General features: G+C 37.3%; 6 protein-coding genes and 1 pseudogene across 6 annotated transcripts; 5 read left to right on the top strand and 2 right to left on the bottom strand.

Moving 5' to 3' along the window:
• Window positions 1-190: 190 nt before the first annotated feature.
• LOC101085493 (olfactory receptor 52M1-like) lies at window positions 191-3,210 on the top strand. The gene has a single exon (XM_045038822.1). It carries the CDS (start codon window positions 788-790, stop codon window positions 1,730-1,732), a length of 945 nt encoding a protein of 314 aa, XP_044894757.1. The 5' UTR covers window positions 191-787; the 3' UTR covers window positions 1,733-3,210.
• Window positions 3,211-14,761: 11,551 nt separating this feature from the next.
• Window positions 14,762-19,372, top strand: LOC101085238 (olfactory receptor 52D1-like). Its single transcript, XM_003992844.4, has one exon. The coding sequence runs from the start codon at window positions 15,971-15,973 to the stop codon at window positions 16,913-16,915; it is 945 nt and encodes a 314-aa protein (XP_003992893.2). The 5' UTR covers window positions 14,762-15,970; the 3' UTR covers window positions 16,916-19,372.
• Window positions 19,373-22,178: 2,806 nt separating this feature from the next.
• LOC101084988 (olfactory receptor 52D1-like) lies at window positions 22,179-25,760 on the top strand. Its single transcript, XM_045038820.1, has one exon. It carries the CDS (start codon window positions 24,184-24,186, stop codon window positions 25,126-25,128), a length of 945 nt encoding a protein of 314 aa, XP_044894755.1. The 5' UTR covers window positions 22,179-24,183; the 3' UTR covers window positions 25,129-25,760.
• Window positions 25,761-35,674: 9,914 nt separating this feature from the next.
• On the bottom strand, window positions 35,675-36,977 carry LOC101084734 (olfactory receptor 52A1-like). The gene has a single exon (XM_023239709.2). It carries the CDS (start codon window positions 36,867-36,869, stop codon window positions 35,919-35,921), a length of 951 nt encoding a protein of 316 aa, XP_023095477.2. The 5' UTR covers window positions 36,870-36,977; the 3' UTR covers window positions 35,675-35,918.
• An 11,155-nt stretch (window positions 36,978-48,132) lies between these two features.
• On the bottom strand, window positions 48,133-49,297 carry LOC101084476 (annotated as a pseudogene).
• Window positions 49,298-54,112: 4,815 nt separating this feature from the next.
• LOC101084222 (olfactory receptor 52D1-like) lies at window positions 54,113-57,559 on the top strand. The gene has a single exon (XM_045038823.1). It carries the CDS (start codon window positions 55,288-55,290, stop codon window positions 56,230-56,232), a length of 945 nt encoding a protein of 314 aa, XP_044894758.1. The 5' UTR covers window positions 54,113-55,287; the 3' UTR covers window positions 56,233-57,559.
• Window positions 57,560-59,604: 2,045 nt separating this feature from the next.
• LOC101083961 (olfactory receptor 52K2-like) lies at window positions 59,605-63,659 on the top strand. Its single transcript, XM_045038821.1, has one exon. It carries the CDS (start codon window positions 62,674-62,676, stop codon window positions 63,616-63,618), a length of 945 nt encoding a protein of 314 aa, XP_044894756.1. The 5' UTR covers window positions 59,605-62,673; the 3' UTR covers window positions 63,619-63,659.
• The last annotated feature ends 8,430 nt before the right edge of the window (window positions 63,660-72,089 follow it).

Here is a 72,089-nt window from a genome sequence, read left to right as displayed (position 1 = left end):
TTTGTTCCTGTTTTTCGTGCTTTAATATCTCAGGCTCTGAAGGCTTGAGCTCTGTCATTCAGACGATCAACTTATATATGGCATTCCTTTTTTATTTTTTTTAAACATTTTTTATTTATGTTTGAGAGGCAGAGAGAGAGAGGATGGGTGGGGGAAGGACAGAGAGAGAGGGAGACTCAGAATCTGAAGCAGGCTCCAGGCTCTCAGCTGTCAACGCAGAGCCCAACACAGGGCTCAAACCCATGAACCGTGAGATCATGACCTGAGCTAAAGTTAGATGTGTAACCAACTGAACCACCCAGGTGCCCCTATATATGGCATTCTTGTCACCCACACATGCTAGTCATTGTTTATCATATTATGATGTTTTCCTTGTAGAGTGTAACCTCCATGAGAATAAATCTGATCTGTGAATTACTTTATTCCCAGTGCCTGGAACATGGTTTGTCACACAGTCACTGCTTACTGAACAGTTGTTGAATTAAGTACAATTGAATAGACAGGGAATGTTTTTACGGAGTTAAGGTGATTTATTTGCCCTTGTGATAATATGAAATGATACATGAATTATCTTTCTGTATTTTCAAACACAGTATTTTATGTGATGTTGCAAATATGGTTACTTTGGTCCTAGTGAATTGAAATACACCTGGTTATGAATTTGAACTGTTTTTAACATAAGGGTCTTCTTGAACTGAATCTTCATGTTTTCAGCATCTGGTAATGATCATCTATCATAGCAGCTTCATCTTCAGAAGTAGTGACAGAAAGCAAAGGGAAAAGCGTCATGCCTCCTCTCAACACCTCTCGTCCCTCTCCTATCACCTTCTTGCTGATGGGCATCCCAGGACTAGAGCACCTGCATGTCTGGATTGGGATTCCCTTCTGCTCCATGTATGTGGTGGCTGTGGTGGGGAATGTGACCATCCTGGCCGTGGTGAAGGCAGAGCGGAGTCTCCATGAGCCTATGTTCTTCTTTTTGTGCATGCTCTCCGTCACTGACCTGGTCCTCTCCACATCTACACTGCCCCGCATGCTTTGTCTTTTCTGGCTTGGAGCCCATGACATTACATTTGATGCTTGCCTGACCCAAATGTTCTTCATCCATAGCTTTACCACCATGGAATCGGGTTTTTTCCTGGCCATGGCCATTGACCGTTACGTGGCCATTTGTCATCCACTGCACCACACTACCATTCTCACCCATGCGCGCATCACCATGATGGGTATTATTGTGGTGATTCGGGGCGTAGCCTTCTTTTCTCCACATCCCATCCTGCTCAGGCAGCTGCCCTACTGCAGAACACGAACCATTGCCCACACCTACTGTGAGTTCATGGCTGTGGTGAAGCTGGCATGTGTGGACACAGGAGCCACCACACGTTATAGCCTCAGTGTGGCTTCTATCATTGGCTCATGTGATGCCATTCTCACTGCTGTATCCTATGCCTTCATCCTGCGCTCTGTATTCCGCCTGCCATCCCGAGAAGCTAGCTTTAAGGCTCTGGGCACATGTGGATCACATGTCTGTGTTATTCTTGTCTTCTATTCCACAGCTGGTTTTTCCATTTTCACTCACCGTTTTGGGAAAAATGTGCCTGCACATGTCCATATATTTATTGCAAATATGTACCTTTTGGTGCCCCCTTTTCTCAACCCCATTGTGTATGGAGTAAGGACTAAGAAAATACAGGAGCATGTTCTTAGAGCACTAAAGGTCAAAGTTGTCTGATTTTAGCTTGATCAATAGAAGAGATGGCTCAAGATATATAGAAATACCTAGAAATCATCTATATATAGAAATATATAGAGATGATGTAGGGAAAATAATTAACTGTTCTTATTCCCACAGGCTGAATTGCATTTACCACCTGAAAGTTGTTATTTATCATATGTCTAGAATTTCTAAGAATATTAACTCAGCAAATTATTTTACCTTTTTTATTTAATAAATATTGGTGATGAATTTGTTCATCTCATTCTGAATATGTACTTTTCAGAGGGAGTTATAATACAGAATGAACAGTAGGTACAAGGAGAAACAAACCTATGAAGATACTTAGGAAAAAAAAAAGGAAGAGGTCTCTGAGATCTATATGCTGAATTTTATAGAGTAGTAAGCAAAATAATATTGAGGCATATATATAGCTGTGATTTTTAAAAACAGGTAATAAATGTTGTACCTCTAGTCAAATTATATCAAATTAATGTCTCAAGGTACATGAATAGACTAATAATGCACAAAGACTTAAAAATGTAAGTAAGAAGAAATGATCACCCAGTCAAGGAAAACAAAAATATAAAAATAAAAATTAAATTCAGAAACGTGTTTGTGTGAAAATACCAACATTGGTATTAGGGCTTCTATGGTTTCTAGAGCAATTTTGATAGAGGCACGGGGTACTTCATATGCTGGATTCTACTGACTGCTAAAGTATAGTTCCATATATTTTAAATTTGATTGGTAGTAGTTATAATAAACCACCAGGCTACCATGTATATTCAGTTTTCCCTATTGATTAGTTGACTTTGAACTTAATATCAAGACCCAGAATGTGAAATCTGTTATTAACAAATTTAAATATTTCCCCCTTTTATTACCCCAATATCTAAGACTATCTTCTTTTCTTGTTCATTTTCCTCAGCTTTCACTATATGTTTCTCATCTTTTAAAAATATTATTTAAAAACTAGCAGCCGTCTGAAAAGGGGAGTGATATTTGTGCTGTGAAACTTTTTCTCACTCCTTATGTCTTTATCCTACGAACTTAACATCCATAGCTAGGCACAAAGACTAACATCTCTGCATTCACTAACACTCCATATGTAATTTAACTATAAGTAGAGTGTACATTTTTCTGTTTTGGAAAACTGCATACATTTGGCATTATTCCTTTGACATCATGGATGCAGGACTAGAAGTTTGAGGGCTAGTGTAATACATTTAATTTGGACATGGCAGGTTTGAGATTCACGTGGAATATTGAATTGTATATGTCCTAAGGGAGAAGGTCTTAGTTAAGGTAAATATTCACATGTTTTGAACATATAAGTGTGGTGGTCTGGCCAATTACGAGTAAATTCACTCAAGCAGCAGTTGCAGGATGAAGAAAACAGACAATCTGAAAACATGCTGAAATTTTCGCTTCCATGCCCATTCACCTACATTTGCCTAAGACATTCTTTTATTTATTTATTTATTTATTTATTTATTTATTTATGGGACAGAGAGAGACAGAGCATGAACGGGGGAGGGGCAGAGAGAGAGGGAGACACAGAATCGGAAACAGGCTCCAGGCTCCGAGCCATCAGCCCAGAGCCTGACGCGGGGCTGGAACTCACGGACCGCGAGATCGTGACCTGGCTGAAGTCGGACGCTTAACCGACTGCGCCACCCAGGCGCCCCGTAAGACATTCTTAATTTACAGCTGTTGTTCCAGGTTAATTATCAAGGGTGCCCTTTTCCAGTCTTTTCTCTTTCTTCTCAGATAATGTGTGTTCACTCTGTCATTAAGACACCAATGACTTGTTACATTTTTAACAAATTTTAGACTGTTGCATTTGTAATGTATGAATTCATTTTTTGAGTGTAAAAATACAGTGAAATTGGCCGATCTTAAGTGGACAGTTAGATAAGTTTTAACAAATGTACGGCCTGTGTAACCCACCCCACAATCATAGTAGAAGACATTTTCATCACCCCCCAAAAGTGCCCCTTCTCTTCTATCTTGAAAGTGTACTGTTGGGAAAATGTATTGTTTATATAATAGAAGTACTTGTCCTACCTCTGTCGGTAGGAAATCAATGACTCAAGTTACAATTTTAAAGTTTTAGACTATTGCATTTAGTATGTTTATAGGCTGGAAAATCTGGTAGTGGGGGTTCTGAATATACTTTTTCCAATGATATTGTCCATGTCCATAATTTCTGTATGTGCTTGTTATACATGTGGATGAAACTATTATTTTCATGAATCTGATGCTGAGAGATTCTCCCCATGTGATTCTCAAGCCCAAATCTTGGTTGTATCAGGTATTTTCCATGGCGAGGACACTAGACTAAGAGGATCAGAGGTCCCTGGAAGGGACCTGTCGTTAGAAGTCATGTGCCGGTTGCCATGTATTCCATGAGATATTATCTATTCTACTGCCATCCTGTATCCCTTCCCCCCACAGGATAACAGGTGGGCAGGCAGCTGGCTATTCTTTCAGCTCTCTGACACCTGAGTGTACTCCAGGAAGAAGACACAACCAGGTGCATGGACAGGAGCACAAGTTCCTGGCACTGTTATTTTATTTGTGTGTAGTAGTCACTCAGTGCTTCCAATAGAAAGGCAGGGAAGATGATTTTTGTAGATGAGAGATTCTGTAAGGATGGTAGTCTCAGGAACTGCCCTGGAGGTTGGCCTAAGATATATATCAGCAGTGTACCTTACAGGAGAGCTGTTGTGATCCTTGGCGTGGGCTGCTGCTGCTGCCTTTTTTTTTTTTTAAATATTTATTTTTGAGAAAGATAGAAACAGAGTGTGAGCAGGGGAGGGGTGGAGAGAGTGGAGACACAGAATGTGAAGCAGCTGGAGGCTCCCAGCTGTCAGCTATCAGCTCAGAGCCGTACATGGGGCTCGAACTCACGAACTGTGAGATCGTCGCCTGAGCCAAAGTCAGACACTTAACTGACTGAACTACCCAGACGCCCCTGGCCTGGACTTCTTAAGATGGCAGCAAACTGATTGAGCCTGTTATACCAGAAGTTCTGCTTCCACTTCCCTTAAAGTTGATCATAATTTCACAGAATTTTTAAAAATGTTTATTAATTTATTTTGAGAGAGAGAGAGAGAGAGAGCATGAACAAGCAGGGGAGAGGGGCAGAGGGAGAGTGAGAGAGAGGGAGAGAGATTGAGATCCCTAAGCAGGCTTCCCGCTCAGCACAAAGACTGACATGGGGCTCGATCTCACAAACTGTGAAATCACGACCTGAGCCGAAATCAAGAGTCCCAGGCTTAACTGACTGAACCACCCAGATACCCTCAATTTCACAGGATTGATTTGACCCATTATACCAAAAGTCCTATATATCTACTTCCCTTAAAGTTGATCATAATTTCACAGATCACATTCCAAGTAAATTTAGGAGATATTTTTAATCTTAGATTCGTAAGTTTTACATTTATAATATATGTGTCAACCAATTGCTTTCCAGATAACACAGTGGTTAAGTTTCCTACTCAGGAAACATTTCTAATAATTAATGTGTTTTTGAATCAAAATTTGCCACTATGGGTATGAGATTTCACCATATCTGATTTCATCATGGAATCAACAGGAGAAAAGGATAACAGAAAAAGAGGCATTTGTGAACATCATGCGGTGAATTCAGAGAAGGGAGGAGAAAGAAATTCCGTGGTGACTTTCCATTATAAAGAAACTGGGGACATGTTTGAGGCTTTACTAATTGCACAGTCTTTGGCGTTAATTTTTAAGAGAACTGATTTGTATAATTCATGTACAGGTTTTTTATGTCAGTTTGTGCCACAGAACTTAAGAAATGTTTTGCCTCCAGAATAGGGTATCCTTTGGATATTCTTAGTTTGGAGACAAATTATAAAATGAAAGAAAAAAAAGAGAAAGAAAATTATGGTGATGAACTAAAAATCTACAAACAGATTTTCCTTTCAGTTAGAATAGTCTTTTCAAAGTAACTAACAGTAGGGTCTTAATATTAAAGGAAGATGTTGCATGTGGCATTATATTGACCTTATATGATATAGATTATTTTAATATTTTCACAATGACAATGACTATATTTTTGTGATTATATAATTGAAATATTTTTATATTAAAAAATTAAACAACAGAGGTGCCTGGGTGGCTCAGTAAGTTAAGCATCTGACTCTTGACTTCGGTTCAGGTCGTGATCTCATGGTTCTTGAGATTGAGCCCTGTGTTGGGCTCTGCGCTGATAGTGCGGAGCCTGCTTAAGATTCTCTCTCTCCCTCTCTCTCTGCCTCTCTCATTCTCAAATTTAAAAACAAATTTAAAAAAAAAGCAACCAAAGGAAAAAGGAAGAAAATAAAAATACTGTTCTCTCTCTCTCTCTCTCACACACACACACACACACAAAACCCCCCAAAACCCAAAAAACAACTCACGATGGGTATTTTGTGAGTCTTTATTTAAAGACTTTAAAGATGTTTCTCTATATTGTAGTGTCATCCTAACCTCTGAGAAAAGACTCTAAATTATCCTTGTCTTATTTGAAGAATCTTTGTCTCCGCTATAGTATGTAAACTAGTCTGAAGCCTTTCCTCTGGAAAATGATTTAATGTGCTCATCAAACAAAATCAAGGAAATTCCAACTTTAGTAATACAAAAACCTAGGAGAAATTATTTTTTTGTGTGTGAATTACTTCTGAAGTCTGCAAATTCAAAATTGGCCATCAGTATGTTTTAGTTTCCATGGAGACTAGTAACAAATATTAGAAAACATAATTACTAAATTAATAGAGGATAACCAGGATGACAAAAATAATAAATCTAGAAAATGCAAAAAGGAGCAGAAAATTTACCTGACAACTTAAAATACAAAAAAAAAAAAATAGCAAAGCAAAACCAATTATCTAAACAATTAATGTCAATGCAAAAGACTATAGTTAAAAATCAGTTTAAAAATAATCATCTACTGTATAAAAGTAGTACAAAGAGCATACAGAGATGTTGAAGTAAAAGAATGGGGGAACCTAATACCATACAGATTTTTTTAAAGAAAGGAAAATATTTTTTTTCAGATCATAATTAACATTTAACTCAGTACAGATCTTCATTGATATTTGCTCAAATTTATTCAAAACAATTTTGGAAGCGTAAGTTCCAAAATGTTTCATTGGTCACAAATCTCAAATAGGCCCCATACATGAAACCTGCCATTTAAAAAATTTCACTTTTAATGTTTAACAATGTATATTTATTACTTAGACCATGTTTTAAATAATGTACCCTTTTTTGTTTTATATACTTAAAATGCACAACTTGGTTATTTTGTGTATGTGTATATTTTGTGAAGTAATTGCTACAAACTTATTAACATATCCATCACTTCACATAGTTTCCTCTCTTTTGTATGTGGTGAGAATACTTGGGATCTATCCTTTTAGCACATTTCAAGTTTACAGTACAGCTATCCATAGTCCTTACACTATACATTAGACTCAGAATGTATCTACTTTCCATAACTGAAATTTTGTACCCCTTGGCTGACATCTCTCCATTTTCCTTTCCCCTCAGCCCCTAGTAACCGCTGTTCTCTGCTTCCATTTTATTTTTTTAACTTTATTGAGGAATTATTGACAAATATAGTTGTATATATTTAAAAGTGTGTAACATGGTGATTTGGTATACACACATCCAACACATCACATAACTAATGTGTGTGTGTGTGTGTGTGTGTGTGTGTGTGTGTCTGTGGTCATCCTGAGTGGGTCTTAATATCTACTCTAAATAATTTTCAAGTCTACAATACCATGGTATTAGCTACAGTCACCTGCAGTACATCAGATCCTCCGAACTTATTTTTCTTAGCTGAAAATTTGTACCCTTTGACCTACAGCGCCCCATCCCCCCACTCTACTTCTGGAAGTCACCATCCTGTTCTCTGTTTCTATGAAGTCAGCTTTTTCTTTACTTAGATTCCACTTGTAAGTGAGATCATACAGTATTTGTCTTTCTGAAACCTTCCCTTTTGTTCTCATGAAAAGCATCCTGATACTATAAATGGATTTCCTTATTTTCAGTGCAAATAAGTAAAAATGTTAATGTTGTAACATTCCTGTTCTAAACAGGAACTTACAATTCTTATTTGCATCAATCATTCAGAAGAGAGATGTGGCAACCTTTTTAGATTGCAATCAAATTTCTGAGAGAAGCATTGTTTTTCTAACAGATGACATTCTCATTACTATTTGATATATCAGCTGATATCAGTCAACATGGCTCACCAATAAGCTGATGAGTACATTTCACAGTTATTCCAGAATCGTACAATAAAGTATTTCACAGTATTTAACACATGAAATTGCTGTCTGAATCTCTGAAGACTTTTGTACAAAAAACAATTGCTTGTAAAAATGTCATTAGTAACAGAATTAGTATTTGGGTTGATCACATTACTAGATATGACAGTGGCTGTTTGATAATGAAAGAAATTCAAGTAACCAAAATTCAGGAAATTTTAAAACCTATATGCAACTAATAATTACTACAAAACATTAAAACATTCAAAAAAACATTAAAACATTAATACAGTTGTGGAAATAAACAAATGAGAACAAGCAGATACTGTTTTTTGAGTTTGCTGTAGCAATAGTACTGGTCATCACTCTTTGCCTTTTGCAGAGATTCAAAGACTGTCAGAAGAGTGGGAAGTTTGAAGGTAATAACATGCAAGGCCTGAGGTATGTTCTGAGTGATGGTTGTCAATATGTGGAAATTGGTAGTGGGCTCACTAAAGGTGAGCTTCTTGATTGATTTAGTTAACACATTTGTAGTGGGTCCTGTGTTGGAAGTGGAGACAAAAAAAATAAGCAGTTGGCAGTTGTTGACCAAGTCCTGACCATTTTGGATTAATTGCTGTAGAGGTTGTGGATGAGCTTTCTGGACTTCCCACATGGGTCAGAGTTCATTGTCACAGAAGTCCTAGCCAATTTCCAGTTGTTCACTCTCATAGGGGAAGAATTATAAGAAGATATAAGCAAATTTAATCATAATTTTGAGATTTTTAAATGATCTCTTTCATTAAATTATGAAACAATAAGAAAGATACAGATAAAGATTTAAACAACATGATTAACAACTAGACTTAATGGATATATAGATCATTATAAATTTTTTTTTTCAATGTTTATTTATTTTTGGGACAGAGAGAGACAGAGCATGAACGGGGGAGGGGCAGAGAGAGAGGGAGACACAGAATCGGAAACAGGCTCCAGGCTCTGAGCCCTCAGCCCAGAGCCCGACGCGGGGCTCGAACTCACGGACCGCGAGATCGTGACCTGGCTGAAGTCGGACGCTTAACCGACTGCGCCACCCAGGCGCCCCTATAGATCATTATATATCATAACAAAGACTATATATATTATCTTTCCAAGCGCACAAGATATTTACAGAAATTAACTATATACTGTGTCATGCATTCAACAAATGTCAACCAATTGAAATCCTGCATGTATGCATGTATGCATGTATGTATGTATATATTGGTGGGAGAGGGAGGAGTATGTGTGACTGCCTTTTTCCCCTTTGTAAACAGAGACAAGTTTTTCCCACATCCCTTGATCCCTTGCCTATGGGCTGTCCAGTAGTTTTTGTAGGACAATTGACCTGAATCTTACCACATCTTTCTAGATTAAATACTAAACAGAGGACAGAAGGTTGTTGCACTTATTATTTACTATGAGGTTATATGATAAGAAATTTATCTTGTTTAGGTCTCTGCTACAGAACACCCTGTATGTATATTCAGGGTAAAATTGATGAAGGTGATCATATTCACCAGGATAAGATCACAAGAAAGGAAAGGGAGTTTAGACCCCATGTAAGAGTCCGATCCTGGATTTTACACTGGGTAAATCAGAAAGTGATGGTTTGAAGAAGATGAATATTATCAATGGGTTGTTGAACATACAGTACTGGAGGGAACAAGCTGGGAAGTTATAAGGTTACAAGTGATGAACGGATGACTTGAGTTTGAGATTATTAATATGAGATTATGAAAGATTCAGGTTTATTGGTAATAAAACCTAGACTATGGAATGTGGGGTACTATGTGCAACAGGATAGAGAATAAGACCTTTAGAGGAGAAGAGATCAAGAAATTGAAAAACCAGGTTATTAGCAACTACAATCTCCAAGGAAGATGCGAAGTTCAATAATTCAGATATGGGGCACACATTATCAGGCAGAAAATGCTGAAAATAATGGCACCTTCTTTATAAGGTTGTGACTGTGTTTGTGTGAGTGAGTGTGTACGTGCCTATAAAGAGAGATTATCACACTTATGAAGAATTTAGCAAAATTCCTGGTATATCATAAGCACTTGATGAATGTTTTAATTGTGATGATTACAATCACAATGATGATGTTGTAATTGTTTTCCGGAAAGGGTGTTAACCTAGAATTTTCCTAAGGCATTTTAAATTATTCATTTTCTCCTTTCATTCATTCATTCATTCATTCATGGATTGACTCACTCATTCAACAACATTTTAATATATCAATGGCACACAACAAGACATAATTTCCTTTCCCTAAGTCCAGAGGCATCACTGTATGAGGTCAGTGTCCCCAGGGTTATATGACTGGCATCACTGCCTACTAAACCCCTAGACTGTCATAATATTGGTTTAATAAATATTTACTAATGTGATAAATGAGAGAGTAGAAGAATACAGGTGGAATAGAAATGTAACAAACATAACTTGATTTAAAAAAAAGTCCAATGTTACTCTATCTGTAACCTTAAAATTAGCAGGAAATGAGAAGACATGATGTGAGAAATGGAGAGAATGTTAGAGGCAGAAGCAAAAACATGAAACAGAATCTTAAAGTAGACATTTTAAAAATGTCTAGGTTGGCTGAGACGTAAGAAAACTCAAAGATGAGCCCTTTAGCAGAAGGTAATGCCAAAGGGCTAGTAGGGACCAGATTATAAAGGCATTTGCTAGTTCTATTGGATGTTATCAGTTGTAATCTAGGCCCCTTACTGCTTTGCATAGGAAAGAATATAAACCTTAATTCAAGCATACTTCATTTTCAAACCTTAGTGATAGAGTAGTTAAGTAAATGAAACGTGGAGCCAGAGATATCTGGATTCAGATCCTGATATTACTCCTTATTAGCTATAAATTTTTACAGAAAATATTTAATCTGTCAGTCTCTCTGTTTCCTCATATAGTTAGTGATCATATTCTATTTCCAGAAGTTTTGGAAGTTCAGTGGGAGAAGGGATTTTAAGCACTAAGCCTAGGGTCTAGAAAATGATGATCTCTCAGTGCATAAACATAATCCTTTCCCTTGATTCTATGGTTTTATAATATTTTTTCCTGATAAATTCTGCAAATATATTCCATGTCAAAGCACTCAGCAGACCTTTGGGAAATAATGATGTTTCTATTTCTTATCTTAAGGGATAGTAAATAATGGTTGTTATACCTATAAGGAATTTAGTTCTTGTAGTTGGGGAAAAGGCCCTGTGTCCCAGAGGACCACTGATTTCCCTGCCATCTACACTCTTTAATCCAGTGGAATTTAGACGTGGATGTAATGATAGCTCATGTTCACTGAGCACACTTCTTAGCATGTACTCCCTGTAGAAACTGACTCTCTGGATGACTCCCAGCTTTTGATTTGGGTGAGTTAAGATAGAGATACAAGACAGAGAAGGAGAGGAGAGGGCTACATTCAAACATCTGCATTTATAGAATTATGAGATCGTCAAAAAGGTAATTTATTCATCTCTTCAAATACACTTAGTAAAGCTCAGAATAAAGATCATAGACATGTAATATACTTAGAAGGTAGAATGGACCTTTTTTCTCCATAACTGATAAAAATATAGGTTAATTAGCTCTGAAGTATAGAGAGCACAAGGTCATATATACCCCAAATTAGAATTAATATAGCAATAAAGCTGCTTGACCAGATAGGCTTTGAGGTCTGAGACAGCTGTGAGCAAAGAACAGTTTCTTTCCGCTCAACATTAGATGTGATGAGTCATTGCAAATCTTATGGGAGGAAAAATATTTGGAATAAGGTGAAAAAACTGTGTCTGTTTATTGAGGTGATCAATTGGTCAAGATCAAGCCATAGCCAACCTTTTCTCCCTATAGCCTTTATTTTCAAAACACTCCAGACTCCTACATTCTCTTAGTCACATTAACTATCATAATATTTGATGTAGTTCATCTTCAAACTAGTTAATCTACACAGATAAGAGACAGTACAAAGTATAGAAATACTTCATTGTAAACCTTTGTGGGACATAAACATTTCACCTAAATGGATTTTCTAAAAGAAGGTAGTTGATATTTCTGTGTGCCGCCTCCACACCCACATGTTGATTTCCAGGCTGAAGTGTAGGAAGACTAATAGTTCTAAGAAAAAATGCAGGGTATGTTTTAGTAGGTATAACAAAGTGCTTTGCTTGTGCTTTACAATATAAGATTATTAATATATCCATGCATATTTGAATGCACTTTTGAGCATTAAAGTGGTGTGCTTTTGAAGGAGGCTTTATGTTGTATTCAAAAAGTTGAAGAGTCTTTGTGTGCTTGGATCTCTGGATGTAGTGTAACATAATTTATGACAATACAAAAGAAAACTTCAGATGTACAAAAAATCTGCTTGTTTGGGTCTCTAGGCATATGTGAGTACAGGTATCTCGATCTTCTCTGAATGAATTTATTAATTAAAAAATTATTTTAATGTTTATTTTTTGAGAGAGGGAGATTGAGAGCATGAGCAGGGAGTGGTAGAGAGAGAGAGAGAGACAGAGGATCTGAAGCAGGCCCAGTGCTGACGCAGAGAGCCCAGTGTGGGGCTCAAACTCATGAACCATGAGACCACAACCTGAGCTGAAGTTGGACGCTCAACCGACTGAGCCACCCAGGTACTCCTCATTTTGTTAATTAAAACGTGTTGGGAGCCAACAGAGAAATGTGAATAGCTTTGTGTTTCTCTGAAAGTGGAGATGTGAGTAATCAGGATCTTGAAGCCCTCAGATAAAGCAGTAATTATATTGAAATCCTCTTTCAATTAGTTGCTTTATCTCTCTGTCCCTGGAGTCCTGTCTCAGAATCATGGAAGAGCAAAGCAGTAATAAAGATCAAAGGCAGAAACTCTTTTATTTCACTATGGGCAGAGGTGGCAGGGATAGTTCTCTTATCTTACCTCTGATATCTAGGTATCTTGTGGAAATCTTGATAAATATCAGACATGGCATTGCATTTGTGAAAGTGTTGGGGAACACGATAGATTTGTCAGTGAGAATAAGGATGTGGAGTTACACAGGCTGTGCAGCTACTTGTGTTACTGTGTTAATAGGCATCATCCAATGCCAGTCTCAGGGCTGGGTCATGGTAATATCTAGCTATGCTATCATTTCTATACTGAGGAGAATTTAATCCTATGAAAGTGATAATAATAATATATTTATGAATCTAATATTCCACAACTTGATAAGATCTGTCGAAAAGAAGTGTAAAAGACTTGTAAAGATGCAATAAGAGCAAAGAAAAATAATCTGCCAATTTCTGTCCGAGGTAACTCAGCAAAAAGTCAGAGAGGAGATTACTTTTGAGCTAGACACTGTAAGAAGAGCAGTATTTGCAAAGGGAAATGAATAAAAGGGAGGGGGAGGAAAGTTGCAATTAGAAAAGTATGTGAACAAAAGCACAATTTTACAAAGAAGCATGACATACTGGGGGATACTTAGAAGGTTGGTGTTACCCCATGGAGGGTATAGAAAGAGTACCTGGTGAAAAGGCTGGAAAGAATGGTTTATTTTGTTATCTAAAATGCAGATCTTATCATGGATACTTAGAAACTTTACTGGAGCTCATTACCTATAGAATGATTACCAAATTCCATTAGAATCATTAGTTTCTTAAATTCTTGCTCTTTGTAAGATAGTGTTCTAATTTGTTAGTGTATTAATTAACTTAATCCTCCCAGCAAGTTTTTGTTTCACCCACTTTCCAGAAGATAATACTGGGGAAAAAGATATAGTCAGTATGTATAAGACAACCTAAATCTTATTATGGAGATAAATGCATTTAATAAAAAGACATAAGAAGAGTCTATGATGAGAATGAAAATAATCAGATGGAAGGGAAAAAATGATAACATCACTAGTGATACTTGACCAATTTCAATGTTTATTGAACTTTATTTCTTCTGAGCCAAATATTGTAATAATTGAAAGTATTATATAAATGATCATTTTATAAGGCCCAGGCCAAACTGAGAAAAATTCCCAATAACACTGAGAATATTTCTAATCAAATATATAATCAGTCTGATGTGTTCTACATTCTTCCCCAAATACTGGGTAATGTAAGTCGTATCCCAGTTTAATAAGGCATTTGACCAGTGTTTATGAGTTATAATGTAGGGGTGCCAGGGTGGTTTAGTCAGAGCTCATGAGTTTGGAGCCTGTTTCGGATTCTGTGTCTCCCTCTCTCTTGGCCCCTCCCCTGCTTGCACTCTGTCTCTTTCTCTCAAAAATAAACAGTAAAAAATTAAAAAAAAATTTTTAATTATAATGTAGTAAACAGGATTCAGTGTTTGTAATCTCATTATTATTATATTTAATAGGTCTCTTTCTAACTAATAAACAGTATACACACCATGTTAGAGGGATCAATACAATATTCCAGGATCATAAAAAGAATCCTGTTATTGGAATCTACTTACATCAAAATTATATTTCACTTGTTTTTATGTAGATGTATGTATGTGGATAAATGCTTAATAATAACAAAAGAAACACATGATAATGATTATTTTAAAAAGTTACAGATTATAAAGTTTAAATGAAAGGGCTAATTTTTTAATCATTTGTTTAAAATCTCTTTGAGAGTCTTCCTTGGGGCACCTGGGTGGCTCAGTTGATTAAGTGACTGACTTGATTTTGGCTCAGGTCATGATCTCACAGTTTGTGAATTCAAGCCCTGCATCAGGCTGTGCACTAACAACACGGAACCTGCTTGTGATTCTCTCTCTCCCTCTCTCTCTGCCCCTCCCCTGCTCGCTCTTTCTCTCTCACACTAAATAACCTTTAAAAAAAATTAAATGAAATCATCTTGAGAAATCTGACTTGAAGATTGTGAAAAATATTAATAGGTTATAGTTGACTAAGACTGACAACTGTGCCACGAAATATTGAGTATACATAATGAAAATATCATGAATTTGGCAGTCATGCAGAGTTTTGTGTTAAGAGTTCTGGTCTCTCGCCTGACTTTCTGTGCTGCCATTGCATTATCTGTAGCACTCTGGGCTTCTGTTTCCTAACTGGTAAAATTGGCAGAAAAATATTTGGTTTGCATTGGTTTTCTAGCTAAAATGAACAAATAGAAGGATTCCAGGACAATGTCTTTTTTCATGTTAGGATCAACTAAGTATTACTTTTCTTCCTTACTTCGTATAAGAAATAATTTGAACTGAAATCACACTAATAGTGTAGAAATCAAAAGAGATAACAAGTGCATGTATCTCTGTAGTGACTAGTATATTCAAATACAAGTAATAAAAGTTCAGAACTGGACACAGAATGTACAGAACAGAAGAGAACTTAGTGGAAGCATGAGTATTAAATGACTTTGTGAAGACTATGCAGAAGACAGGTGAGTCTGTAGTGCTCCATCAGAAAGGCCAGTAATGCCTTGCAGCTCCCGGGGCTTGGTTCTGTGACAGCACTAGAAAAAACAGGACTGTCTGAGAAATGAGTAACTATACTTGAGAAAGTGAGACATCGGCTAGAAAATTACATTTCAGGATGACATTGAGAAGGCTGCTGGACTAGATAAATTCTAAGATCCATTTTGCCTATAACACCAGATATTTTAGCAAAAGCTTACCTGGCCTTATGACTGAATCGAATTGTGAATTCAAGGAGTGGCAACGAGTTTTATTGTACATGGATGTTACAAAGTTGGGTTTTTCTGCTTTGTTTTGAACAAATTTGTGAAATTCATGACTTGATTGAGAATAAGGGCTTTGTGTTGGGTTGCATAGTTTTGCCTAGTGTTACTAAGTTTTTTTCACTCTAAATTATAACCTGAATGTTTTCTAATGTGATATTTTGGGGTCTTCCAGTTTTGTTTTCCATTTGTTGCCAGATTTGATTGTGATGATCTTGCCAGAAAACTTTTGCCCTAAAAAGGAGGATTGCTTCCACAAAAGACAGAGAGCAGCAGTACTATGGGACCAGCCAATAAATCTCAAACATCTCCAGACACCTTCTTGCTGATGGGCATCCCAGGACTAGAGCACCTGCATATCTGGATTGGGATTCCCTTCTGCTCCATGTACATGGTGGCTGTGGTGGGGAATGTGACCATCCTGGCCGTGGTGAGGGCAGAGCGGAGTCTCCATGAGCCTATGTTCCTCTTTCTGTGCATGCTGTCCGTCACTGACCTGGTCCTCTCCACATCTACACTGCCTCGCATGCTCTGTCTCTTCTGGCTTGGAGCGCGTGACATTGCCTTTGATGCTTGCCTGGCTCAAATGTTCTTCATCCATAGCTTTACTGCTATGGAATCGGGTTTTTTCCTGGCCATGGCCTTTGACCGTTACGTGGCCATTTGTCATCCGCTGCACCATACCACGATTCTCACCCATGCTCGCATTGCCAAAATGGGAGCTTCTGTGGTACTCCGGGGAGTGGCCTTCTTTTCCCCACATCCTATCCTGCTCAGGCAGCTGCCCTACTGCAGAACACGAGTCATTACCCACACCTACTGTGAGTTCATGGCCGTGGTGAAGCTGGCATGTGTGGACACAGGAGCTACCAAACGTTACAGCCTCAGTGTAGCCTCTGTCATTGGTTCCTGCGATGGCTTTTTCATTGCTGTCTCTTATGCCCTAATCCTCCGTGCAGTCTTTCGCCTTCCATCACAGGAAGCAAGTTTTAAAGCTCTAGGAACCTGTGGCTCTCATGTCTGTGTCATCCTTGTTTTCTACTCCACAGCTGTCTTTACCTTCCTCACTCACCGCTTTGGCCACAATGTGGCCCCCCAAATTCATATCTTTATTGCCAATATGTACCTTCTGGTACCACCTTTCCTTAACCCCATTGTTTATGGTATTAGAACCAAAAAAATTCGAGACCATGTCCTTAGTTCTCTAAAGGTAAAAGTCACTTGATTATCCTGGAATTGTTTGCAGAGATGGTATCATAATCAGAAGGGAAGTAGGGAAATAATTGATCCCATTTTTATAAATGACATGGAATTTTCTCCCACTGAAATCAGACATTTTCACAGAGAAGAGTGACCACACCTAATAGAAATTCCACAATTGTAGTGAAACTAGAGGGCGTGAGACATTTTGTGCACACATGGATTTTAAGGAGCTTCCTTAAAGCTTTTTTAATTGGAAAGCAGTCCCTTTCTGCTCCTTGCTGCTACTGATCTGTGTTGTAACTGGGGGTGGTAGTTTATTTTCAAGTAGGCGTGATTTAAAAAAAAAGTGAAAAAGCCCATGAGAACTTCAAAAATTCCATGTAAAGTATTTGCAATTGAAAATTTAATGATCACTATCAATATTCTACAGAAGAGGCAATATAATAGGATTGATGTCTTTTTAATACAGGACATAGTAATTGTGTATTTTAGTCACAAGAATGGACACACACAAGACAAGTTGCCAAGCAGACATGTGGAAATGTTCAATAGTGCAGTAATCAAGCCCACAGAATTTTTAAACATATTGCTCATAGAATATTCTGTCTCCACAAAGCATAACTTGTGCCTCTTATTGTTTTGTTATCTAAACTAAGACTGGGTCTCTTAAAGATATTCTCTTTACCGTCATCACAAATTATCCTGAAACCAGAAACAACTTTATGCTTGATGGTATGTATCTACTTGGGAATTTGCCCAGAGCTTAGGCCCAAGCCCACTGAACTAGATACAGATATTACATGTGCTTGCTAAAGGAGGTATCTATTATTATAAATAACTCAATTAATACATTTTTAGTGATTATGCTCCTGGTGATAATTAAAAATAAAATTATTAAAAAAGATATAAGTATTTTACTGGTAAAAGTCTGAATATTTTCTCCTTAAAAAATATGATTCCTTCACTTCTTGGCTTGTACAAAATGGAAATTACTCCAGAGTCACTCAATAAACACATGCTGAATTTCCTTGAATTGATGTTCTCTTTTGTGGTTTTCCATTTGTAAAGTATTGTTTGTACCTTCTTTCTTCTGTTTAGTATAGGAGCTTCTTAGAAGTAAATATCTGGGCCGCTTCTCTGTATTCCTTTTCCTTAGACTCTGTTGCAATGTTGTTCAAGCTTTTATAATTTTCAATTTGGGATATTTCAACAGTTGCCACTGATATGTTCAAAGCATTAGCTTTTAATTACTATGTCTAATACATCCTTTACATTGAGATCATAGTTATCCTCATAAAAATTTAGAAAACAAACAGAATTGATATGTCAGACCCGTGTAAGCACCAGAATAGCAAAGCAAAACTTAATGAAATTCTTTTCTGCTCCTTCTCTTCTCATTCTTATATATCATTTGAACTGGTCCTGTTCATAAAGTCCCCCGCCTTCATTCAAACAATACGTCTCTCCATATCTTCATGTTTTGCTTAGAATGTTTCTCTCCTACCCATTCTCTTTGTCACCTGGGAAGAACTTAATTATCCTTCAAGATCCAGCTCTTGTTTAAACTCCCCCACCTTATCAGAAAGATTACATTTCTTTCCTCAAGTCAAATTAATTAAAAATTCCCCCCACCTCTATTGTAAAAAATGCCATGATAGATTTTAGTTAAATTCTTAATATGCCTTTTTCCAATTAAACTCTTGGTATGGTTTGGGGTTAAGTGCACTGGCTCTAGAAGCAGAGTGCTGAGTTCATTATTCATCTCTGTCACTTTCTATCTGTGTGCTCACAGGCAAGTTGTCCAAACTTTCTGGACCTTGTTGTCAAAATTAATAAAATGAGGGTTGTAAGATTTCTTGCCCCGTAGAATTTTAAGGATTAAATGAATGAAAGCATGTAAGACTCTTAACATAGTTAACATCGTGGATTATCATAACAAGTATAATTTTGTGTATTTATTATATGTCAGATTTGCAAGACATAGGTGTGCATTTATATGTATATATGTGTGTGGGTAAATGTATACATTGATACATATACATGCAATTTAAATTATATAATTATCATCATAATCACTAGATTATTAGTCTTGATTTTACATATGAGTAATTTAGACTCAGAGAGATTAAATAATTTGCTCATAGTCAAATATTGACTAAGTGGTATAGTCTGGATTTAAACAAAAATGACAGTAATTAATCCCACTTTAAAATCCGTTTACTTTTATTTTATTTATTTTTTTATTTTATTTTAAATTCCAGCACAGCACACAATGTTATATCTGTTTCAGGTGTACAATATAGTGATTCAGTAATTCTATAGATTACCCAGTGATCATCATGACATGTGTCCTCTTTAATCCCATCACCTATTTAACCCATCCTTCCACCCATCTCCCCTCTGGTAACCATCAGTTTGTTCTCTATAGTTAAGAGTCTTGTTTCTTGGTTTTCCTCTCCTTTTTTTCCCCTTGTTTGTTGTTTCTTAAATTCCACATATGAGTGAAATCATATGGTATTTGCCTTTTTATGACTGACTTGTTTCACTTGGCATCATATTCTCTAGCTCCATCTATGTCATTGCAAATGGCAAGATTCATTCCTTTTTATGGCTGAGTAATATTCCATTGTGTATATATACCTCATCTTCTTTATCCATTCATCAGTTGGTGGATATTTGGGCTCCTTCCATCATTTGGCTATTGTAAATAATGCTTCTATAAACATAGGGGTGTGTATATCCTTTTGAATTAGTGTTTTTGTATTTTTTGAAATCCCATTTACTTTTTATCTATAGCACCTCCAAGTGTCCTGTGAACCTATGTGTTCAGTGAATGATTCTGAAGGAATGAATAAAGCAATAAGATATTTGAATTCACATTTCCTGTATTTTAGAACTCCCGATCATGTGATAGTTGTAATTAAGGGACCTGGACTAAAGCCATAAGGATATCTTTCAATGATCTTTTTTTGTAAGATAATGGAGAGTAATGACAGTGACAGTAGAGACAGATCTCTCCCAGTCTAAAGAGAAAAGACATCTTAAGGAAACGTAAACTCTGAGACTATTGCCATTATGTTGGATGTTTCCTTAAGACAAATTATTAAGTCTGGACCTTCTTGCTACATTTTTGTTATTTGGAATACTATGAACCATAGAATTTAATTATAATATATCCCCTGACAAGTATCAGCATTGCTTACATGTTAGGTTTGGAAATAAAAACTAAGGAGTTAGTACTCACAGATTATAACCAATGGATGGCAAATAAGAAATGTCCAACAATAACAAACACAAAACTAAATCTAAATCTTCAAAGATTCTGAATTGAATTCTAGTTAAAGGAAGGAAGATATACAACTTATTCATATATTCATGCATCAAAAAATGATGGAGTGGCTAAAATGGGCCAGATTGTGCTAGGTCCTGAGAAGAGGTGAGCAAAACACAAGTGCATGTCTCAGGGACTTTACATTCTGGGGAAATGTAATGTGAAATAATTAAATGATGCTCAAATGCATAATTACACTGGATACTAAGGGCTGTCAAGTAGAAACAAAGATTTCTGTAAGTGCACATAACATGGGGTTTTTCTCTAGTCTAAGGGAGTCAAGGAAAGCTTCCTTAAAAATGATATTTGAGGGGCGCCTAGGTGGCTCAGTTGGTTGGGCTTCCGACTTTGGCTCAGGTCATGATCTCCCAGTCCGTGGGTTTGAGCCCCGCATCAGACTCTGTGCTGACAGCTCAGAGCCTGGAGCCTGCTTTGGATTCTGTGTCTCCCTCTCTCTGCTCTGCCCCTGCTTGCACTCTCTCTCACTCACTCTCTTTCGCTCTCTCTCTCAAAAATAAACATTAAAAAGAAAATTAAAAAAAAACATATTTGAATGTCAAGTGGGAGTTAAGCAGCTGAGAAAAGAAAGATTATGAAATGGGACTGGTGATGTTACAGGGAAAGAGAACAGGATATGTGACCATGTGTGGGTGGATCTTTAGATAGGAAGTGGCACCATATGTTTGAAAACTTGGAGAGAGTCCATTTTGTGGGCTGAAGGACAGAGAGTGAAGTGAAGAGTGGATGCCTGGGGCTGAGGATTCTCAGTTTTATCCTAAAAATGAGAGGAAGACTGTGAACATTTTATGCACAGGAGTGACATCATGTTTGTGTTTTTAAAAGATCATTGTGGGGGCACGTGGATAGCTTAGTCCATTAAGCATCCAACTTCGACTCAGGTAATGATCTCATGGTTTGTGAGTTCCACCCCACATGGGGATTTCTGCTGTCAGCACAGAGCCCATTTCAGATCCTCTGTCCCCTTCTCTCTCTTGCACATGCACACTCTCTCTCTTTCTCTCCCCCTCTCAAAAATAAGGAAACATACAGGGAAAATAAAAAGACCATTGTGACTACAGTGAGGAAAATGTTTTGCGACAAAGAATGGAAGAAAGGAATGCAAAAGGCCTCTTAGAACATTATAAAAGTTTTTGAGGACAATATGATAATAATTTGATCCACGTTGGTAGCAATCATGATAGAAAGAATTAAATTTATTTGAGTACCCTGAGTATACTTTAGGCTAGGAGAAAATGGCTTAATGAAGACTTTGCTCACAGGTTGCAGGACTGTTGGTTACCCTTCAGGTGTTATTATAGGCCTAGAGTCTAGAGTGGAGACCTGTGGGGGCAGGGGAAGAGTGTGTGCATTTATTCATATGTAAACATTGGAAGACCTGCAATTCACCAGGCACTGGGGAAATAACAGTGAACAAACAAGATCCAGTCACTATCATTAGGATCTTTATATTTGACCACCAGCAAAACAGTTAACAGATTTTCCCTCTCTTTACCATTTACTCTCAGATTGAGCTTCTGACTTCTGCCAAAGGTCTTTCTGAAACTCAGTCTCTCCTAAACCCAGTATTGTGCTTTTTTAAAAATTTTTTTATAGAGCTCCTCTCTTGTTCTTACTTTAATCTCGCTCCTTTATGTTTCTTTTTATATATCTTACTTACCTAACAAGGGCCTTATTTAGTCACTTAAGATGTATTTCAGTGAATACATTTTTTGAAGCATAACTAACATACAGTTATATTAGTTTCTGGTGTACAGTATAATGATTCAGAAATTCTGGGAGCGCCTGGGTGGCTCAGTCTGTTAAGCGTCCGACTTCAACTCAGGTCATGATCTCATAATTAGTGGGTTTGAGCCCCAAATCAGGCTCTCTGCTATAAGCAAAGAACCCACTTTGGATCCTCTGCCCTCCTCTGTCCCTACCCCTCCCCTGCTTGGGCTCTCTCTCTCTCTCTGTGTCTCTCTCAAAAATTGATAAATAAACTTAAAAAAAATTCTGTACACTTCTCAGGGCTCATCAAGATAAGTGTGCTCTTAATCCCCCTTTTTTTCCCAACTTTTTGTGGATTTTAATTGCATCTAGGAAATCAAGACTCCTAATTTTAGTTTAAGTTTTGCTTATAGAGGTCCCAAAGTCACTGGAAATGAAAATGATTTCAACTATTGGTTTGGAAGCAAGCTGTAGCAATTTTAAAATGCTTATAGCTTCACACACATCTGCCTTCTGTTACTCCAGGTGTGCTTTAATTTCCATCCTAAATGATTCTCCAGCCCTTACTCTTTCTCTCTAGGGTTTCTAAACCTTATCAACAGTTAGATTTACAGTGCTCCTTAATATCTGCTCTTATTCGTACGTGGTATCCTTAGTGATTGGCTCTAGGATTTGTTTTCCAGAATATCCAGGCTAAATAAGGCACTTTGCCAACAGAGAGGCCAGTAGGGATCCCCAAGGACCAGAACAAACAGCATAAATCTGCCTTTTATTCTGGTCATCAGCAGATCTTCCCCATACCTTCAGTAAATGAATGCTTTGCTGCTCCCAGTCCCACTGTGACTAGACTCACAACCATCTACAGGTACTACTTACTCTAGGAAAAGAGAGGAAAAGGAGGGAAAAGAGTAGAAAATCCTGGGATGCAAGGTCATGGAGGGAAAAAGAGATTCTCTTTTAATCCACATACTACCATCACCAGCCCTTGTAAGGCCATGGTTGGAATCTACAATCTTTAGGATACCCAGTGACACTCTTCAGAAAATAAGTATATTTCTAATTTTTATGTCTAAATTGGTGGTGTCTTTACTTATGATTAATGTTGATATAGTTGTTCCTGGCAACTGTTCATGATTGCTCAGACAGAACTTTACCATGTTGTTAAAACTCTGTAATGTCCTAATGTCCCCATCACATGGAGAAATTTTATCTACATTATTCTTCATGGTTCATAATTCAATTTCTACCTGAAAACTCCAATTGATAGTGAGCTTCTGGTGTCACAGGACTGTCTTTTCTATTTGAATTTGTGATAGGATCATTCCCCCTATTGGACTAAAATGCACCTTTAAAAATTTTTTAACATCCTTTATTTGGCCAGATATCTATTTCTGGTGACACTATTTTTTTTTTTTTTTGCTCTTTAGTATTTGAGGATAAAGTTATTTAGGGCCATCAAATATTCCTTTTTATGGTGTCAATTAAAGAGTATTCATTATCCTCGTTACAGTTCTTTCCAAGAAACAACCAAAAGAACATTACTTTCTCCATATCTCACTTAAAATTTGTACTTCTAGAAAAAGAAGAAAATTTGCATGTATAGAATATCAATACACTCAGAAAATTATGCCAGGATCGTTGCATGTTTTATACAATATTGATATTTAATCATGGATTTAATCCTCACTTCAAGCTTTGAAAGGTAAGCCTCATCCCAATTTTGAGATGAGGAAATGAGGCTTTGTCTTAAACAGCTTGATCAAGTCACTTAAGTGGCAGGACTGAGATTGTATCCCAGACATGTGTTTTCTCAAAGGCTTTGCTATTTTAACTATTCCAAGTTACCTTCGAGGAGGTCTGACTATCCTGTGGCTATCGTGTGCTTTTTGGCAAATGCAGTTGACACATGAAATACTTAGATCTCAATTTATGATGTATAAACATTACAGTGGTATGTTAGCAGATATGCCACTCTTATTGGGGGCTCTTCAAAATTTAAAATTTATACCTGAGACTGCTTCTCCCTTCTTCAGTGAGAGTAGCCTAGGATTATCTCCCTCCACACCTTAAGTAACTGAAGCTTTTGATCATTAGTTTATGCAGTATAATTATGATTATCACCATAAGCTACTGGAATATCCAGCATTTTAGGTGCAAATGATGCTGTGATTTCAAAATGTCCCTTGTTTCTTTCTCCCTAGGAATCAGACTGTTAGGAGTTCAGATTAGGGATGTCCTCTTGCAACAACTCCATTCCTCAACCCTTGACATTTGTCCTGGCTGGAATTCCTGGCTTGGAATCTTCCCATGGCTGGTTCTCTGTGCCTTTTTTCTTGGTATTTGTCATTACAATGATTGGGAATGCCGCCATCTTATGCATCATCTGGGTGGAGAAGAGTCTTCATGAGCCCATGTTTCTCCTCCTGGCCATGCTGTCTGTTGTTGACCTGTCCCTGGTCAGTGTCACTGTGCCCCGCATGCTAGGGATCTTCTGGATGAATGCCAAAGACATCAGCTTTAATGCCTGCCTCGCACAGATGTTTTTCATCCCTTCATTTTATGTCATGGAGTCTGGGATCCTCCTAGCCATGGCTTTTGACAGATTTGTGGCTATCTGGTACCCTCTGAGATATACAACCATCCTTGCTAACAACATACTTGTGAAGATGGCTCTGGCTGTCCTGACAAGGGCGGTGGCAGTGCTGACTCCAGCACCCATCCTGGCAAAAAGACTGGAAAGCTTCCAAACCCACATCATCTCTTACTCCTACTGTGCCTACATGGCTGTGGTACAGATAGCCTGTGGGGACATCTCCAACCACATTGTCTATGGCCTCATGGTTATTGTAACATCTGTGGGATTTGATTTGCTTTTTATCATTCTGTCCTATGGGCTGATCCTTCATGCTGTCTTTCGGATCCCCTCTTGGGAGGCAGGGGGCAAAGCTCTCAGTACATGTGGCTCCCATCTTTGTGTCATAGCTCTCTTTTATTCTCCTGTTGTCTTCTCTGTCCTGGCCCAGATTTTAGGCTACCATATGGCTCCCTATATCCAGATTATCATTGACAACCTCTACTTCCTAGTGCCTCCCATGGCCAACCCCTTGATTTATGGAGCCCGGACTAAGCAAATGCGGGAGCGGGTACTACGGATCCTCCGCTGTCATAGAAACTGAGGATGATATCTGAGGTGGACAGGATACCTGTGATATGGAGCTGGAAATCTTGTTAGGTTGAAGGTAGAGATAATGGTTGCCTGATTTGAGGCTTCCTGGGCAAAGGAATAGCAAAGGCAAGAGAAGGATTTGGTGAGTGTGGGCACATAATGGGGGGCATGTTCTCTCTGTCAGAATGTAGTTTTTATGAAACTCTCATGACCAGAACCTTCCCCAAATGTTTATGTAAGTTATAAAGTAGGAGATATTTTGTTGTTAATTCTATTATTTAATCCCATCAGAGAACATAAATTGTAATCTCATTTTTTTCAAATGATGTAAAAAATGAATTTAGTCATACATTCTCATGATCTATGGGCAAAAATAAGTATCCAAATTTTTTGTTGATTCCATGATTTTTCTTCCACACCTATGTTTTCAGATATTATACCAACATAAAATTATATATCATAAAAAACAATCCTAATGGGAATAAACATGTATAAATATCTATGATCATGTCTGAGTAATGAGCTCCTTTTTGGTCTGAATGGTTTTAATGCAGAAGAGTCATCTATAGAGAGTTACTATTGGTGTCTAAATATGGAACCAATATACAGTGGGTTGGACTTGGTAGGTAAGTATTTTACAAAGCTGGGGGGGGGGGCGGAGAAGGCCTTTAACAAAGTTATTTTTTCACTAGCTTCGTTTTCTCCCTTCCGCCTACCTGACCTCATATACTTTCACATATTCAAGACACCTGAATCTGTATCTTAAACTGTCTGTGTTCTAGAAAAAAAAAAAAAAAACACACAAAAAAACCCACATTATAATAGCCTTGTGAACAACTCTTCATATATACCCTCAACTTAAATCTTCCCAAACTAAACTCTTAGTCTCCTTCCTAGTTTGATTGTCCCTCTGCATTCCCCATTTTTTTCTTTTGACTTCAGTTAAATTAAATAAAAAAGCTTGAAATTACTTAGTTGTCTTTATTTCTTTTCCTTCATCCAACCAGTGACCAAGACATGCCTGCACATTTCCACTCTCTACTTCTCTACCTCATACTTTCATCAGTGTACTGCAGATTCTCCTTACTTTCCTATACCAAATCTCTCGCCTATCCAAAGTTGTTATTAGCACTGCCACACGTCTTTCCCAAGCAAATATCTCATTTTGTCCACTTAAATCTCCAGCAGCCTATTCCTCAAGACAAAGTCTAAACTCCCCAGCACTCAAGTTATTGCTTGAGTTGATGCCCATCTGCCTTGCCAGGTGCTTTCTTTTCACTAAATCATAATTAGGCATCAATCCAGCTAAAGCTGACTGCTTTATTTGAAAAGAAACAACACATTCCTTGCTACTTTAGCTCATTCTTAATGCTATTTTGGAGGCAGTTTCACTTGGTCTTTCTTACTCAAAATTCTTCCCATCTCACACTTCAATTTGTTTGCCTTAATGCCTGCCTTCAGATGATATCACTCATTTTCTGTATTGCCAGACACTAGGTTTCCTTGACCTGGCCTATAATTCAGATGCTGGTCTGCATGCCTTCCCATTACCCTCACACTGACGTTTCTTTAAGGTCCATGCCCAGAAACTGAATTTTGCACTGCACATAAGCAGATTGTAATCCTCCTTGTCTTAGTTTTTCAGAAACAGTATTGAACATCAACTCATAAGCCACGGGATAACCTATACATGAAAATCATACCCATCTTCTTATCTCTAATGTTCACAATTTAGATATCCCTAAGTCTAACTGGAACAAAATTACACAGATGACATTTATGTCACACAAATGATACAAATATACATGCTTTTTGTTTCATATACATGCTTCCGATCATCTTATTTGTCTATAAACCTCCCTTTCTCTCAGTCTGTCTCTGAAACATGTTATCGTATTCATACTTATACACATTCGTACACCATCCCTGAGAAACGCAAGCACTCAAAAGCACATATATGTACACGTGTATCTGACGTACATATTAATTACATCCATAAATATGCAAAACCACTATTAAACTCCTTGCAGTTTGCCTGAACAAGTTTTCAGAGACCTAACTTTGCTCAGATAAATTAACGACTCCTCTCCGAATGCCCCTACCACATGCTGTTTATCATTTTCTGGGACTCATTTTATGCAATAATTCCTATGTAAGCCTTCCTTGACCTTCCCTCTCTTCTTTTTCTCTACTCTCTATTGGGTTCATTTTCAGTGGTCTCCAGTGTCACTCAATCCTTCCTTAATTGTAACACATGATTGTAACATATGACAATTGCCTCTTTACATGATCTTTTTCTACACTAAAATTAAATATATAATATTATAGTGAAATCTCTTCGACTCCATTTCTGAATATTATTTAGGGCATGTTGTTTCACCTTCAGTGTACCATTGGTGTTCCCTCAAATATAATTCCCCTTCTCAATTGTTATAATTAATTTAGCTAGGCTATAAACAACTCCCAAATTAAGATTTTGGGATTGTTTGGGCTCAATACTCTCATTTCATTTTTCTCTCATGGTTGCGTGACAAAAAGGGTTGCGTGGGGCTAGAATCTTGTGAAGAGTCGGTGAGAATGGACATCCAGTGTGGCTTCTTCATGGACAAGCCTGGTGCCATAGTGCTCCTCCCCCTAGGCTCTCTCTCCATAAAATTAGCCTGGGTTTCTTACCTGGTGTTTCAGGGCTTCATGAGGTAAAGACCAGAAGCTGCTGGACCAGATATGGTCTATACCCAAGATTTAGACAGCATCACTTTTGTAGTATCTTATTGCTCAAAGCAGTCAAAGGATTTGACCAAATCAAGGGGTTGGAAAGTAGACTCACTATTGATGATTAGATTGCAGAAAAACATTGAGTTTAGAAAATACTGTTATAGCCATCTTTGACAGGTCCAGTCTGGCATAGTTTGTTCTCTGTCTACAACAGTTCACATCCCTTTCATTAGCAGCATATACTTAACATCTCCTCTAAAATTCCAGGCCTCATCCTATTATGATATCGGTCCAGAATTTCATCATCTAAATCATATCCAGATGTAGGTGAGGCTTCAAAGGTTTGGTTCCTTAGATATAGTTCTTTGAGTACAATTTCCTTTTTCTATGAATATCTATTAACTGAAGAGATAAGTCTTCTGCCTCTTACACTGCCAACATAGAATGTTAGTACAGCAATAAGAAAACTGTAAAAACATTCCCATTCCAAAAGAGGAAGAAAGATGGAGCATGGGAGTCGCTGGTCCCTAGCAGGCTAAAATCTAAGGCACACATTCTCAGCTTCTTGATTAAGTTCTTACCCTGCTCCATGAGGATAATTCTGTTTCTTTGTGGTTCTTGGCTTTACCTTCTGAGACCTAGACCCCGTACTCTGTATCATCACTCATTTTCTAAAAGAAGTGGACCACATTTTCATTTTATCTTCCTAAGCCTATAGTTTGGGGACTCTAGTGGTTCTTTTCATTTTGAGATGCCTGCACTTTTCAATCTAACCAGGCAGTTCTTCTGACTAGTAAAAGATCTTGAAAGTGCATACTTTTATCCAGAAGCTAGCTCATGCTTTAAGAGTATATAATGTCTAGAGAAAAAGTGAATAAGAAACAATTTTGTGTTCAAACTCAGAAATACCTGAGGCTTCTGTGGCTGTTATGAGTAGTGTTTGAAAGTTAAACCACTTACTTCTTTAACTCATTTTTCTCTATACATATTTTATTACAAGTGGCATTGTCAACATTATCTGGAAGTTTCCTTCCTCTTTTATTTTCTACCTTAAAAAAAGTTCCACCATCCACAGATACCTTTATTCTCTGGTACACAATGACAATTCTGTCATTCTATTTAATGCCTTCATTAACAGTCTTATTGGTACCCTTCAAGATTCTGTCCGTCCACTCAAAGCCAGTGCTTCGTATTCTAGGGGTTTCTGTTATTGCAGAATCTAGTTGTTAACATCATTTTTCATATGTATGTATGTATATGTGTGTGTGTGTGTGTGTGTATTATTGTTTATTTATTTTTGAGGGGAGGAAGGGGCAGAGAGAGGGGAACAGAGAATCTGAAGTGGGCTCCACGCTGACAGCAGCAAGCCTGATGTGGGGCTCGAACTCATGAACCACAAGATCATGACCTGAGCCGAAGTCAGACACTCAACTGACTGAGCCACCCAGGCATCCCTTTATATTTTAACTGGTGATGTGCAATATAACACTGCAAAACTTAGTGGCTTTAAATGGTATTTTATGATTTTTTTTTCTCTCAAGGTACTGTTGATTGTCTGGACTCATCTGTGTAGTTCTCACTTGGGAGTCTCTCAAGCAGTTGCAGATAATGTTTAGAACAGGAATCTAAGACTGGGTACTCAAGCCTTCTTCATTCGTATGTTAGGCATTGCAGTCTACCTCCACACTGACTCCTGTTCCATCGGATTAGAATTAGGTGGGTTCTTACATGGTGGCATGAAAACAGAAAAGGTTGTGGTATTAGTTAAGGTCTCTACCAAGACCTGGCACAGATTGTTTTCTGTTGTATTCATGGCAGATGAAGGGCCTTAAATATATCAGGGTATAGGGAAGAGTCCATTCTTGACTGAGGAGTGGCAAGAGCACATAACAGAAAAGTGTGTGATGTGGAAGATACGGTTATTAGCCATTCTTGGAAGATAGAATTTGCCACACTCAACTTTTCTTTCACTTCCATCATAAATGATTTTTCAGTTTCTACCTCTTCTCAATGGTTCCATATTATGTTCCTAAACATTTCTATCATTGCTCACCAATGATGATTTTCTAGTGCTTCCCATATTAGGTCTCATACATATAATCAGTCTACTCTCGATTTTGTGAATTAGTTTTATTCTCTAGAAATTCCAAGGCAGCCAAGGTGTTTTGGATACAGAGATTTATAGGGATTCATGACAGCCAGGGCACACCAGCACACATCTATTCCTTTCCAAGGCAACATGCCTAATTCTATACAATAGCAATTTTCTTCCCATAACTCAAAAAATTAGCTTCCCTTCTGATTCCTGCTCTATTGAGAAAAGACTCTGAAACAACTTTAGCTTCTATTCTAGAAAAAAAAAGTTGGATTGGGTACAGTTATGGAATGTAAAGTCATATGGAAAAAAGAAATACTCAAATATTCTCACTGATTAAATACACCAACAACCAGTTTTTAGTTCATATGCCTACCCACTGAAAATAATTATCATTCCTTACAGCTCTGACTCAATCCAACCAGTGGTACTTATAGCTGCTGTGATTTTCTTCTAATTCCATCTGCTGCATGAAGAATGTCGATCCATAGAAAGGATTGCTCAATTGCTATTTGAAAATCTCCTCTGATAGAGAGCTTCCTCCACGCGCATACCCAATGGCACTATGTGGCATAATTTACATAATTCACACTATGGCATTGTGTTTCCCTCGAGTTCTTAGCAATAGTGAGCTCAAATTTACCTTCTTTTTATCATCCACTCCTGAAATATATAAGATCTGGTGGCCACAAAAGAAATATATTTTGTCTAGCATATTCTTGCAATTGAAGTGACAGTTACCAGAGACTTCAAATTCTACTTTAATAAAGGTAAAAATTCAAAGTTCCTTAATAACATTAGTCACTTTCAATTCAATTAGTCACAACAAATGTTTAGTTTGTAGATGACTTTCAAGGTTTTCCACCCCATAGGTAAGAAATAATATTTTTACTTTTTTAAAAAAATGTATTTTAGAGAGAGACAGGGAGAGTGTGAGCCAGGGAGAGGGGCAAAGGAAAAGAGAGAATCTTTCTCCACTCAGTGTGGAGCCTGATGTGGGGCTTGATCCCATGACCCTGGGATCATGACCTGAGCCAAAATCAAGAGTGAGACACTCAACCAACTGAGCCACCTGGGTGCCCCTATACTTTTTTAGTACAGATTAAGTGCAAGATTAAAATTTGCCATTTAACTATCTTATCACAATTGCAAAATTTATATTATTTTTTTCATCAAATTGGGACATTAAAGCATAAACTTAAAACAACCATGTCCAAGGTCACCTCCAATAAACTCTGAATGTATCTCAGATATGTAGTACTTCAAAGCCTTTGATCTTTGGGTTATACCAGCTTACCTTCCTGCATGCCATTATCATTTAGCTGTGTTTTCCCTTGTACCAAATACAGCTAGCATTTAAAGCTCCTTGATCTCACTAATGTCATCAATCAAGAACAATACTGTATTAATCTTTAAACATCTGGGGCACATAAAGTTTGACTCAAGCAGTTTGAAATCAACAAGAGAGAAGAAACATTTTTTTTCCAAAATGTGACACCATTTTTGTTATTTTTAAAATGAAAACAGGGACTGTTGGTGGGAATGTAAATTGGTATAGTCACTATGGAAGACAGTATGGAGGTTCCTCAAAAAACTAAAAATAGAACTACCATATAATTCAGTAATCATACTTCAGGGTATATACCCAAGGGAAATGAAAATAGAATATCAAAGAGATATTTCTACTCCCATGTTTATTACAGCAATATTAACAATAGCCATGATACGGAGACAATCTAAGTGTCAATCAGTGGATGAATGGACAAACACATACACACACACACACACACACACACACACACACACACACTGGAAGATCATTCAGCTATGAGAAAGAAGGACATCCTATTGTTTGTCACAACATGGCTGGACCTTGAGGGCATTATGTTAAGTGAAATAAATCAGAAAAATACAAATACTGTATGATATCACTTACATGTGGAATCTATAAAGGCCAAACTCATAGAAACAGAGTAGAATGGTGGTTACCAGGGGCTGGGGATGGAGGAAGGGGAGATGTTGGTCAAAGAGTACAAATTTCCAGTTATAAGTTCTGGGGGTCTAATGCATATTATAGGGATTATAGCTAGCAATACTGTATTATATACTTGAAAGTTGTTGAGAGATAACATCTTAAATGTTCTTACAACAGAAAAGAAATGGTTATTATGTGACATGATGCTGGTGTTAGCTAACACTGTGGTGGTATCATTTTGCACTATATGTGTTTTGAATCAACACATTGTACATCTTAAACCTGAACAGTGTTATATATCAATTATATCTCCACAATGCTGGAAAAGAAATAAATGCAATGTAGAATTTAATTCTGCTGTGGTTATGAAGTAGGAGCTTGAGTCAGATTACACATAGGAATTTTCTCTCTAACTGATCTCACTTGGGCATTGGTACGTGAACATCTATTAACACATAATATCCTATGATTGTAAAGGCATAGACATTTATTGGAGTTTTTATAGAATTTAACTTCAGGTTTTCCCTAAAATCAACTTCCATTAGAAGTCATAAACTGTCCATGTATCAAATATTTCCTTTAGGATGTTTCAAATTTGCACTACTTTTTAAAATAGGTATTCTTATTTCCATTCAGAGCAAGAAGCTGCATATCAAGAGGACTAGAAAAGAAATAGAAATTTTGTTATAGTAAGATTTTCTTCAATATATTAAAATTTTATAGTGGAAGCAACAAAAAAATACACCGCCAGTGTTTCCTTACTCTATTTTTCCTTATCTCAGGTCGCTGTCCTAACAATGACTTCCTTGCATTTTATATTAAATTTTTAATGCCTGTCTTCATTATTATTGTTAACAATTTTAATAATGATAATAACTATCTTTTAAGTACCTTATCATTATGTGCTATGCTTAAAACGCATTTTAAATTGTTATGTCCATACAATCGTCCTTTAAGGGAATTATTATTATCCCAATTATAAAGATGAGGGAAACTAGGTTTAGACAATTAAAATATTTTTAAATTTTCTTTTTATAACACACAGCTATTAGATAGTAGAGTCAGAAGTCAGTCTTACATCTGTCTGATCAAAATATCCATGTTTTTAATATTTTTACAGTACTGTTTTCCTGGAGAGAATTTCTTGAGGGCAGGGACTGCATGAATATTATTTAGGCTCTTTCAGAGCCTTTCATACTATGTACACAGTATAGATACTGAGTTTAAACAAAATGAATGAATTAATAAATGGATAAATAGATTAATAGCTCTCACACCTGTTTTGGGTTTTGATTCAGATAGTGGCAGGAGGATTGAAAGTTTCCTTCACTAGTATATTCCATTTTTTTTTTGAAGACAGCTAGTTTATCTTATTTGGAAATATCACTCTTTTGGTCTGCCTTTTGTATGTCTTTCTTTTAAAAGACTCTAGATGGGGGTGGGGGAATACCTGGGTGGCTTAGTTGGTTAAGCCTCTGACTTAGGCTCAGGTCATGATCTCATGGTTGGTGAGTTGGAGCCCTGTGTCAGGCTTTGTGCTGACATCTCAGAGCCTGGAGCCTGCTTCAGATTCCGTGTCTCCCCCTCTCTCTGCCCCTCCCCTGCTCACACTCTGTCTCTCTCTCTCTCTCTCTCAAAAATAAATAAACATTAAACAAAATTTTTAAAGTAAAAAAACGTAAAAGGCTCTAGATGGAATTCTAGTCCCACAAAATATATAAAAGAATCTTTCTTATTACAAAAATCACTTTAGGATAAAAATTTAATTCAATATGTCTCAATATTTCTTGTGAAGACACACAAGATAATACCAAAAAAAAAAAAAATCATCCAGTGAGCCTTATCTTGTCTGCCTGGGAAACAAAGGATGCCCCCTCCTTCCCAGTAGAAAGGCTATATAACCAAACTCAGTTTTCCATTGGCTCAGGTAACAGGGAAAGTCTCCACATATTGGAAAACTAGTGTTTCCATTTGTTCTTCTAAATAGTTTGTACTTCACAATTTTTTGCCATAAATATCTGACTGCTTGGTACCTGAGACCTATGTATTAATTCTCCTATAAATCTATTTCATGGGGATTCTTTCTCTGGAGTACATGACACATTTAGCATTGTTCCATACCTTGTCTAAGTCTGTGAAATCATGAAGGAACTTACTGTCTTCTGTTTACTTGTTTTTTTCATGTTTACCCCGAAAAACATTTTCTTACCTACATTATAAAAGATTGTCTGTCCATTTACCCTCAACCTGCTCCATATATTGCCTGTAGATAGTCTCTTCATTTCAGTGGATTCCCATGACTCCAAGAGCTTTCTCTGACCTGGGGAGCATGCTCTGTCCATAAATAGTACATGTGAGAAGTGTTGGGAAGGTGATATTTTAGGAGTTACCATCTAACAAGAGATGGAGATTTCTAGATAAATATGCTGTTTCTAACCCCTCATTGGTACAGTTTCAAGGTGTGACCCTTACCTTTTCCAAATACCCTCAACAGGAAAGAGCTCTGGTAATCCATAACAGTAACCTGCTCAGTCATGCACACATGAATGGCTTACTTCCCTTCATTATCTTTCTTGCTCAGTCCCTTGCAATTTTTTTTTCTTGAAGCAAGTCCCAAATATACTACATACTCTAAAATTATTGCTTTGATTTGTTTTTGGGGAAACCCTTGATAGACACTCTTATGCCATACTCACCTGTTTATATACTGAGATCATCATAGGGTAAACTTTAATCTTCTATTCCTACTATAAGACATAGTATAAGTCTTTAGCCTGACCATCAAGAGGAGGGAGACAAACCACTATGGTAAATAGAGAAACCAACTGAGTTAAGATTATTGGTGTCCGTATGGTGATAATAATGGTAGTGTATATGCTCTCAAGCCACAGAGATGCTGGACAAGAAGGTCTGACATGAAAAGGGAACTAAAAGAGATATAGATAAACTTCAAAGTCTTTGGATTTTCTTCACTAGCTTGTAAGCCCTTTGAGAAGTTTCATGCCCCTCATCAGAGAACTGCTCATGTTGATGGTTTACATCTCAAAAATGTTGGAAGTATCTCCTAATAACATTTAGGGAAAAAAAAAATAAGTTCATAGCGAGTTACCAGACTATACAGAGAATGAACTCCTTCCAAGGCCATCACAAGCTAGTCAATGGCAACTCTGAAAAGTTGAGTTGTTCATTTATCCAATAAAAGGACTATATTTGTACAGCTAAATAAAACCATGTGTCAGACATTGATATATTAATACATAATTCCCTACTTCAGAATTCTGTGTATTATTGATCACTAACAAAGGCACAGATGAGCCTGCATTTTCCTGAATCACTGCTCAAGGAGGTTAGATGCACACACACCCGCACATACTTCTCCACATCTATATGAGTTATGATGATAGTGTTTTAAAAATGTGAAATCTTGGTTAATAACATTTTATCATTTTAAGTAAAATGCATTATTCAAATCTTACATTTGTCTTGACTTCCTATATGAGGTCTTCTCCGATTCTTTTTAAAATCTAAATTAGTTGCTTCTCACATGTGAAAGTAGATCTTTTCTTATTCTTTTACCATGGCCTAAATAACATTAAATTATATTTGCTCAGTATTTTATATTGTAGCTATACTCTCATCTTTTGAAATCATGGAATCTGTCTTTGTCACTGTTACACATAAAGGATAAACTGCTTCTTGGTATTGCAGAAAGATACAATAGATGTGCAAATGAGGAAGGAAGAAAAAAACAAGAAAGATTGATGGAAGGAAGGTAAAAAGAAAAGATAAAGGAAGAAAGGAATAGAGAGATGGGGGAGATTATAGGAATTAATGAGATGCTTATATACTTGTTACTCAAGTTTATCTCACCTTCTGATTCCTTTTGTTTGGGTAATATAGATTATTTAGGGGAGATCCTTATAATGTGAAACTCCCACCAACATAGACATAGTGCAAGGAGTTTCCATCATAAATGGGTAAGTATACATTTTTCCGGTGTCATTCTGTTCTTTGATCACTTCTGGATGTCAGGCTTCAGAATACAAATCTGAGCAACCCGCATGCGGATCTCCTTGGTCTTCACACCATAGACAATGGGGTTAAGGGCAGGGGGCACAAGCAGATAGATGGTAGACAAGAGGATATGAACATAGGGTGATACATGTCCAAAACGGTGGCTGAAGAAGGAAAAAAAGGCAAGGATATAAAACTCCAGGAAGACAACAATATGGGCAGTACAAGTATTGAATGCTTTGCGTCGTGCCTCCTTCTGGGGAAGACGAAAAACAGCCTGAAATATAAGAATGTAGGAGATGAAGACAAAGATCATGTCAAAACCTAGAATTGCAAAGGCCACAAAGAGCCCATATGATTTATTAATATGGACATCTTCTGCAGCCAACTTGACCACAGCCATGTGCTCACAGTAGGAATGGACAATGACCACAGATTGGAAAAGTTGCAGGCGTTTAAGCAGAATGGGTAAAATTCCAACAAGCACCGTTGCCCGGACTACTACCACCAGTACGATTTGAACTAGAAAGAGAGGTGTGAGGATGGATGTGTGCCTCAAAGGATCACAGATGGCAACATAGCGGTCAAAGGCCATGGCCAACAGGATACCAGATTCCATGCCCTGCAAGGCATGGATAAAGAAGAGCTGAGTGAGGCAAGCATCAAAAGCCATGGAGCACAAGCCAAACCAGAAGATGGCCAACATCTTGGGAGCGATGGCTACACAGAGACCTAGGTCAGTGGCTGCCAAAACTGCTAGGAAGATGTACATGGGTTGGTGAAGACTGCGTTCTGTAAGGATGATGATTAACAAGAAGATGTTCCCCAGCACAGCTACCAGGCACACTCCAAGGAAGGGAAATCCGATCCCAAACTGCACATGCTCTAGTCCAGGGATCCCAATCAGGGTCACAGTCTTTGGGTTCAGATATGACATGTTGGTAGATCCCATCAGGGTGATAAATCCTTTTCTCTCCACTGACTCTGATACCTATTCAGAGAAAAATTATGGATGAAAAATAAGGGAATTCTCATCATGTCTTCTATAATATAAAAAAACATAGATGGAAATGTGGCCACTACTTTTAATTTTGGGGAATCAACAAGTCATTATTAGAACAGGATTCTTGAATATCTTTTCCCAAAGCCAGTGTGGGTGTCTGCATGAGGAAATTGTAGAAATGGAATTTATGATTCTAAGAGCATTGATCTTGCTAGGTTCTGAAGTGTTCTCAGATGGTGCCATAGAGGACAATATTAGCTCCTTTGTCTATATCTATCTCCAAACTCCAGACACCTTTCAGATTAAGAGAAATCCCTCTGTGGCACTTGAAGGCATAGGATAGATTCTCAATCCCATAGACCTGTCCATTGTTTTCAAAGCTCAGAATCTCCAGAAAGTGGCAGCCTTTCCCAGTCTTCCCATTTTTTTGTGGTTTAGGGAGTAAAATAGTGTCCCACAGATCTTAGGAATTGACTCTCAGAGTGGGGAATGAGGAGATTTGTTCTTTCTGCAAATACTGGTTGAGCTGACTATGTGCAGACCCATTATCCAGGTTCATGGAAATGATATGGAGGAGTTGTTCCTTTATCAGTAGAGGCAGAGTGTATTTGACTCACTGAGATAATTCTGTTTGGTTAGCTTTCAAAGTGGATATATAAGCAGAATGGGGTAGATGGTGCTATAAGTAGTCACAGATCCTAGAGAAGACAGAAAGTTGTGAAGATTGATAGGAAGTCAATTGAATAAACAGGCACCATAAATTAGGATAGGATGGTAACCTACAGAAACAGATCAGTTGGAAAACCAGTGTAGCTTAAATATTCTGACAGTATTAATGTGTTTCAGATGCAAAAAGGCAGGGTTGGCTGTGAGCCACTGTAATGTCCATAATGGAGCTCGACCTAACCTAGCGTGCTTTCGTTCATTTTACTGGTGTTATTTGGCCAAGAAAATAATTACTCCTTTTGATTGTACTGTCCCACTTCACACCCACCTCAAACTTCTGGAATTTTTATAATTTGCTCTCTTTCCTTATAAATTTATTCAGTAAACCTTATGTACTCTTTTTTACTTTTTCATTAGCCATTCTACAAGCTTAAAATCATCCAAAAGTTTCATTTTGTTTTCCTTATGATTTTGTCATAGCCAAATCATTGAATAGAGAATACTGCGCTGAATGAGATTTTATACATTTTTCTTTGAAGGGAAACTAGAAGGATTACTGCTATAACATCATAGGAAAAAACAGACTGGTTCACGTCAGTAGGAATATAGATGTGGCTATAACTAAGAAGTCCCTAATGCAATAAAATCTAAAATACATTACTGCTTGATTGAAAGTAGGAGATCATTATATGACCTTCTGTAGCTACATATACCAATGGACTATGACCAAGGCAATAAAAAGCTATATATTATAGAAATTTTGTGAAAGGAAATTCCCTATGATGCCCAAATAATGAGGTTAGGTGAGGAAGTAGTGGATTCTCTAGAAGAGATTACTGATAAACATGAATATACCTTACTAAGGTGACATGAGTAGACAAAGGCAGAACCTAAAAGAACAGTAAAAGGCCACTAGATATATTTTTAATGCTTGACGGTATAAGGATAAAATGCTAAATAGTATAGCATATGCTATATATAAATAATATAAATGTGTACTATATAAATGCAAATATATATGCATTATTTGTATATTTATAATACATAAAATAATTATAATAGTTATACAAGTAATATGAATACATATTATATAAAATAAATTTATATTAGACAAATACATATTTATATAAACATTTGTGTATATAATTTATATTATATAAATATATAAGAAAAATAAAAATATAAAATGTATAAATGTAAACAAAATATATATATATAATTAAATTTGTATATGATAAAATATACATTATATGTAAGGTTTTATATTATATATATAAATATATATGTATATGTAATTTTTTGTATATTATGATGTTTTGATATCTTACAAAACCTTTCTGGCTGGGAGAGACCCACCCCTCTCTGGCTGGGTTAGTTAATTCTTAAGGTAACAAAGGGCCCAGCCAGGATCATACCTTCGATATGCAAACTAACCAGTCCATACCTCCTTTATCTGCCAGGAAACAGTGTCCCGCTGCCTTAATTATCTTGGGGCCAAGTACCAGGAAACTAGACACTACACCTCTAACACAAAATCCACCAAACTTATTCCAACTAACCAATTCTAAACTGTTCACACTTCCCTTCCTTCCTTTCCTGTGGAAATACCAACAAAGGCCAGAGCTTAAGCACTTAAATGCTCTGCCTTTGCCACCCTCCCCACCTCCCCCTCCTTTCCTCTGCCTCCTGATCACCCTGGTGATTTTCTATTTGGCCCTGCAAGGCCTCTGTGTCTCCTGTCTCTAGGACCTATTGGTATGATTACCTCTGTTTTCCTGAGCCTCTCCACTGTTTTTTCTTGAGGCTGCAGCAGACTGATAATCTGATAAAAAGATAACAAATAGTACATAAAATCATGGGATAAGAATTTAGAAATATAGCATATCATCTATTCCTGGCACTACGATATGTTACATGGAATCTTACCCAGTTCCTTAATTTTTCTCAACTGTAAATGGGAGTAATAATGGCACTTAACTCATTGAATTATTGTGAGAACTGTGTTAGTTTATATGTGAAGAACTCAGGACAATGTATGAAAGAAAGTAAACACTCAATGTTTGGTAGTTAGTGCTTGTCAGAACCTGTATAGAACTTCTTCGAATACAGACACATCACTGCCTTCTTGAGAAAGACAAAACAAAAGGTAAAAGGTCAGGTCATGGTCTCACGGTTTATTAGATCGACCCCCACATCGGGCTCATGCTGACACCTCCTCCAATCCTGCACATGAGAAACTTCCTGAAAAAAGAGTTGATTAAAACTTCATGAGATGTTGAATTTTCTGGAGTGGAATACACTCCCTCAGTTTGACCTATGGGATTGGACATTCGTGTAAGCAGATGAAATGATCATTGTTACAACAACAAAAAAACGACTTCCCAATCATGTGCAGACTGTGGTGGAGTCAATATATTTCACTGATTTTAATTAATTTGACCACTTCACCTGATAAATAATCATGTCCTCCTTTAAAGTCTTAGTAGGTAGGGGCACCTGGGTGGCTCAGTCAGTTAAGCATTGGACTCTTGATTTCAGCTCAGGTCATGATCTCATGGTTTGTGAGTTTGAGTCCTGCATTGGGCTCCACACTGACAATGTGGAGTCTGCTTGGGACTCTCTCTCCCTCTCTCTGCACCCCCCAAAAAAAATTAAATTAAAAAAAAACCTTAAAAATAAATAAAGTCAGTAGGTAGATGGAAAACCCATAAATAGGAAAATTAATTTCTAGTAGCTTCTAAGGCCATAAAGGCATGCATCTTATGCAATCTTTCTGTATTAATCAGATCAGAAAAATGTTCATTCCTGGTCCCTGAGTAAAAGAGAAGGAGAGAAGAATAGGAAGATACCTTAAATGGAGGCAGGGTAAAGTATAAGAAACAAGAGACCAATATACTAGATTTTGATGCCCCAGATAAAGAGAAAACTATATTTAGGGAGATGAGTTATGAGCTATGCTTATGGTGGCAACAAGCCCAGATAGTGAAACTATTAAAGGCAATAAATAGGACGTTCCCATTTTTGACTTTCTCTTCATATCTTACAAGCTTTCCTGCTCAAACTGCAAACACACGCACACACACAAACACACACCATTCAAAAACATGGATTATCTTCTTATTTTTTATAAACCAAGAAATGCTAGAACTACTTTGTAGTAAACACTAGAGAAGGAGCTTGAAAACCTTATTTTATTTTATTTTATTTTATTTTATTTTATTTATTTTATTTTGTTTTGTTTTATTTTATTTTATTTTATTTTATTTTTTTTATTTTTGCCCCGCCACTAATTAACTGGGATGGCAGTTCATAGTTTTCTTCACATGGGATTAAGAAGATGGTACTGGATTACCTTTGCATCTCTTCCATCTCTAAATGACATGAATCTAGTCCATCTCTAATATTATTGACAAATGTACTTGGGTCAGAGAAAATGTGACATGTCAAAGGAAAGTATGCCACTGAAAGACGCAGGATTGGGATCATCTAATTCTCTATCCTTTCCAGTTCCTCTTAAAATTTGCTACAATTAGAAACACTGAGCCATACTCAGGTCCCATACTCAGTGGAGAAGAAATTTACCCAGAGAAAGAGAGCTGGCTACAATGTAAGATCAATGGATGAAGCAGCTTTTTTTTTTTTTTTTTTTTTTTTTTTTTTGCTAGGCTTTGATTTGGAAAGGTACTAATAGCTAAGAGTTTTTTATCATCTGTCTTTAGCTGTTGCTTTTCTTGGCCTTTGAATTTGAGGTGATCCCAGGGCAATTTTCAGACCTGGCCTAGAGAGCTCACCACCTGACTGAAACTCAGCCCCATTTTGGAGAAGAAAGGTATCTCTTGCTGGAGGGCACATAGCCAGAAAGCAGTTACTCCATAAGAAGTTATTTTCAAAGAATGAAAATCAGGGAATCTCAAATTATGGGTCATGTTCAGATCATGGTGAATCTGAGATCATTAGAAATGTGGGGGGTGGGGGGGAACATCTAGGAAATGGAAAATTTGTAGATGGAAAAGAGGGAAGACAATTTAGTTCACCCTCTGGCCTATGGCCAGACTTGTGGCTTAAGGGAACAGAAAAGATGCTTATCTTTATAAATACTACTCATAGCATGCAAAATTATGTTGGAAACTTAAAATTGAAACTAAAGGACCTCTATAAAACTATCTCCCCCTTTTTGCTAAAGCAAAGGTTTCACTTCTCAGTTGCTCTTGTTTTCATCACAACATTGTATTGTTTCCTTTGTCTCTATTAAATATTTGGACTCATTTTGTTGAGGCCACTCATGCTTATAATTAGCAACCTGAGCAAGTGCTTCCTTGTCTCCATGAAAGTTATTACCGTGTTCATAATTCTTTTACATGACTAACACCAACTTTGAAATTACTTACTATACTTATTTTATGCCAACATTGTCAAATGCCTCACATTTTCATTCTCTCACTATTCATTTCTTGGAGATTAATTTTAAAAATGGATATTAGGTTCCCCTAATGATGAGGGTTAAAACTGTAGGAACAAGTCTTTTTGATCTCTCTCTTTCTGAATGTGTGTGTGTGGGTGTCTACACACGTGTGTATAAGGGTATACACAAGGATTGGAAAGCAGGTGAATTGCAATAGTGTGTTCCAGTATAGGGTATGTATGGGCCTCATGGATACTGGGGGAAGGGTGTTGCAGTCAAGGACAACAGAAAATGCAAAGACATTGAAGTTGAATATACAATGCATGCTTGGTAGCTGTAAGGAGGCATGGGTAACTGGAAAGGAATAAGCAAGGGGGATTCACTTATAAAGGATAATTTCGAGGGGTGCCTGGGTGACTCAGTCAGTTAAGCGTTTCGACTCTTGATGTTAGCTCAGGTCATGACCTCACGCTTCCTGATCTAGCTGCACATTGTGCTCTGCCCTGATACCATGGAGCCTGCTTGGAATTTCTCTTCTCCATCTCTCTCTGCCCCTCCCCCACTCATGCTCTTTCTTTCTCTCTCAAAATAAACATTAAAAAACTAAAATAAAAGATAATTTTGAGAGATAAGAGTGGTGCAATTGTAAGACCTAGGCTCTGATTCTTAAAAAAAAAAAAAAAAAGGCGAGAAATTGAGTTTGGTTTTGTAGTAGAGAAGTGTTAATGTTCTCAACTGTATTTAAGTAAACTGCCTGGCTATTCCTTTGGTAATTGATATAAGTGGAAAATAGTTGAGACAGGGAGCCATTTATAACCTGCATCAATCAACATAGACCAACTAATGTAGTAAAAAAAATTCCCTAAATCTCAGGAACTTGTAACAACAAAGATATACTTCTCACCTATGTGTCAGTTTTGCTGCTTTGATCCAGGGCTTAGGCTGAAGGCAGAGCCCTTTTATTAACCACTGCTATTGTTGTGTCACCAGAGAAAGAGACTATGAAAGTAAATGATGAATTTAATGTTTATTTATTTTTGAGAGAGAGAGAGAGAAAGAGAAGAAACAGAGTGCTAGCAGGGTAGGGGCAGAGAAAGAGGGAGACAGAATTCAAAGCAGGCTCCAGGCTCAGAGCTGTCAGCACAGAGCTTGACCCGGGGCTTGAACCCACAAGCGTTGAGATCATGACCTGAGCTGAAGTCAGACGCTTAACTGAAACATCCAGACACCCCAGTAAATGATGAATTTTAAATTATTAGTTCATAAGTGACATAAGTCTCTCCATTTCTATTACGTTGACAAGGAAGTCACATGATGTAATACTGATGCGATTAATATGGAAAAAATGTGATTAATATGGCACAGACTGATATGGGTGACATTATTAAGAAAGTTTCATAAATATTAGGGACTAATAATACAATCTACTACATTGTGACTGCAATGTCCAGAAAAAAATTAATGGTTTGTACCAGGTAGTTATTTAGTAAATGAGGTGGCCAGAAGCACTTGTTCTGGATATTTTAATAGGAACCCAACACAATGAGATTTAACCAGAAACAAAAGTTCATATCAATATATGCAGAAAAAGAATTTTCAAAAGTTCTATATGCAATCTTCATTTAAAAAAATATCTACAGGTGTCTGGGTGGCTCAGTTGGTTAAATGTCCAACTTTGACTCAGGTCATGATCTCACAGTTTGTGAGTTCTAGCCCCACATCAGGCTCTGTTCTGACATTTCAGAACCTGGAGCCTGCTTCAGATTCTGTGTCTCCCTCTCCCTCTCTGCCTCTCCCCACCTCACTCATGCTCTGTCTCTTTCTGTCTCTCAAAAATAAATAAAAACATTTAAAAAAGTATAAAAATAAATTAAAAATATAAACAAACAAACATATATCCAGGGGCACCTTGGTGGCTCAGTCAGTTGAGCGTCTGACTTTGGCTCAGGCCATGATCTCAGGGTTTGTGAGTTTGAACCCCACATCAAGCTCTCACTGCTGTCAGCCTGTCAGCTCAGAGCCCGCTTTGGATCCTCTATCCCCCTCTCATTGCCCCTCCCCTGCTTGCACTTGCCCTAAAATAAATAAATATTTTTTTCAAGCAAAAAATAAAAAATAAATATCTAGTCATGAGCAAAATAGGAATATCACTCACATAGACAATTAGAAAACACAGCTGGCCAATAGCCCCTTCCAGCCTGGCTCTTAAAAATATCCTCACTTTTGATGTCAGGAGAGCTGAGTGTTTATGCTTAGTCTGTGCTTTCTTACTTTTTTTTTCTTTAGCAGATGTCAAAGAGAATATTTGATTGTCAGCTATATAGGTGATGGCTGCTGTGAGCACAACACTCACTAAAGATAAATGGCTGACTGGTCCTGCTTGCATATTGTGTTCCCAGTGCATGTACCAACAACTTTATTATTTGCCACGAAGCGCGTGCTGGTTAATGATTCATTGCCTCTCAGCTCCAGGTTCACTTTTTGCCTTCTCTGTGAACATGTGCCTTGGCCCTCTGATTACTTTGTCTTCACAGCTGGTGCAATGCTACACTTTGTCCGTGGGTGGCATGGGTAAGGAACTGAAGGAGGGGAGGGTTTTGCTTCCTGGTTCCGACATGGTCACTCCACAGACTCAGTGCAGTTTGTTTGCCATCTGTAGTCGACAGTAGGCTCCTGCAGCTCTTGCAACTCCTCCAGGGCCCAAATTCTGCAATAAATGAAGCAGGCAGCACCCAGTGGTAGCCGTTTCCTCATGAGCCCTGGCATCCTACAAGATGGACTTGTGGCAAGTTCCACTGAAGCAGTATCACAGCCACTTTTCTGTCTCTCAGTGATCCAAGGCTCTTCATTCTCTAATGAGGTCTGGTTAACAGACCGGAGCTTTATAGTGTTTTTCATCAATGCTTAGGTCTATGATTCACCTTAATTTTGCTATGTCATATGAGGTGGATGTCAAAGTTCATTTTCTCATACAATTATTTGCTCCAGCTCTCCATTTCAGGAAGACTATCTAATCTCCATTACATCACTTATCTATCTTCTTCAAAAAACAAATGACCTTACATGTATGAGTATATTGCATATTTCACGGGTAACAGAAGTCACGATAAATATTAATTTTATTTGTAATTGAATAAATGAAAACACAGAATATCAAAATGTGTAGCATGTGAAAAAGCAATGGTTAAAATAAATCCCTACTTGAAAATGCATAAATTCCAAAAGGGAAAGTTTGAAAACCAATAATCAAAGCTTCTTTATGAATAAGTAAAAAGAACTGCAAATTAAACACAAAGAAAGTAAAAGGAAGGACATGATAAAGATTGGATTAGAAGTCAAATGCATTACAGATAGAAAGTACCATTGTTAGTCTGGATACTTTTTATGTCAACCTAGCTGTGGTTTTGGAGCTAAAAGCTTTTAAGATAGAGCCTAATGATGTGAATCCCCAACAGTGAATGCACGGAGTCCAAACTCTCTCCACCTCTAGGAAATAAAACTATTCTCTACTTGACCACAAACATTTTTTTTTTATATGAAATTTATTGACAAATTGGTTTCCATACAACACCCAGTGCTCATCCCAAAAGGTGCCCTCCTCAATACCCATCACCCACCCTCTCCTCCCTCCCACCCCCCATCAACCCTCAGTTTGTTCTCAGTTTTTAACAGTCTCTTATGCTTTGGCTCTCTCCCACTCTAACCTCTTTTTTTTTTTTTTTTCCTTCCCCTCCCCCATGGGTTCCTGTTAAGTTTCTCAGGATCCACATAAGAGTGAAACCATATGGTATCTGTCTTTCTCTGTATGGCTTATTTCACTTAGCATGACACTCTCCAGTTCCATCCACGTTGCTACAAAAGGCCATATTTCATTTTTTTCTCATTGCCACGTAGTATTCCATTGTGTATATAAACCACAATTTCTTTATCCATTCATCAGTTGATGGACATTTAGGCTCTTTCCATATTTTGGCTATTGTTAAGAGTGCTGCTATGAACATTGGGGTACAAGTGGCCCTATGCATCAGTACTCCTGTATCCCTTGGATAAATTCCTAGCAGTGCTATTGCTGGGTCATAGGATAGGTCTATTTTTAATTTTCTGAGGAACCTCCACACTGCTTTCCAGAGTGGCTGCACCAATTTGCATTCCGACCAACAGTGCAAGAGGGTTCCCGTTTCTCCACATCCTCTCCAGAATCTATAGTCTCCTGATTTGTTCATTTTGGCCACTCTGACTGGCGTGAGGTGATACCTGAGTGTGGTTTTGATTTGTATTTCCTTGATAAGGAGCGACGCTGAACATCTTTTCATGTGCCTGTTGGCCATCCGGATGTCTTCTTTAGAGAAGTGTCTATTCATGTTTTCTGCCCATTTCTTCACTGGGTTGTTTTTCCGGTGTGGAGTTTGGTGAGCTCTTTATAGATTTTGGAAACTAGCCCTTTGTCCGATATGTCATTTGCGAATATCTTTTCCCATTCCGTTGGTTGCCTTTTAGTTTTGTTGGTTGTTTCCTTTGCTGTGCAGAAGCTTTTTATCTTCATAAGGTCCCAGTAATTCACTTTTGCTTTTAATTCCCTTGCCTTTGGGGATGTGTCGAGTAAGAGATTGCTACGGCTGAGGTCAGAGAGGTCTTTTCCTGCTTTCTCCTCTAAGGTTTTGATGGTTTCCTGTCTCACATTTAGGTCCTTTATCCATTTTGAGTTTATTTTTGTGAATGGTGTGAGAAAGTGGTCTAGTTTCAACCTTCTGCATGTTGCTGTCCAGTTCTCCCAGCACCATTTGTTAAAGAGGCTGTCTTTTTTCCATTGGATGTTCTTTCCTGCTTTGTCAAAGATGAGTTGGCCATACGTTTGTGGGTCTAGTTCTGGGGTTTCTATTCTATTCCATTGGTCTATGTGTCTGTTTTTGTGCCAATACCATGCTGTCTTGATGATGACAGCTTTGTAGTAGAGGCTAAAGTCTGGGATTGTGATGCCTCCTGCTTTGGTCTTCTTCTTCAAAATTCCTTTGGCTATTCGGGGCCTTTTGTGGTTCCATATGAATTTTAGGATTGCTTGTTCTAGCTTCGAGAAGAATGCTGGTGCGATTTTGATTGGGATTGCATTGAATGTGTAGATAGCTTTGGGTAGTATTGACATTTTGACAATATTTATTTTTCCAATCCATGAGCAGGGAATGTCTTTCCATTTCTTTAAATCTTCTTCAATTTCCTTCATAAGCTTTCTATAGTTTTCAGCATACAGATCCTTTACATCTTTGGTTAGATTTATTCCTAGGTATTTTATGCTTCTTGGTGCAATTGTGAATGGGATCAGTTTCTTTATTTGTCTTTCTGTTGCTTCATTGTTAATGTATAAGAATGCAACTGATTTCTGTACATTGATTTTGCATCCTGCAACTTTGCTGAATTCCTGTATCAGTTCTAGCAGACTTTTGGTGGAGTCTGTCGGATTTTCCATGTATAATATCATGTCATCTGCAAAAAGAGAAAGCTTGACTTCATCTTTGCCAATTTTGATGCCTTTGATTTCCTTTTGTTGTCTGATTGCTGATGCTAGAACTTCCAGCACTATGTTAAACAGCAGCGGTGAGAGTGGGCATCCTTGTCGTGTTCCTGATCTCAGGGAAAAAGCTCTCAGTTTTTCCCCGTTGAGGATGATGTTAGCTGTGGGCTTTTCATAAATGGCTTTTATGATCTTTAAGTATGTTCCTTCTATCCCGACTTTCTCAAGGGTTTTTATTAAGAAAGGGTGCTGGATTTTGTCAAAGGCCTTTTCTGCATTGATTGACAGGATCATATGGTTCTTATCTTTTCTTTTATTAATGTGATGTATCATGTTGATTGATTTGCGAATGTTGAACCAGCCCTGCATCCCAGGAATGAATCCCACTTGATCATGGTGAATAATTCTTTTTATATGCTGTTGAATTCGATTTGCTAGTATCTTATTGAGAATTTTTGCATCCATACTCATCAGGGATATTGGCCTGTAGTTCTCTTTTTTTACTGGGTCTCTGTCTGGTTTAGGAATCAAAGTAATACTGGCTTCATAGAATGAGTCTGGAAGTTTTCCTTCCCTTTCTATTTCTTGGAATAGCTTGAGAAGGATAGGTATTATCTCTGCTTTAAACGTCTGGTAGAACTCCCCTGGGAAGCCATCTGGGCCTGGACTCTTATTTGTTGGGAGATTTTTGATAACCGATTCAATTTCTTCGCTGGTTATGGGTCTGTTCAAGCTTTCTATTTCCTCGACCACAAACATTTGATAGATCACTGGTGGGATCCATGACTCAGAAGAAAAATCTGTGCCACACGCTTACGAATTACCTTATGTTTTACACCATAGACAATAGGGTTGAGTGCAGGTGGCACAAGGAGATAGATGGTAGAAAGAAGGATGTGGGTAGAAGGAGCAACATGTCCAAAACGGTGGCTGAAAAAGGAGAAGAAGGCAAGAATATAAAACTCAAGGAAAACAAAAATATGAGCTGTGCATGTGTTAAATGCTTTGAGCCGTGCCTCCTTTTGGTGTAGATGAAAAACAGCCTGGAAAATAAGGATATAGGAAATGAGGACAAAAATCATGTCAAATCCCAGTATTGTAAAACCCACTAGGAGACCACATGTTATATTGACTTGGATGTCTTCTGCAGCTAGCTTGACCATGGCCATGTGCTCACAGTAAGAGTGGGGCAATCAGAATGGAATGAAAAACATGAAATCTTTTGATCAGAATGGGTGACAGACCAACCAGCACTGTAGCTCGGATCGCCACTGTTGCTATCATCTGATCCAGGATGGAAGGCGTGAGGTTGGATGGGTCTCAGTGGATCACAGATGGCAATGTAGTGGTCAAAAGCCATGGCCAACAGAATGCCAGACTCCATGCACTGCAAGGCATGAATGAAGAACAGCTGGGTCAGGCAGCTGTCAAAGGCCATGGAGCAAGATCTGAACCAGAAGATGGCCAACATCTTGGGAGCAATGGCTGCGCAGAGTCCTATGTCAGTGGCCGCCAGCACTGCCAGGAAGTTATACACGGGCTGATGCAGGCTACGTTCTGTAGCAATGATGATTAGTAAAATAATATTTCCCAGAAGAGCCACTATGCACACAGCAAAGAAGGGAAACCCAGTCCAAAACTGCGCATGTTCTAGTCCGGGAATTCTGATCAAGATTACAGTTCTGGGGGTCAAATATGATGTATTGATGGATGCCATAGACATTGGTATTCTGTCTTCTTGCTGCTGATTCTGACACCTGCAGAAGGAAACTTGGATGAGAAATGAAGAGGCTTCATTCCTCACTATCATTCAACCATTATCTTTCAACCATTGAGCATTGAGCAAGCAAGTTCAGATCTATGGATGGCAGTATGGCCAGAATGTTCTGATGAAGTTCTATAATAATAATGTCAGAGCGGTAGAAGCAAACAATCCTGCAGACCTTAACCTGAGCTAAAAAATGGGAACATTTCAGTATTCCTGCCTTTGTTTTTGTGGAAATGGAAACCATGAGATGGAAAACACTGATTTTTGCCATCTGTCATCAGCTCTAGCCTAGTTTGCCTGAAAGCCACCGTTAAGTGTTCCTTCTTTATCTACCTAGATGCCAACCCAGTTTCACTGCAGTTGGAAATTCTCCTGGCAGTCTTGATGTCCTAGAAGAAATCTTGTTTCTGTCACTGTGTGTGCATTAATATATAATCCTATGAGAGCCTTCAGTATTACTTCAATATTACTCCTGGTGCCAGAGAGGGAGTTATTTATCTCAGAGTCATTAACATTGGTTCCCAATGGGATTTGTTAGAAGAGTTTATCTTCCTTATATTAACTCATTCATTTATCAAAATATTGAACAAACTACTGCTTTTCCAGGCACTCAACGTGGTCCTTAGAAGAAATTTGAAGAGGGTGTTCATCTTTCAGATACAGCCAGATGAAACTAATTCTCTAAAGTAATTAAGGCTCACTTATTTAGGGTAGATTTGTGGAATAGGGAATGTGAAATAGTCTGTTTTTACTGGGGCTTAGGAAAAGGAAGGAGAAGAAGAAAGAGAAGGGGAAAAAAAAAGAAAAGGATGCACAGTTACCAAATTCAAGAAGAATGGACAATTTAAAATAGGATAGTGTATTAAAAAAAAAAAAAAGCAGGGGTGCCTGGGTGGCTCAGTCAGTTAAGTCTCCGACTTTGGCTCAGGTCATAAACTCATGGTTCATGAGTTAGAGCCCCAAGTCAAGCTCTCTGCTGGCAGCACAGAGCCCAATTTGAATCCTCTGTCCCCCTCTCTCTCTGCACTTACTCTGCTACTCTCTCTCTCAAAAATAAATAAATAAATAAATAAATAAATAAATAAATAAATAAAAGAAAAGAAAAGCAGAATCTGGCTACTTTAGACATACTCTGAAGCTAGGTTAGTGTAATTATGTTTTCTTCCCTGGTAAAGATCACTGGATCACTAGACTTCTTGAGCTCTGGGTAAGATTGCATATCCTCTTTTGCATGGTAGACTCTCTACTTTTGCTTTTTAATACCTTTACACTGTATTGTGAATGGTTAGCTGTGGTTTAAATCCTGAGCACCTCTGACTGTGATGTCTTCTTACAATATGAGTAGTACCTGATATCGAATGTCACATCGAATGTCACAACTGAGCTAATGGTTCTTGAAGTAAAACTCAAAAAAGTGTAGGGACCCATCAATGACTGCGTTCGCCTGGAGTTTATCTCTCATGTTTTCCCAGACTAAGCCCCCAGCAACTTGTCAATTATAGTTTGTATTTTCTTATCCTTGCACTGCTTCTCTTAGAGATTTCTGCTCTGGTAAATTATAATTTTTCTGTCTTCACTTATTGGTTTCTCCAGTTTGGGGGACAGCAGTTTGCCTTGTGACCTTACTTCTCTTATGAGTCTAGGAAGAGTTGCTGACTTCTCAGTTGGTTCAGCTTTTTACTTGTTGTTAGGGTAGAGTGTGAACTTCCAGATTCTCATATGCCAGACTGGAAAACTGAAGTCTGAATCCTGCTGTTTTCATCCATTCTACCACTCTTCATTTTGACTGGGGATTTTAAAACATTTACATTTATTTTTTATTTTTATTTTTTTAATTATTTTTTTTAACATTTATTCATTCTTGAGAGACAGAGCACGAGCAGGGAAGGGGCAGAGAGAGGGAGACACAGAATGCGAAACAGGCTCCAGGCTCCGAGCTGTCAGCACCAAGCCCGACGCGGGGCTCGAACCCACAAACTGCAAGATCCTGACCTGAGCAGAAGTCAGATGCTCAACCGACTGAGCCACCCAAGCTCCCCAAAACATATACATTTAAAATAATTATTCCTAGGGAAGGATTTACCAATACTGTTTTGTTATTTGTTTTCTTTATGTCTTATAACTTTCTTGTCCTTCGTTTCCTCTTTTATTGCCTGTCTTTGTGTTTGCTTAATTTTTGTAATGACACTTTTTGGATTCCTTGACATTTCCTTTTGTGTATAGTTTACAAATATTTTCTTTGTGATTGCCACAGGAATTACATATAACATCCCAAAGTTATAACAATATATTTTAAACTAAACTTCAGTCCCAGACAAAAGCTCTACTCCCTTCTTTAGAACTCCACCACCCACATAATGACATTATGTCATTAATGTTACAAAGTACATCCTTATATATTTCGTATGCATTAACTTAAACTTATAATTGTTTGTGCTTTTGTCTTTCATATCCTGTAGAAGAATAAAAAGCTGAGTTATGAACCAAAATTGGGATAATACTGATTTTTATACCTGTGTATGTATTTATCTTTGCTGAAGAACTTTATATTTTTGTATAGGTTTGAGTTACTCTCTAGCTTCCTTTCATTTCAACAGAAAGGACTCCCTTTAGCATTCCTTGTAAAGCAGGTTTAGAGATAATGAACTCTCTCAGCTTTTGCGTGTCTGGGAATATCCTATTGTCCTCATTTTGAAGGGCAGTTTTGCTAGATAAGGAATTCTTGAATACTTTTTTAATAATTTACATATAGCACCCCCCTCTGTTCTGGCCTGCAAAGTTTATGTCCCAAGTTGCAATGGAATGAAGCTGATGTGTTAAAGGAATAAAGAATGTGTTCTCTATCTTTTCAGTTCCCTTCAAGTCCTGTTAAGTGGTTGACAGATTATATCAAAATACTAAGAGATGGCTATATCTGCAACTGTAAACCCAAGGGAGTGTACAGATAAACTATGATTCCTGCAACTAGGAAGATTATCAAATATTTACCAACAATACAAATACCCCCCTCCCCTTTCTTAGTGATTCCATGAGGACCTGTTTGTGTCACTTGTTATTCTTGCTTATCCTCTGAGATTACCCTGTTGAAGCTACTATATATGGAAACTACATGTTTAGGTTGCTTCTTGGTTCTGAGTCCGTTTCCTTGTGAGATAGTTAAGGTTATGAAACTAAAGAAGGATGGAGAGAAAGATAGTCTGAGCAATCTAAGGAAAACTTTCAAAGACATGGGATTTTCTTAACATCTTTTTACTTTCCAAATGTCCTAGTTTCAAGAAAGAAGATATAATTCTTTGAAACAGAGGGAATACACATTTTTCATTCTTTATGGATGAAATGAAGAAAAAAAAATAGATTGTAGGAAACAAAGATCTTTTTTAAGGATCTCATAGAAGTGAAAGTTTTCTCTCATTTTGACCATATTTCATATTGTGTGAATCTATTGAAGGAACAAGAAGAAGGATACCTCATGATCTCCGTACTCAACCTCAGGTTGGCATTTTCAGGGAGATGATCTCACAGACATTATATCATGTGTTTTTGTACAGAAAAAAAAGTGTTTTAGAAACCAGTGTGTGTATCTCTGAGTGTGTGCACTTTCTACTTCTGTGCTTACAATGCTCTGCCTTGTATCTGTAACTCCAGCAGTTACTAGTAAGCACCTGACAACCACTGCATTGGTCTAGATTATAAAATTTCCTGCTGGTTATGTGCTTACACATGAATGTGTAGGGACCTTTGTTTACCCACAGAATTTTATCTCACTTTAATTTCTTTGTAATCATTTTTAAAAAAAAATTTAATGTTTATTTTTGGGAGAGAGAGAGAGAGACAGAGAGAGGGCTTGAGCAGGGGAGGGGTAGAGAGGTAGGGAAATACAGAATCCAAAACAGGCTTCAGGCTCCAAGCTGTCAGCACAGAACACGACACAGGGCTTGAACCCACAAACCATGAGATCATGGCCTGAATTCAAGTGGGATGCTTAACTGACTGAGCCACCCAGGCACCTCATCGCTTTGTAATCTTTGAGTCTCAATTACACTAGATTTAATTCATTACATCATGATTGTCCTTCCCAGTGGAACTTTGTTTATGCCCCTTTCCTTTCCTTTGTTTATGTGTGTGTGCATGTGGGTGCAGATAAACAGATACATATTATCTTTATCTATACCTAAATATCCTTATTCAGATTCCATGGGACCAAGTCATATAACCTTCACATTCCAACCTAAATTCCATTTACTCAAGAAGACTTTTTTTTTGATTCACGAAGCTTAATTTGATCCTTTGCTATCAGTTCTGTATAACTCATCCTTCCCTTAGCTTTGGGATAAGTTTTGGCCATATAAATTATGTGTTGAAAGTTACACTACCATTATTTGTTTAAAGCTAAATCAGGAAAAAGACATATTTTTGTTTTTTACTGTAATAAAGCTAGGTTATAGTACATATAAAAGTCTGGAAAAAATTGGTTAATAATATATGGGGGATATAATAAGTATTCTGGCATGATTCAGGAAAGCATATGTATTGGTAACTCTGTGTAAGTTCTTATTAGTACATATTATATTTATAAGGATTTGTTTGGGACAGAAGGAGAGCATATTATCTTTAAAAACTGATGGAAGGGGGCGCCTGGGTGGCGCAGTCGGTTAAGCATCCGACTTCAGCCAGGTCACGATCTCGCGGTCCGTGGGTTCGAGCCCCGCGTCAGGCTCTGGGCTGATGGCTCAGAGCCTGGAGCCTGTTTCCGATTCTGTGTCTCCCTCTCTCTCTGCCCCTCCCCCGTTCATGCTCTGTCTCTCTCTGTCCCCAAAATAAATAAACGTTGAAAAAAAATTTAAAAAAAATTTTAAAAACTGATGGAAGTTCTACATAAGTACTATGTACTGCCTTGATGGGAGCCAGGAGAAGCAGAAAACTAGTAACCAAGGGTTACTCTACAACTGAAACATTTGTGGTGACTTAGAAGTTAGTTTTTCTCTTTAACCTTCTCAACTCCTGCCTCATGCTCACCCACTTTATCCCAGGACTTCTCTGCTATGGGGAGTTGACTATTGCTTGGAATTATAGGACGAAGTATAAAGAAATCTACTATAGTCCATAACTGATATATCAAGCATCATCAGGTATAAATTTACCAATCCAATAAATAAACCGTTGTGCATGTTTGAGAATTTGAGTTTCTAGATCAACAAATGAAGGAGCACAATTAGTATCCGTCTGTACTGTGAAATAATCTAAATCTGAAAAAAAAAATGAGAATAAAAGGGTAGTGAGTGGGGTTAATGTTAAGAAATATCTTATCCTTACCAATAGATATCTGTCGGTTCAAAAGAACATAATATGTGCCTACTTGAACAGTACATGATAGAAAGAAATAAACAATAGGAAAAAAGCAAGTTGTAATCTTGTCAGATTAGTCACGTATGCACAGTGGTAAATGAAAGGCTAAAGATAAAGACTGAGTTGATTCTACTTCAAAAGCTGTGTCAAAGACTTCAATATAATGTCCAGAGAGGGACAAAGACCATTTATTTCTATTCCCCATGTGAATGCCAGATTGGACTATAAGGGTCCTTTCAATAACTACTTGATGTTTTCATAGTGCCTCTGCTTGATCACTTCTAGTTAGGGGAAAGCCCAGTGACATACGGGAAATAATGAATGGTAACTCAAGGAAGACATTCAGTAAATGTTAGTTGACTTACGTTCAGGTATGACTACAGATGGAATCTTTTACTGGAAATGAAGAGACAAGGTAATTTATAAGTCCCTGGGATAATATGATATAAGTATTATCTTTCTGTACTTCTAAACACAGTCATTTGGTTAGTTATTACTAATTTTGGTATTATGGTCCTAGTGAATTTAAATACACCTGATTATGAATTTGAATTGTTTTTAGCAATAGATCATTAAGGGTCTTCCTGAACAGAATCTCCATGTTTTTAGCATCTGGTTGTGATCATCTGTCATAGCAACTTTATCTTTAGAAGTACTGATAAGCACGGGAAAAAGCATCATGTCTCCTTTCAATACCTCTCATCCTTCTCCTGTCACCTTCTTGCTGATGGGCATCCCAGGACTAGAGCACCTGCATGTCTGGATTGGGATTCCCTTCTGCTCCATGTACGTGGTGGCTGTGGTGGGGAATGTGACCATCCTGGCCGTGGTGAAGGCAGAGCGGAGTCTCCATGAGCCTATGTTCTTCTTTTTGTGCATGCTCTCCATCACTGACCTGGTCCTCTCCACATCTACACTGCCTCGGATGCTGTGTCTTTTCTGGCTTGGAGTCCATGACATTGCCTTTGATGTCTGTCTAGCCCAAATGTTCTTCATTCATAGTTTTACTGCTATGGAATCTGGCTTTTTCCTGGCCATGGCCTTTGACCGTTATGTGGCCATTTGTCATCCACTGCACCATACTACCATTCTCACCCATGCACGCATCACCATAATGAGTATTATTGTGGTGATTAGGGGTGTAGCGTTCTTTTCACCACATCCCATCCTGCTCAAACAACTTCCCTACTGCAGATCACGAATTATTGCCCACACCTATTGTGAGTTCATGGCCGTGGTGAAGCTGGCATGTATGGACGTAGGGGCCACCAAGAGTTATAGCCTCAGTATGGCTTCTATCATTGGCTCATGTGATGCAATTCTCATTGCTGTATCCTATGCCTTCATCCTGCGCTCTGTATTCCGCCTGCCATCCCGAGAAGCTAGCTTTAAGGCTCTGGGCACATGTGGGTCACATGTCTGTGTTATTCTTGTCTTCTATTCCACAGCTGGTTTTTCCATTTTCACTCACCGTTTTGGGAAAAATGTGCCTGCACATGTCCATATATTTATTGCAAATATGTACCTTTTGGTGCCCCCTTTTCTCAACCCTATTGTATATGGAGTAAGGACCAAGAAAATACGGGAACATGTTATTAGGACATTAATGGTCAAAGTTGCTTGATTGTAGCTGAATTAATAAAATAAATGGAAATAAAAGAAGTGATATAATTAAAATAACTAGCTGCTCTTACTCTCACAAGCAGAATTGCATTTACCATGTGAAAGTTCTTTTATTTACTATATGTCTGTGAATTCCAAAAATTCTAATCAAACAAGTTATTTCAGCTTTTTCATTTATTAAATATTCGAGGACAAATTGTCAATCTCCTTCTAACTGTATGTCTTATGGAGGATAATTACAAACAGAGAGTGAACAGTGGAAGGAGAAAAAGGATAAGTAAACAATATAGAAAAAAAGATTTCTATAGAGAACTAAATGATGGACAGTTTCCCACTTGTATTTATGGAACAGCTCAGTGTACAACTGCAATAAGCTTCTCTTGATGTTTCTCTTTGTTAATATATATTTGTATGTTGGTAATAAAGAAAAGACCATGAAGATCAGTCTATCATCGATCTATATATCCATGTATCTATGTATCTATCCAATATCACCACTTACGCTTTTTGCATTAAGATAAGAATAACTAAAGGACATTTACTGGTGGCTTTTTTAGTATTGTGGTAAAATATACATAACATAATAGTTGTTATTTTAACCATTTTTAATTGTCCAGTTCAGTGTAATTCATGCATTCACATTGCTGTGCAGTCATCACCACCATTCTTCTTCAGAGATTTTTATCTTTCCCATCTGAAATCTATCCATTAACATTAACTTCCCATTCCCCACAATCCCTGGCAACTACCATTATACTGTCTTTGTGAATTTGGCTACTCTAGGTACTTCATATAAGTGGAATAATACAGTCTTGGTCTTTTTGTGACTGGCTTATTTCACTCAACATAATTTCTTCAAGGTCCATTCATGTTGTAGAATGCGTCAGAATTTCCTTACCTTTTAATGTGGAATAATATTTCCAATAAATATTATAGTGGACTATAGATACATAGATAAAACAGACATATACCTAGATACAGATTCCTATCTATCTATCTATCTATATTTCATTTATCCATTTATCTGGGGATGGACACTTGGGTTGCTTCCAACTTTTGCCTCCTATGAGTAATACTATTGTGGATGTAATTATATAAATATCTGTTCTAGTCTCTGTTTTAATTTCTTTTGGATAAATACCCAGAAGTGGAATTGCTGTATTATATGGTAATTCTGTGTTTTCATTTTTGAGCAATAGCCATGTCTCTTTTTGCACAGCAGCTGCATCATATTACATTCTCACTAGCAATGCAAAAGGGTTCCAATTTTTCATATCCACACCAACGATTTTTTTTAATTTTTTTACATGTTTATTTATTTTCAAGAGACAGAGAAACAGGAAGTGAGGAGGGGGTAGCACAGAGAGAGGGAGACACAGAATTCAAGCAGGCTCCAGGCTCTGAGCTGTCAGCACAGAGCCTGATGTGGGGCTTGAATCCATGAACTGTGAGATCACGACCTGAGCTGAAGTTGTACGTTTAACCGGCTGAGCCACCCAGGCACTCCTAATTTTTTTAATTTTTTAAAAATAGTAGCCATCCTAATATATGTGAAGTGGTGTCTCATTTTGGTTTTGATTTGCATTTCCCTAAAAATTAGTGATGTTGAACATCTTTTCATGTATATATTTGCCATTTGTACACATTCTTTGGAAAAAATTTTATTCAAGTTATTTGCTCATTTTCTAATCTATTGTGTTGTTGTTGTCATTGCTGTTGAGCTTTAAAAGTTCTTTATATATTCTGGCTATTAATTTATTATCAGATATATGGTTTACAAATATTTTCTCCCATTCTGTGGGTTGCCTTTCCCTCTCTTTTTTTTTTTTTTTTTTTTTTTAAATTTTTTTTCCACGTTTTTATTTTATTTTTGGGACAGAGAGAGACAGAGCATGAACGGGGGAGGGGCAGAGAGAGAGGGAGACACAGAATTGGAAACAGGCTCCAGGCTCCGAGCCATCAGCCCAGAGCCTGACGCGGGGCTCGAACTCACGGGCCGTGAGATCGTGACCTGGCTGAAGTCGGACGCTTAACCGACTGTGCCACCCAGGCGCCCCCGCCTTTCCCTCTCTTGATAGTGCCCTTTGATGCACAACAGTATTGTTTTCCTGCTCATTTTTTAATTGAAATATAATTAACATATAATGCTATATTAGTTTCAGGTGTAGAATATAATGATTCAACATTCTATACATTACTCAGTGCTCATCACAGTAAGTTGACTCTTAATCCCCTTCACTTATTTAACCCATTTCCTCACCCACCTCCCCTCTGGCAACAACCAGTTTGTTGTCTGTATTTAAGTACAAAAGTTTTAATTTTGGTGAAGTCCAGCTTATTTATTTTTATTTTTGTTGCCTATGTTTTTGTGTCTTATCCAAGAAATTGTCAAATACAATGTCATAAGGTGTTCTCTCTATTTTTTTTCTAAGTATTTGATAGTTTTACCTCTCCTATTTAGGTCTTTGATCCATTTTCAGTAATTTTTTTCTGTATGATATGAGTTCATTTTCATTCCATTGAATGTGGATATCTAGTTTTTTCACTGCCATTTGTTGAAAAAAACCTGTTCTTTCCCCATTGAATGATCTGGGCTCTCTTGTAGAAATTACCTGACCATATATGTTAGAGTTTATTTGGGAGCTTTCTTTTCTCTTGTATAGGTCTATATGTCTGTCTTTAGGCCAGTACCATACTTATTTGATTACTATAGCTTTGTAGTAAGTTGTGAAATCAGAAAGTATGAGACCTAAACTTTGTTCTTATTTTCAAGATTTTTTTTGTGTGTGGCTATTTTGTGTGAGATTTTGTATGAATTTTAGATTGGATTTTTCTGTTTCTACAAAAATGTCATTGCAACTTTGGTAAGGATTGCACTGAATCTGTAGATGACTTTGGGTAGCGTTGGCATATTAACATTATGTTTTCCAATCCATGAGCATAGAATATCTTTCTATTTATTTGTGTCTTCATTAATATCTTCCAACAATGTTTTGTAGTTTTTAGTGTACAAGTATTTGTCTTTTTGCTTAAATTTTTTTTTTAATTTTTTTATTTTTGAGACAGAGAGAGACAGCATGAACGGGGGAGGGCCAGAGAGAGAGGGAGACACAGCATCTGAAATAGGCTCCAGGCTCTGAGCTGTCAGCACAGAGCCTGACACGGGGCTCGAACTCACGGACCGCGAGATCATGACCTGAGCCGAAGTCGGACGCTTAACCGACTGAGCCACCCAGGCGCCCCATGCTTAAATTTATTCCTATTTTATTCTTTTGGAATCTATTATAAATATAATTATTTATGTAATTTCCTTTTCAGATTGCTCATTGTTAGTGTATAGAAATGCAATTTTGGGGTTTTGCATGTTGATTTTGAATATTGCAATTTTGCTAATTTATTTATTGGTTATATTAGGTATGTTTGTGTGTGTGTGTGTGTGCATACAAGTGTGATATCTTTATGGTTTTCTTCTTACAAGATCAAATCATCTGCAAACATAGTTTTGTATCTTCCTTCCCAACTTGTATGCCTTTTATTTATTTTTCTTGTCTAATTGTTATAGCTAATACTTCCAGAACTATGTTGCATACAAGCGATAGAAATGGGCATATCTCTCTTGTTCCTGGTCATAAAGAAAAAACTTTCAGTATTTCACTATTGAGTACAATGTTAGTACAAGGGCTTATCATATATGGTCTTTATTATGTTGAGGTTGAGGTTGCTGGTCATTTTTTATTGTCCCCTTTCTAATATTTAATAAGAGTTAACTAGGAAATACTGTCATTCTTTCAAATCAACCAATTACCAAAGCCCTATAGAATTATTAAAGGTATCTATATTAGTAAGAATCTAACCAGGACACAAAAAAAAATTTGAATATTTAGGACAGGACATCTTTAATACTGATAATTATTTATATAATTATATAGCTTCTGAGAAGTGAAATATTAAAAATAAAGACTCCCAGAAATTAAGAACTATAGGAAGCCATACCAGCTCTAGGTCAGTGAAACAGAGAGGGGAACCAGCAGTTCCAGACTCAAAGATATGAGTCTCCCAGTGGAAGCTGAAACCATGGAAGTCCTCTCTGGCAGGATCTGGAGCCCTGGAGTAGATGCAGTTGAAGAGAGTGAGAAATAGGGAGAAATAACCTGACTTTCCTTTCCTCTTCCCTAATATTTTCCTGCCAGTACCTACACTGAAAAAACCCAGCATAAATACAGATGATCTGTGATCCTGGGAAACATAGCCTGCAATGGTCAATGCTCCTGAAATACAGAAAAAGGAGAAGAAGTTGAGGAAGGACAAGTTTATAAGGAAGACATATTTAATATTTGCATAACATTGCAACAAAAATGCACATAATGATTCTTTTGTATATAGGGATAATGAATATCCTTTACTTGATTAAACAAGTAAAATTCAAGAGGATTCAGTAATAGAAACATGACTAGAAAGTATCCTGGAGCTTTAGTTGTTTTTCAGAACTAGATAAGATTCAAGTAAGTTACTTAATATCTGGAGACATATGGGGATATTAATATGGATACCCTAATTAATTAATAACCATGTGCTTCTCTGATATTCTCCATTCTGTCTAGCTCTCATCACATATGTTGTGAGAAGGCATTAATTCGCAGTGCCTACATGTGCTTAAACCCTAGAAGTGTAATAAATCAAGTATCTCAAGAGACTCGGAGTCCAGAGACCATCTCCTCTTGGTTTCTAAGTTCAGAGCTAGCTTGGGTGCAATGACACTACAAGATTGATTCCCTTCAAGAGACCAAACTGTTCCTGAAGAGACTAGGAGAAATTATTGAAATTGCTTATAATCAGACAACATTCTCGAAGGAGGTGATAGGTAGGATATTCCTTGCAGGCATCTGGTCCCCCAGGATAAGAGATATAATGAAACTTGCTGTAGTATAGCATATATTAAGCTGACCTTCACGGTGAACAATGGGACCATCTCATTATAGAGGTAAGATAACCTGGTTACAAGCTGCAGAGTTGTAGTTGAGTTGGGATTGGAAAACTCAATGCTTCCATAAGAAGGGAATGATGGAACCTAGGATGGGGTTCTAGGTCCAGTCTTAAGTAGTGAAGACAACACTTGTGGCTCTCTGAAAGATGGTTGAACTTCTTGACAAAAAATAAGGTAGAAAAAGATGAACTCAATATTTAAGCTGAAATGAACAGTTCGTTCATTCATAATTTTTGTTAGTCTACTTCTAGGATTTAGTCCTAAACTGAACTGGTCAAAACATTTTTTTAAAAATAATTCTTACTTTTATTCAGAGTGAAAGGATACTTAATGTTATAAAAGCTCACCATATTTCAATATTTGAACCGAAATAATTATTTATCAATTCAAAATTTAGTATTGTTAGGATATCCTTCCAAAATAATTGCTCACAAACTCTAAGGAGTGATTTCTGGTAAGCCGATTTCTGGAAATCAAGAGTTGCATTTAAAAGTTTGCTTAAGGAATCAGACCTCTAAACCCAGACAGCAAACTGATGGTTGCTAGAGGGAAAGGGGTAGGAGATGGAAGATAGAGCCTTCCAGTTATGGAATGAATAAGTTATAGGAATAAAAGGCACAGCATTGGGCATATAGGGAAAAAAATTTAGCTTTGGAAACAGAAGTCAGTGTGAAGTGTACTGTGTGATTGAAGAATGTATTATTCACCTTCTGGAAGAATTTGATTGATCTTTTACAAAACAACACAAATATCTGGTAATCTGAATACCCATGTTTTCCAGACTTAGTCATTTTTTCTATTGGATAGTCCTTTGCTAAGTGATTTTCTTATTGTTCAGTTGAGCTGATTTTATGAAGATAAGGGTCCTTGATTTATTAGCTCAATGACTCACCTTTAAAAATAGGACCAGTTTGGTTCATACTTCTTTATTCTCCTTTTTTTTAGCTAATTTCCCCAATTGTTCTTTAGTATTTCCCAAGTCACCTTTTCATTATATCTATAAGCCCTATCATTGAGAAGGGGGTGAGAGAGGTTAAATATCACAAATCACTGATCTCAATCATGATGGTTGGACTTACCCTTTTTTGCTTGTCTCAAATTGTAGAAAATTATATCTTCATACTCAGCAATATATCACCTGTTACCTCTCTAATACTATAATACTACTGAAATGCATCTGGCTAACTGAACAACACTTTCTGGAAAAAAAAAAGGCAAGGAGATAGATGACAGATAGATAGACGATAAATAGATACTTTTCTACTAATTTTTCTTACCCAAAAAAGCACAATCCCATGTATTTGATGCATTGTGAGATTATACTACTGAAGAAATAATTCAATAACTGGCATCTCTCCAAACCCATAGTAATGGAAAAAAAAACATTGATATTCATATATTTATAATCTTTGTGATTTTTAATTTGGACAGGGTCATGGAATATCTATTGTTTGCATAATGTTAAATTACAACAGGACCAGTCTTCACCCTACCAGCTTTCTACTGCTTGGCATTCCAGGATTGGAGGCTGTTCACATATGGATTTCTATCCCTTTTTGTCTAGTCTACCTCGTGTCACTAATGGGAAATGTTGCCCTTCTATTAATTGTCAAGACAGACCACAAACTACACGAACCTATGTACCTCTTTCTATGCATGCTTTCAGTGGCTGATTTGATTCTTACTTCTTCTACACTTCCCAAGATACTTAGCCTCTTCTGGTTCAATTACAGAGAGATCTACTTTGAAGCCTGCCTCACTCAAATGTATCTTATTCATTCTCTGTCTACTATGGAATCTGGATTTATCCTGGCCATGGCTTTTGACCGCTACATAGCCATTTGCCACCCATTAAGACATTCCACTATCCTGACCCCTGCAGTGATTATAGGCTTCGGTTTGGGCATTGTCTTTAGAGGAGCTGTACTCCTCAGTCCACATCCCTTTCTACTGAGGTGGCTTTCCTACTGCAGAACGAATGTCATCTCCCATACGTACTGTGAGTTTATGGCTGTGATAAAGCTAGTTTGCACTGAAACCAAGATTCGTAGAGCCTACAGCCTAATTGTGGCATTCCTGACAGGGGGATTGGATTTCATATTGATCATCTGTTCTTATGTCCTTATTCTTTTCACTGTCTTTAATCTGCCTTCGAAAGCTGCCCGCCTCAAGACCTTAAGTACATGTGTCTCCCATGTATGGGTCATCTTAGTGTTTTATACACCAGCCTTTTTCTCTTTTCTCACTCATAGGTTTGGCCACCACATCGCTCCACATATCCATATTTTTATAGCCAATATATATCTTCTTATTCCACCTATGATGAACCCTATTATTTATGGTGTAAAAACCAAGAGAATCCGGGAAGGATTCTTTAAATTCTTAATAATCAAATGTGTTTGAAAGCATATATTGCTGCTTTCAAGATTCTCCCTTTGTCTTTTAAACATTTGACTGATACTTTAGGTAAGGATATCTTGTTTTCATTCTGCTTAGAATTTGTTGAGCTTCTTGTTTGTGAGGATTGAAGTTTTTTTGTTTTTTTTTTTTTTATCAATTTTTGAAAAATTTCAGCCATTATTTCTTCAAATGTTATTTCTGTCTCTCCTGTCCTTCTAGGATTTTTTTTATAGGTTTTTTTTTTTTTTTTTTTTTTTTTGTATCCTACAGGGGTCTTTGAGACTTTTTCATTTTCTTCTTTTTTTTTTTTTTTTTTTTTTTTTTTTTCTTTTCAGGCTGAATAGTTTCAATTGGCTTCTCTTCAAGTTTGCTTATTCATTTTTTTCTCTAAGTTTAAATATGCTTTTGAGCACCTATTGTGAATTTTACATTCAGTTATTATACATTTCCATTATTTATTTGGTTCTTTTTAAATAATTCCTGTCTATTTATACTCTGTATTTGGTGACACATGATTCTCAAACTTTTCCTTTTCTTCTTTAGACTTGGTTTATTTTAGTTCTTGGAACTTATTTGTAATAGCTGATATCAAGTCTGATTCGTAAGCAAGATTTTTACTTTGAGTGGGTTTTGTTTGTTTTCTTTTGTTCTGTTTTTGAAATCTTGTGCGTGCACTATGCACATGAGTAGGTGGCCTTCTATATTCCTAAAAATATGTTGGAACTTTTCAAATCCTCCTATGGATATCTCATTCTCTGTTTTTATTTGTTTTCTTGTTTTTGTTTTGTTTGTTTGTTTGCTGGTTTGTTTTGAGTTTTATAGTCAGTCTTTTGTTAACCCAATTAGTAAGTTTGTCTTAGGACACTTTAATGTTAAACAATTGCCATTACAAATGCCTTTTTCTCATAGGTTGATTTCTGAGTCATGTCAAATGAAAACAAGCCTTTTGAATAGAGCATTTTTCAAGCTTCCTGTTGTGTCAAATAGTGACAGTTTATTTTGATGGTGATTTTTGGACTGCCAAACCAATTTTGTCCCTTCTTTTGGATGCTGGGATGCTGGTTTTCAAAGATATAGAATGCATTTCTAAAAACTTTAAATGCCTGTGTCGATTAACTTTAATATCTTTGTCATTTCTGGGTCAGTTTCAATTGATTAATTTTTCTTACTTATTATTAATTTTGTTTTTCTATTACTTTTCATGACTTATAGGTTGGAATGGATTATATATATAATTATATATGATAATATATAAAACATATATAAACATATAAAATATGTAAAAAACAATATATATTTTACCCTGTGGGATGCTAAATTCTTTTTTGTATTTCTATGTTTTCAGGCTTTGTTCTGGGACTTGATTAGATTGAATATTGGTCAAGCTTGTCAGGTTTTGTTTTAGGCTGTACAGTGTGAAACCAGAGCAATATTTCATCTAGTACTCATTTTGTCTCACTGTTTGGTTTCCCTATATTTTCCTATATCACAATAAATTATGAAAAATTCCTCAGTGACTTCTCAAAAAGCGTTGGCTTCAAATATTGTCCCAATTTTGTGTGTGTGGTTTTGGGTAGATTGGTTCACATAGGTTTTGCTGCAACTAATCTGAACTAATTAGTTCACAATGAACTAATCAGTATTGAAGTAATTTTTAAAGCAGTCCTTCTGAAGAACAAAGAAGTTGTCTCTCTGCAGATTTCTTCTCTTTGGTACACTGATTTACTGTTTCTGTTTTATTCTTCCAAGAATCCCAGATACAGGGGCACCTGGGTGGCTCACGCGATTAAGCATCTAACTCTTGATTTCAGCTCATGTCATGATCTCATGGGTTCGTGAGTTCAAGCTCCGCATTAGGCTCTGCGCTGACAGCAGGATTCTGTATCTCCCTCTCTCTCTCTCTGCCCCTTCACCACTCACTCTCTCAAAAATAAAAATAGAAATAAATTCCTTTTTTTTCAAAAATTAAAAAAAATGTTTATTTATTTTTGAGAGACAGAGAAACAGAGGATGAGCAGGGGAGGAGCAGATAGAGAGAGACACACACAGAAAGAATCCAAAGCAGACCCCAGGCTCTGAGCTGTCCGCACACGATGCAGGGCTCAAACTCAATGAACTGAACTGTGAGATCATGACCTGAGCCAAGCTTGGAAGTTGGACGGTTAACCGACTAAGCCACCTAGGCACCCCAAATGAACAAACAAACAGAAATCTTAAAAGAAGGAGAAGGAGAAGGAGAAGAAAGAAGAGGAAGAAGAGGAAGGGAAAGAAGAGGAGGAAGAGGAAGAAGAAAAAAGAAGAAAGCTGAAAGAGGAAAGAAGAAGAATCCCAGCTCCAGATCCTGAATTTAAGAATCATGTTGTACTCTGCCTGGGCTCTACCTTTCCCTAATGTGTTTTGGTAACTTTCCCTATGCAGTAAGCTTGGGCAATTGAAAGGATAACCTCATTAGTTTCCCATCCCACAGATTCCATTGTCTTTCATTATCTGATGTCCTTGAGTGCCTTTACTTCATATATTTTATGGTACTTTAGTTCTTTTATGCACATTCCTGTTACTCCAACTTGTCCAAAAACAAATGTCCCCGCATATTCCTTTAAGTTCAAATTTAGAAATCCTCAACTATCTAAATTCTTGTATCTGATTCTTCACTATACAAATTGTGAAACATTTTCCCATACTGTTCACTAATTGAGTAAACACACACAGACACACTCATATGCACATACAAACACACACAGTGTATCTGTATAGACTGATATAAAATACTTCAGTTGATAGGGTGCCTGGGTGGCTCAGTCGGTTCAGCATCTAGCTCTTGATTTCGGTTCAGGTCATGATCTCACATTTTGTGAGTTCAAGCTGCAGATAGGGCTCTGTGTGGACAGTGGGAAGCCTGCTTGGGATTCACTCTTTCCTTCTGTCTGTGCCCCTCTCCTGCTTGTTCTCTCTCTCTCTCTCTCTCTCTCTCTCTCTCTCTTCCTCTCTCTCAAAAGAAATAGATAAAAAATAAAAATTATTTAAAAAAATTTTTTAACATTTATTCATTATTGAGAGACAGAGAGAGACAGAGCATGGGAGGGGCAGAAAGAGGAGGAGACACAGAATCTGAAGCAGGCTCCAGGCTCTGAGCTGTCAGCACAGAGCCTGATGCGGGGCTCAAACTCACAAACTGTGAGATCATGACTTGAGCCGAAATCAGATGCTTAACCAACTGAGCCACCCAGGTGACCCCTAATAAAAATTATTTTAAAAATATTTAAAAATAAAGCAAATACTTTGTTTTAAATATACCCTTATTAAAAATAGAGCTGCTTTTGGAGGATGTTGCTTTCATCTGCATGAACTTTGCCTTTATTTTTATTGTAATGAAATCTAGACGTAATTACCAGTCATCCATGGTCAGTGCTTTATTGCTATCCATTTTTTATTAAGTTTATTTATTTATTTTGAGAGAAAGAGCAGGGGAGGGGCAGGGAGAGAGGGGGAGAGAGAATCACAAGCAGACTCCACACTGTCAGCACAGAGCCTGACGCAGGGCTTGAACTCACCAACAGTGAGATCATGACCTAAGCAGAAACAAAGAGACGCTTAACCGACTGAGCCATCCAGATGCCCCTGCTCTCCATCTTTGTATGTCAAATTTATAGCCTAGACCAGCTGACATAATTGGAACTCCCTAAAGGCAACTGGCTGTAAGGGGTAAGGGATTTCCCTTTCCAATGAGGAAATCTTTAAATCCAATGAGTCTCAGAGGAGGACAATCTATGTACCATTTATTATTACCACTTCAATTCCCATCATGATTAGTTGCCACTACCACTTATTACCGTGATTATTATGTTATTCATTGTATTAAATACCATAACCATATTAATTCATTTAAGCTTCATATAGACAATATGATATATGTACTACTACTATTCATATTTTAAAGTTCAGGAAATTTGAGATTGTAAAGATGAAATTACATGAAAACAGTTATACAACCAATACTAGCAGAGCCAACTCTGAAGACAGGTCTTCCTCTACAGCATGAGGTTCATCACATTTTACCTAACGACACTTATGCTGATGTTAACAGCAAAGGGAAGGTCTGTCCATTTAGAAGCATTAGCCACTTAGTTCCACTCTGTTTCCAGAAGACTAAAAGCCTTTCGTTCAAAGTATTCTAGATTATTTTGGTAATCAGAGATGTAGAAATATATGTCTGCATATCTATCTGCATATCAATATATCTATATCTTTGTAATTAAATATTTAAAAAAAGAAGAGAAGAAATAGGATATGGAATCCCTGATATTTAACGCTATCTATGGAGTAGACTCCTGGTGTTAATAACACTATGCTTTCCTTGTACTTTACACATCAAATAGGGGCCTTTTACACCATACTGACTGAGAAAAAGGAAACAGGGAATTTTGTCTTTAAGAAGGGAAACTCAGATCCTGGGATAAAATATGTTATATAGCACTATATGTGTATATATATATATATATATATATATATATATATATATATATGTTTTCCCTTCCATTCAAGTTGACATATTAAATCTCACAGTGCTAAATGTGTTCTTTTGAGACATCCTTAATTGCTCTTTGTTTGATTTTGGCAAATCATTTATCCTATGAGCTCTAGTGAAGCTATCTCAATGAATAATATAAACATCAAAGGCAAAATAAATGGTACAGTGGATGGCAAGGGAAGTCTGCAAGTGTAGACTGGTCAGAGAAGACTAAGGACAAGAGAAGTGGTAGAAAAGGGGACAAAATGCCTCATTATGTTTTCTGTGTTGGCTTATGTCTGGTATACCTCATCCATTGGTCATCAGTGTTTGTTAGTTCTAATTTCACAGATTCCTTCCAATGCTAGCAACTAAAGAGCAACAGGGAATTTAATTACACTACTTGACATTGTTACCTAGTCCCTCACATCCATTTGGAAATGGAAATCCCAGGCTTACATTTGAAAGGCAAAATTAAATAACAAAAGTAATAGTAAATAAAAAATGACTTTTTATTTGTCACAGTAAATGGGGAATTTTGTTGTATACATTATTAATTTTCATATTATATAACTCCTGAAAAGAAGATATTATTATCCTCCTCTTTAAGATAAGGAACTAACATCAACTAAGCTGTTATAACTCATGCAACGTCTGGGGAAATATGAAATTTTAGGGAATATCTGGGTAAAGATGATCATTTCAGGTGATTATGAGGCAGGCACTGCATGGGTAACACTTTATTCACACTGCTTTAAACAATACTGACTTATAACTCTGTTCGAAAATGTGGGACTATAGAAAGTTTATTCAGCTTCATGCTGTGAAGACCGATGTTTTCCTTATACAATCTGCAATGTTCAGTTCTACAAAAGTACAATTAAACAATCATCATTGTGACCCTAGTACCCACACACTCTTTTGATTATTGGTTCCTGAGGTTAGTCCTCTAATGACTGCAAAAGTCTCAGAAGGCTGTAATCTGTCTGGTCAGTGAGATTCCTCTAGAAGAACAAAGAGAGACATTCTCATTGGTGATCATTGACAGCCATCCCCATGGGGCATTCGTTTTGCATAACCCTCCTAAAACCTATGGCTCCAGAGCAAGAAGCAGCAGGCAGCTGGTTTGTCTTATAGGCGTCTGCAAGATGAGTGCAACCCCAGGCAAAACCCAGCCAGATGAAGAAATAGGACTACGTGAGACAGGCATTTCTACTCGAGAGAAAAACAGAAGAATTAAAAATACTTAGTAGCTTATATGACAAGGATAGTGAGCAACAAATGAACTCCAACCATAGCACAGACGCAGCACCAGGAAGGTCTCCTGCCATGCCAGTCTTTACTTCCATGGCTAAATTGTGGGGGCATCTACAGGGTCTCCCATAGAGGGTAAGGTGACTAAAGGAAAGGCAGCACTTAGGGAATTTAAGATGGAGACTATTTATAAACAAGAACAGAATTAATTAAACGTAATATTTTATGGGCTTACTGGTGCATGCAACTGAACAAAATGTTTTCTGGATTTGAAAGATACTTAAGACCAAAAGTAATGGTCAATGAGGTAGTTTTTTGGTTTTTTTTTTTTGTTTTTTTTTTTAATATATGAAATTTATTGTCAAATTGGTTTCCATACAACACCCAGTGCTCATCCCAAAAGGTGCCCTCCTCAATACCCATCACCCACCCTCCCCTCCCTCCCACCCCCCATCAACCCTCAGTTTGTTCTCAGTTTTTAACAGTCTCTTATGCTTTGGCTCTCTCCCACTCTAACCTCTTTTTTTTTTTTCCTTCCCCTCCCCCATGGGTTCCTGTTAAGTTTCTCAGGATCCACATAAGAGTGAAACCATATGGTATCTGTCTTTCTCTGTATGGCTTATTTCACTTAGCATCACACTCTCCAGTTCCATCCATGTTGCTACAAAAGGCCATATTTCATTTTTTCTCATTGCCACGTAGTATTCCATTGTGTATATAAACCACAATTTCTTTATCCATTCATCAGTTGATGGACATTTAGGCTCTTTCCATAATTTGGCTATTGTTGAGAGTGCTGCTATAAACATTGGGGTACAAGTGGCCCTATGCATCAGTACTCCTGTATCCCTTGGATAAATTCCTAGCAGTGCTATTGCTGGGTCATAGGGTAGGTCTATTTTTAATTTTCTGAGGAACCTCCACACTGCTTTCCAGAGCGGCTGCACCAATTTGCATTCCCACCAACAGTGCAGAGGGTTCCCGTTTCTCCACATCCTCTCCAGCATCTATAGTCTCCTGATTTGTTCATTTTGGCCACTCTGACTGGCGTGAGGTGATATCTGAGTGTGGTTTTGATTTGTATTTCCCTGATAAGGAGCGATGTTGAACATCTTTCAATGAGGTAGTTAAACTCTGAAGTAGTGCACACTGCCTGCCACTCTGGCGATGCATCTGAGAGGTATGGCTAGATGCTTTGTTTGAACTTTATAAAGTGAGAGTAACATAAAGATCAAGTAAAACCATAAATCAAGGTCCGTTTAAATGGCCCAAGTATTCATATTTGTCTTTGCATATCAGTCTGATCACATTCACAGAAATTGATTTATGCTAGGTTCAGTAAGTGTTTTCAATCCAAAATAGCAATTTGCTTATATAGACAGTTTCTAAGTAAAACGACAGTTTTCCAATGAAGAGAAAAAATAAGCCTGATAGGGGAAAAGATGTTTTAGAGACATAATCAGGGCAATAACTATCTAGTTTTCACTTGAAAATCAGCCTCTTTTTGTTCTTATTTATTTGTTTAGTGAAACTATAAGCAAAATAAATCCATGCTGTTTTCAGTAATTACGGGGCGGTGTTTATGAAGTGGATATATGGAGCAAAATATGACTTTAGGTAGTGTGTTTTCTTTCCCTAGGGTAACATTTACACTTTCTTTCACTTTTTGAATTTTAAGATTAAAACAAGTATTACTGGCTAATTCCAAAATCCTCACCCTCCATACCTGTTTCTGGCACAAACTTTCCTTCCCTCTATAGATTATCATAAGATATGGGTCACATATTTGAGGTACAAAGAGTATTTTTTAAAATATTTATTTCTTTACTTTTGAGAGAGAGGGAGCACAAGCAGGGGAAGAGCAGAGAGAGAGGGAGACACAGAAACCCAGGTGCCCCGCGAAGAGTATTTTTTTTTAATTTTTTAATCTTTATTTTTGAGAGAGAGATAGAGAGACAGAGCATGAGCAGGGGGAGGAACAGAGAGAAAGGGAGGAACAGAGAGAGAGGGAGGCACAGAATCCAAAGCAGGCTCCAGGCTCTGAGCTGTCAGCACAGAGCCCGATGTGGGGCTCGAACCCATGAACCGTAAGATCATGACCTGAGCTGAAGTCGGACGCTTAACTGACTGAGCCTCCCAGGCACCCCAACTATCTTTTTACTCCATTTGCTTTTAAGATCTCTATGATTTCTGAAACTCTATTAACTTTTTAAAAAATGTGTCTATATGGAGATGCAGTTGATTTATAACATTGTATAATTTAAGGTGTATGGTTGTTAATTTGGCACATTTATATATTACATTATGATTACCACATAGCATTAGCTAACACCTTTAACCATATCTTTTTTATGATTTCTTATTTTTTATCTTATTTTGTATATTTTTATTATCTTATTACCATTTCTGTTTTGGAGTTAGGAAAAATTAAAATCTAATCTCTTAACTACCTTGAAGTTTATAATAGCAACATTTTTGTCTATAATCATTTTGCAGTGAATTAGATCTCCAGAACATATTACTAGTTGCAAATTTTTACTGACTCTTTGTTAACTTTTTAAAGTTATTCCTGATTTTTAAAATCCATTTTAAAATCTCACTCAAATCAAATTTCATTGTCCACGGACATCATGTGATAGAGTAATTGTGTACTTCCTCTGGCACCATTTATACTTCTCAGAAGCTACAGAAACATCTGTTGCGGTGCTTGAGC

This window comes from Felis catus, chromosome D1, assembly GCF_018350175.1.
Source record: "Felis catus isolate Fca126 chromosome D1, F.catus_Fca126_mat1.0, whole genome shotgun sequence".
Lineage (NCBI taxonomy): Eukaryota > Metazoa > Chordata > Mammalia > Carnivora > Felidae > Felis > Felis catus.
This window is presented reverse-complemented; position numbering and strand designations above follow the sequence as displayed.

Coding starts and splice junctions, on each gene's coding strand:
- LOC101083961 (XM_045038821.1), top strand. CDS start 62,674: ATGTTAAATTACAACAGGACCAGTCTTCACCCTACCAGCTTTCTACTG.
- LOC101084988 (XM_045038820.1), top strand. CDS start 24,184: ATGTCCTCTTGCAACAACTCCATTCCTCAACCCTTGACATTTGTCCTG.
- LOC101085238 (XM_003992844.4), top strand. CDS start 15,971: ATGGGACCAGCCAATAAATCTCAAACATCTCCAGACACCTTCTTGCTG.
- LOC101084222 (XM_045038823.1), top strand. CDS start 55,288: ATGTCTCCTTTCAATACCTCTCATCCTTCTCCTGTCACCTTCTTGCTG.
- LOC101084734 (XM_023239709.2), bottom strand. CDS start 36,869: ATGGGATCTACCAACATGTCATATCTGAACCCAAAGACTGTGACCCTG.
- LOC101085493 (XM_045038822.1), top strand. CDS start 788: ATGCCTCCTCTCAACACCTCTCGTCCCTCTCCTATCACCTTCTTGCTG.